Here is a 54466-nt window from a genome sequence, read left to right as displayed (position 1 = left end):
CGGCGGCGGAAATACGGGCGCTTCAGGACCAGTTGCGGGAGTACCCTCAGGTCAAAGAGGCGGCTGAGGAAGCCGAGCATCTTCGTGGGGAGCTAGAGACGGCCAGATCGCAAGTTCGCACCTTGCGTGAGCGTCTTCTGGAATCCTATGATCAGGGGGAACAAGCGACCAAGGACGCTGTTAAGCACGCCTGGGAGAGCCACATGTCAGAGTATGATCTTGGGTGGTTCCAGCGGCGAATGGAGCACAGTGCCGCTGTGTTGGCTGCTGAACGTCTTGGTCAGCCGCCCCCTGAGTTTGTATCATCTGATGACGAGGACGATGCGGCCGCCCCCTGATTTGCTTCCTTTCCTATTTTTTTTTTTAAAAAATTTTATTCAAGCGTTCCAGTGCCTAAGGGCAAGAACAATTATGTTGTAAAGTTTTGGCGCTGATGGCGTCTGTATCATTGTGCCTGCTGAGCACACAACAATTCTCTTTCTTTTTCCTGGTCAGGAATTCTGAGCTACTTTCACACGCCTTTCTACGGGCGTTGTTTTATAAGTAAATAGGTTTTTTGATGTTTCTCCTATCTCGCATTTACTTGCTCTTCATAATTTGATTATTCCTTGATCAATAGGCTTAATAGGCTTAATCAATAGGTATGGTTGCCAAGGTGCATCCGAGAGTACACTAAGCACGTTAATGCCGCAGGCAACTGAGTAGGCGCTAGGCCCTACTTTGGTCGTCACTTTCTTTGGCGAGCGTGTCTATAACGATATTGATTGGCGCAAGTCAATCAATAGGTATGATTGCCGCTAGACATGCTCGTCAAATGGACTGGCCGGCCAAACATTCGTGCCGCCGCGCTTTTTAGCAAGCAACCTTTGTTTCGAAGTTAATCGTGCCGCTGAACTTTTGAGCGGACAACCTTTGTTTCCAAGTGTTTGGTGCCGCTGGCAACTGAGCATGCGCTAGGCCCTACTTTGGTCGTCACTTTCTTTGGCGAGCGTGTCTATGACGATATTGATTGACGCAAGTCAATCAATAGGTATGATTGCCGCTAGACATGCTCGTCAAACGGACTGGCCGGCCAAACATTCGTGCCGCCGCGCTTTTTAGCAAACACCCTATGTTTCAAAGTTTCGAAGTTATACAATTAGGCTTTGTTTCGAAGTTAATCGTGCCGCTGAACTTTTGAGCGGACAACTTTTGTTTCCAAGTGTTTGGTGCCGCTGGCAACTGAGCATGCGCTAGGCCCTACTTTGGTCGTCACTTTCTTTGGCGAGCGTGTCTATAACGATATTGATTGACGCAAGTCAATCAATAGGTATGATTGCCGCTAGACATGCTCGTCAAACGGACTGGCCGGCCAAACATTCGTGCCGCCGCGCTTTTTAGCAAACACCCTATGTTTCAAAGTTTGTTCATGCCGCTGGGCTTTTGAGCGAACAACCTATGTTTCAAAGTTGTTCATGCCGCTGGGCTTTTGAGCGAACAACCTATGTTTCAAAGTTGTTCATGCCGCTGGGCTTTTGAGCGAACAACCTATGTTTCAAAGTTGTTCATGCCGCTGGCACGTATTATGCTGTACTGGTCGGCCAGCGGCTTGCTTATATTAGGAGGGTAGTTGGATAGGTGATCAGCCTACAACTTGGTGCTAATCTGGGCCACTACTTAGGCTTCAAACAATTAGTCTTGCTGAGTTTTTGCTAATCTGGGCCACTTCTCAGGCCGTCATACAATTAGGCTTTGGTTATGCATTGGAGTGTATATGTTTATATTCATTGTGCGAACAATAAATATTACGAAACAAATAGAGTAGTATTATTTATAACTTTGCAAGGCGAATTTAGCCGGTTACAAAAGTAATTACTACCCTACTATGACCATTAGAGGCCGCCCCTTGGGCAATGGATCGTGGTAAGTAAGACAAGGCTTAGCACATATCTTAGAAGAAATATTTCTTGAGGTTGTCGGCATTCCAAGTGCGTGAAATAGGGCGGCCTTGCATGTCTTGAATGCGGTAGGTTCCATCTCTAACTTCATCATAGATCTCGTAAGGTCCCTCCCAAGTGGGCGTCAGCTTACCTTGTTCATTTGCTCGTCCTGTGGACTCCATTTTTCTGAGGACAAAATCTCCCACTTTGAGCACTCTATTAGAGACTCTCTTGTTGTATTCTCTTGCCATCCTTATCTTGTACAGCTGTTGCCTGAGCGCTGCATTTCCTCTAACCTCGGGCAGAAAGTCCAAGGCTGCTTTCATTGTCTCCCAGTTAGCATTTTCGTCATACAGCATGACTCTCAACGTTGGCTCACACATTTCTATGGGTAGGACAGCCTCGGCGCCATAGGCTAGCAGGAAGGGCGTTTCACCGGTTGAATTCTTAGCCGTGGTGCGGATGGACCATAAGACATTTGGCAGCTCATCAGCCCATAGACCTTTGGCTTCGTCAAGCTTCTTTTTAATTCCTTCAGAGATAATTTTGTTGAACGCCTCAACCTGACCATTGGCTTGGGGTCGTCCGACTGATGCAAAACAGGTGTGTATACCGTGATCTGCCAGCCACTCTTTCAGCTTAGGCGTCTCAAACTGGGGCCCATTATCGAAGACTATAGCCTGTGGAATCCCAAAGCGAGTCATGATGTTCTTCCAAATGAATGCTCTCACATCAGCAGTTTTTATGTTTTTGAGCGCCTCTGCCTCCACCCATTTGGTGAAGTAATCTACGGCAACGATGACATAACGCCTTCCTCCTGGTGCGGTCGTGAATGGGCCTAGGAGATCCATCCCCCATTTAGCAAATGGAATTGGGCTTATAATGGGCGTCAGAACTCGTGCCGGTTGATGTATTAGGTGAGAAAAGCGCTGACATTTGTCACACTTCTTGACCAGTGAGATTGCGTCCTCCTTAAGGGTCGGCCAGTAATAGCCGGTTCGAAGTGCCTTTTCAGCCAAAGCCCTTCCACCAATATGCGAGCTGCACAACCCCTGATGAAGGTCTTCTAAAATTTCCTGCCCCTTCTCAGGTGTTACACATCTTAACAAAGGACGGGAGTAGGCCTTTTTGTAGAGGGTGCCGTTCCACATTTCAAACCAAGAACATTTCTTTTGAAGTTTTGCCGCTTCCCTTGAGTCTTCGGGCAAGACTCCATTCATTTTGAAGTTTACTATGTCATCCATCCATGTGGACGTTCTGTCAAGAGTTTCCACTTCCATTTGCTCAACACTTTTGTGCTCTTTTACCTCCCAGAACACGTGCCGAGGGGTATCACAAGACGCGGAACTTGCCAACTTTGACAGGGCATCAGCTTGGTTATTTTCCGAGCGAGGGACTTGCCTTACTTCAAAACTTTTCAGTGGCTCTACTTCCTGATGGACGGCCTGCATGTATTTGACCATAGTCGGATCCCTAGCTTCGTAGGTCCCATTAACTTGGCTCACAATCAGTTGGGAGTCAGATAGTGCTACAATCTCCTCGGCGCCTGCCGCCTTACACATTTTAATGCCACAAAGCAGGGCTTCATATTCGGCTTCATTATTTGACGCCTGGAAGTTAAATCGCATAGCATATTCAAAAGTATCTCCTTCTGGGGAGTGACAGATTATCCCTGCTCCACATCCATTCTGTGTGGATGAGCCGTCTACATACACTGTCCACACTGTGCTTGTATTCTTGGCAAAGTCTGGCCTCGTCATTTCAACAATGAAGTCGGCACATGCCTGCCCCTTGACAGCTTTCCTCGGCTCATAGGTGATATCAAAGGCGTTCAGCTCTATTGCCCAATTGAGCATTCGTCCTGACGCCTCCAGCTTTGTGAAGGGCAGTTTGAGCGGCTGATCGGTGTAGATCACAATTTTGTGAGCTAAGAAATAAGGACGGAGCTTTTTGCTGGCCATGAACAGAGCTAAGCCAAACTTTTCCACTGTAGGATATCTAACTTCAGCATTTTGAAGAACATGACTGACAAAGTATACCGGCATCTGTATTCCCTCCCTCTCTGTCAGTAGAACGGCACTCAACGAGTGCTCGGACACGGCGAGATACATGTACAAAGTCTCTCCTAGCAAGGGACTAACAAGACGAGGCAAGGTGTGTAAGTGCTCCTTTAATCTGACCAATGCCGCCTCGGCCTCGTCCGACCATTCAAACTTGGCCTTCTTTCTGACAGATCTAAAAAAGTAGTGGCACTTGTCTCCAGCCCTGGAAAGGAATCTGCCCAGGGCGGCCAAGCAACCTGTGAGCCGCTGGACCTCCTTCACTGTCTTTGGTGAGCTCATATCAATTACTGCCTGGATTTTGTCTGGGTTAGCTTCAATTCCTCTTTCATCAATCAAGAAACCTAAGAATTTGCCTGCCGTCACCCCGAACACACACTTCTTAGGATTCAACCTCATGTTGTAAGCTCGAATAGTCTCAAATGTCTCTCTGAGATCAGTTATATGCGCCGCCCTCAGCTTACTTTTTACGATCATATCGTCAATGTAAGCTTCAATATTCCTGCCGAGCTGCTTAATGAACACAGTGTTAATAAGACGCTGAAAAGTGGCCGGTGCATTTTTTAACCCAAACGGCATCACCTTGTAGCAGTAAAGGCCTTGTTCAGTAACAAATGACGTTTTCTCCTGGTCGTCAGGCCACAACGGAATCTGGTGAAACCCTGAGTAGGCATCCATAAAGCTCATCATGGCATGCCCCGCTGTAGAGTCGACGAGCCGGTCAATCTTGGGCAATGGGAAACTGTCCTTTGGACATGCCCTATTGAGGTTGGTGTAATCAACACACATTCTCCAGGTACCATTAGGTTTTTTGACGAGGACCACATTAGCAACCCAGTCGGGGTACTGACTAGGCCTGACGAACCCAGCCTCCATCAACTTCTGTATTTCCGCGGCTGCCGCCTGATTTCTATCTTCCCCATGGTTCCTTTTCTTCTGACGAACCGGTTTAACGGTTGGGTCCACATTCAGCTTATGGACGGCCACAGCAGGGTCAATACCCGGCATTTCGTCCACCGTGAAAGCAAAGATATCTTCAAATTCTCTCAAAAGGTGGACCAATTCTGCCGCCAGCGGGTCGTCAGGAGAAATCCCAATGGGCACTACTCTGTCAGGTTTGTCTGTGTTTAAAACCACATTGAAATGGGCCCCAACAGGCTCTGGGCGTCTCTCTTCCATGTGCCCTGCTGAGATAGTTAATGTTTCTTTGACGACCTTGGGTTGCGTGTCGCCACATTTTCGTTTGTTGCTCGACGTCCCTTTCTCTTCACCCGTCCCCCATGCTTCTGGACTCAAGGTGGTTAGGTAGCAATCTCTAGCTTGTTGCTGGTCACCATGTATAGTGCTGACGCTCCCATCGTCACAAATGATCTTAAGAAGCATCAGATGAGTCACAATGACAGCCTTTGCCCTGTTCAACGTGGGACGCCCCAAGATGATGTTATATGCCGTCAGATCTTTCACTATGAGAAAACGGACATCCATTTGCCGAGATTCCTTTTTATTTCCCATCCTCAGAGGAAGGGTAATTATGCCGACTGGGTGGATGACACTACCTCCGAATCCTATAATGGGATAGTGGATTTTCTCAATTTTTGAGGGATCATGTTGCAGCCGATTCAAGCACTCTAGACTAATTATGTCCGACGAACTTCCTGTATCAACCAAAATACGCCTAACCCTTAGGTTAGCTACTTTTAACTCAATTACCAAAGGATCGTCATGCGGGGTGGAGATTTTCCCACGGTCGGCCTCGCCGATTTCAACTTTTGGAAACGGGTCAACTGTGGCCTTGCCGGACAGCATCACTTGTCCCAGTCGCTTGGCATAATCCTTCTGGCCCCTCATGGTCGGCCCGCCGGCGGCCAATCCTCCTGAGATGACTGCCACGCACTCCGGGTCGGTACGATTCCCATCTTCCTCCGAGGGGGGGGATTTGTTTTTCTTGTAGAAGGGTTTGCCAGAACCTCCCGTGTTCCTGCTGATATAACTTTTTAAGAATCCCTTGGTGGCTAGGCCATCCAATGCCCTTTTCAAGCTCTTACATTCATTGGTGTCATGCCCAATGTCACTGTGAAAGTGACAGTACAGTTTGGGGTCCCTACTTTCTGGTGGTGACTTCATGGGAAATGGACGATCAATGTCATATTTGGACCCGACGTCCATCAGGATTGTGTACATGTCTGTGTTATACTCGAAACGCTCCCGATCATAAGTTCTGGGCCGTTTCTGACCTGCCGCTCCGGGGGCCCTGTCTGATTCTTTTGCAATAGCCCACGTCCCGTTAGGCCGGTTCTTCTTTTCAAATTTCTCCTTTTTTGCCGCTAGCTCGGCGTTATCACTTCCTCTGGGGTCTTTCGGGACGCTGCAAATTTCTGTTGCATGAATGAAGGCCTCCGCCTCATCCAGCACTTCTGCCATTGTTCGGACACTTTTCTTTACCAGATCAAACTTGAAAGAGCCCTTTTTAAGCCCTCGAATGAAGTTATCGAATGCAACACCATCTGGCAAATCCGGAATTTGCCCTGCCTCTAGATTGAATCTCTTCACATAACTCCTCAGGGACTCGTCCTTCCCTTGCTGAATCCTACTCAGATGCATGCTCGTCTTCTTCTCTTCCTTGTGAGCCATGAACCGAGTAGAGAACAATAGCTCGAGCTCCGAAAAAGAGCGAATAGTTCCGGCTGGAAGTCTCTCGAACCACTTAGAGGCTACTCCTTTGAGTGTGCCCGGGAAATACTTACACCAAGTTGAGTCAGTTGTTCCTTGGACATACATGTGATGCCGGTAAACCAAGAGGTGCATGTCCGGATCTGTGGTACCATCGTAAGCATCAATGTTGGGCGGCTTGACTTTGGGTTCCCTCGGGGCTCTCATGATAGAGTCTGCAAAAGGGGTGGTGTGCCCTAATGCCATGTTGGACACCCCCTCCTGAATGTGATATACAGGGTCTTGACGCCTGGAGTAAGGTAGCCGCAGGGAGGACTCGCGTCCGCGAGTTTGACGGGTTGGACGGGTGGCCCCTGGACGTGCCTGGCTCAGATGCGTATAAGTTGGATGAGGGAGAGGTCTATCCGGCATGACGGGGGTTGACCCGGTGTCAGAAAGTTCCGACTCAGAGTCGGGCAACTGCTCTGCGCGTGGCTGCTCACGTCCTCGGGACGTTTCTCCGACCAGCCGCCGTGGCATTCGGCGTGGTAGGTAAGACATGGTCTGATTTGGCTGACTTGTTGGCGGCTGTCTCCTTAGGTCCTCGCCTGTCAGCCTGGTCCAGACATTTGGGGGGCGTAAAGAAAGTGTTGGCCTATTGCTTGCCGGCCTCTCATGATTTGCAGCCACAGCAGTGGTGTAAATCAGCATACTCTTCTGTACCTCAGCATTAACTGTCTTCCCTACATCAGCTTGGAACTCGGCCAAAATAGCCCGAAGAGCACCCACAGAGACAGGCATATCAGGGTTCTCCTCTATTACCGTATCCACCCGAGGATCCAGGTGTCCTCCAGGAGGGGTGCGATTGGCCTGGTCGTCCTCCTCGCTGAGCACCTCTACCTCGGCAGTGTGACGAGGGGTGTGCCCGGCCGCAAATGTACGTGCGGCATCTTCAGTGATTCTTGTGGCCGGCGTATGATGTTCAGTCGGCATTTCTCTTTCGAGGGGTGGCCGCTCTACGCGTGTAGGCCGCCCAGCATCGTTGTCCTGTCGTTGATCTTCCATGTTACCGTACCTCCCCACAGACGGCGCCAAATGTTGTGGGGTTTTTCCGGTGAGATACCTGGGAGGTTTCTTGGTAACTTTTACAGATTAAACAAGATTGTATTTTTATAGAGAGAGAAAGTAGAGAGAAGGCAGAGCAGTAATTGCTCTAGAATGTATTGATTGTGTCCCTTTTTTCTAGGGAAGTGGGAATATTTATAGTACTAGGTTTTTGGGGGAATGACCTAATATTCCCCTTACATGATTGGCTGGGGAATGGGAGGAGGACACGTGTCCTTTCTCCTTACAATTCTCTGGCCTCTTTTGGCAATAGTGGGCTGTTTGGGCCTATTGTGCTTAGTCATTCACTTGGGATACATACTAATTAAGCCCCTTTCCAGGTATAGGTTTTATACATACATTTATACACACTTAAATACATACACTGTAGATACCTAGATTAATACCCATGCCTCGGAGTAGACTTCGTATGATTTCTGCTTTAGGGGGCGCAATACGTGCCATGTGTCACGTCCTTATTGGTACACGAAGGCACGGTAATTTTGCCCACAACAACCCTCATGCTGGATTGTGCTCGATCTTCCCACATACATATCTGTGTTATTAGATAACAAAACCATAACATCGGATCTTTAGCAACCCAAAAATCTCCGTAAAAGTGATTTTATTAAAAGATACGGCCCAATTAGCAAGCTTAAATTTTTAGCTCATTTGTAGTGTGGCTTACTAAGCTTATTTTAACTGCATTTTCTTTGTTTGTTAGCAAGGGTATTTTAGTCGTTTAATGTACTAGGTTAGCCACCACAAATCATTGGCAGATTTTGTAATATTTAAGAAAAAGGTTGTAATGACACTATGACAGCAATCAAGTTAGACTAACCAAAACACTTTGGGCTACAAAATTGAATATTTCTCTTCTTCTGTTTTCTCTAAATTGATTTTGCAACTTTCTACATTTGATTGATAAAAGTTTACAAATTTCCCCTTTGATATGACTTATAACCTTTACTATGGTCATTTAAGTATGAAGCACAAATAGTTTACATTAGCTGATTATCAAACCATTTTGACCAAGATACTCGACCACCTTCAAGCACGCATATACAAATTTAACAACTCTTCCAGTACTTATAAAAACAGTCGGTGATCTTTATTATTAGCTAGAAAAGATCACCAGTTTCTTTTACGAAAGATAGAAGATAAAGAGGTATACATGATGGGTGACAAAATACATTTGATTGATATTTGTTTCAAGATTTTAATAAATCAACCCTTTTATCAAAATTGTCATCAGGCAGGCTTCAAAAATGCCACACCCGGGCCGGGTAGCAGGACTCATCTAGACACTCTTCTCACAATGCTTCTTCACCAACCCTAACTGCTTTATGCCTGCTGCGATTCACTGACGGTATCAGCTTTCTCATCCAAAAGTGAACGGAAAGTTTCAGCTTTTTCTGCAAATCCAGCTTCTACAAAAGCATTCGCCAATCTGTCACAGAGGGAATTGTCAAAAACTGAAGTAGTGGAGTTCTTCCATTGATCTATAACTTCTCCAACCTCTTGGATATGTCCCAACGTCAAATATGAAGATAAAACGGGCACATAATTTCGACCAATCATTTTTTGATTAGTCATCCTCAAAGATTTCCATATCTGGTCTATCATATCCTTGTTTCCAAAACCAGCATGCAGTATGATTAGGAAATCATAGGTAATCCATTCTCTCTGAGTAACAGTCTTTTCAGCTTCTACAAGGGAGCTAGCCCCAGAACTGCTAAGTTGGCCCGTTGTAACATAAATGTTAGCAAGGTTTCGGTACCTCACCCAACCATCATCAGAATGAGGATCCTGGCTCATCTCAGAAAGAATGCTTTTGACACCATCAATATTGAGAGTTGCAGCACAAGAACTTATCCAAAGGTTATAAGTAAAGAGATCGGGTGCCACCTTTTGGCGTTTCAGATCTTCAATTACTGAAGAAACTTTCTCCATTTGACCCACAGACATGTACAAAGTCATCATCTCATTGTAGGTAATGGCACTGAAGGATAGACCTGAATCCTTGATTTGCTGAAAAAGCTCCTCAGCGTTATCAGTTAATTTAGCACATGCATAGGAGTGAAGGAGAGCTGTGTAGGTTTCACTTGTTTTAGCATCTTGTGGAAGACCATCAAAATATCTTTCAGCAGCATCAATCCCAAAAACTTTAGTCAACAAATCAAGGTGAGCAGCATAATCAGAATCAGATAACTTGAATTCATTATGAGAAACCATCCACTCTGTTATCTGCAAGGTATCAAACCATTAGCATTTAGGTACTGACCGTTAAACAATATCACAATTGCCATAATCAGTCAAGTAGCCAAGGGGGGAAAAAAACAAAAAAAAACAAAAAAAAACAAAAAAAAGAGAAGAAAAAAGGAGAGAACTTTAAACTGCCACAAGTCATTAGTAAAGTTATCTCAAAATAGCTGACAAAACTAGAGTTATTCGTCAATTCTTTCAACAAAATCAGGACTAACATCCTTGCTATTTCACTTGTACAACGCTAAGCATCAATATCCAAGGGAAGGGCAAACTTTAGGTAGTAGAATTATACTCCATGGTTAACTTGTTAGTAACTTGAAGAACAAGATAGGTAGTTTGTTAAGAGGAAATTACCATGTATAGACAATAGAGCATATGGGAGAGAGAGATAATCATGCTGAGAATTGACCAGAGAGAGTTTTAGTTAGCTTAAGCCTCTCGAAAGCTTGAATATTATTTACATTTGCTGTTTTCCAATTTATTAATCAAATTCATTTTCTTCTTCTGTATTTTCTGCCATTAGTGGTGTTGAAGCTATGTAAATTCACAGCAAAATGGTTCTAGAAAATCGAACATTACTATCCCTTTCTTGAAAATACTTCTTGGGGGTCCATTAAAAAACTGCGAAACAATGACAGAGTTGAACAGACACAAAAAGAGCTACAAGATGTTTTGATACCAAAAATATATGACAGCAGTTGTGAATTCAACACAATCCAAGGCAGCATAAGTGCAAAACTTACATCCTTTAACAGGTTATTAGACGTTTCCTTAGTAAAAAGACACTATCTGATTGAGATTGTGGGATGGGTTTCTGATTTCTTTATCCCTGAGACGGATTTTTGCCTAAACCACATTACCTGGAAGTCCTATATTCTACCCTAATAATCATGTTGGATGACGATGAAGACAAGGCCAAGGAATTTAAAAGTTACATTTAAAATTTCCAAAATTAGTTGAAGTTGTTAACGTTCACAAACGAAAACTAAGTACTCCCTCTGTTCCATATTAGTTTTCCTGTTATCCTAATCGGGTGTTACCCAATACTTTTCATGTTTCTATTTTGAAAATACACTTTCCCGCTTTTCCATAATCATGATTGTTTTTTCTTACACAAATTTTCTTTTTCTTACCCAACCATCTTTACATCCACTTTTATTTGTACTTTATCGATAAACAATCATCTACTTTATCCCTTCCCCATATAAACACTCTCCATCATCGTTTTTCTTACACACTATTCCCATTTCTTAATACCCGTGTTTTCCTCCAAATAGGAAAACTAATGAGGAACGGAGGGAGTACCTAACAACACTGTGATGGGCCACAACACTCACCCACCTACTCTGGTGTGATATTCTTGAGCAGAATGATGATTGATAGATGAACAAACAGTCAAACACCAATCTCCGGATTTAGTGACTTTGAGGTCACCACTCTCCAAACCAAAATTTTCAACATGCCTCTCATAACCTAATGTGCACTTATTTATAACTAGTCTACTACACCTACCTAATTTGTCTTCCAACTAATATTACTAACCACCTATTATGCCCCTCCCTTACACTTGATTCATACAATATCGACCCCTAAACTTTCACCTTGTCCTCAAGGTGGATAGTAATTAGCATCGAATTTCTGGCCATTGTAGGAATGCCTTGTATCAAGTCTAACACCCAGCTTCCCCTGACGCCCAAGGTCCTAAGGTGAATCGATCAAGGACAGCATAAAAAGCAGTCATGAAGTAAGTGTGGTCTGGTTTTGCAAGTGGTTTGAACCGATTATTGGTTGGGAATTTGAGCCTTGAGTAAGTGGAGTCAAGTGTGGGTTTAAAAGAGTGGGCTATATGGTTGGATTAGAGGTTTGGATTGTGGAATAATGAGTGAGTTTATTAGTTGGAAATAAAAATATGGGTATAGAGCTAATTAGGCCAAGTTTCCAGACAAAATGATTATCCTTGTTAAATGAAAAATTGGGCTCATAATGCTCAAGCCCAACTTTTTGGGAGAACTCATTTATTCCCTTGGCTTCACGTGATCTTAACAACATTTCATTCCTCCCAAGCATGTGTTCCCCACCTGACTTTATGAGCTATATCACCCATTTGTGAATTTACCAAGCTGGAAAGCTGCCCTTAGTAATAGTCTTTCTCCAGCTTAAAGAATTCTCCATGAAGCTTACACAAGCCTCCACCGCACCATCAACAACAAATCTGGTAAAACCACCGCCGCCACCATCGTAGTATCTACCTGCAGACCTATCCTTTCCGCCATCACCATTCTCGATGACGGTTCGGGGCGACTCGCCTCCACTAGGGCGTTTCTCGCCTTCGACTATCTCACCAACCCGACCTTCGCCGGAACCACCACCAATATCTTCATGAATATAACGTCCATTGTTTGAAGCATCACCACGTGAGTAGCCACCTCCAAGTTCCTCTATTAACACCAGGATCTACCACCACTCCTACCTTCGGTGAAGCCTGGGCCACCACCAGACCCAACACCTCCCGCACCACCACGTTCAAACCCTTCTCCCGGTGGCTCTTTATCAGCACCCCCACACATGAAGATGTTGAGATTACCCTCAACAAGACTACCACCAAAACCAGATTTTCCGTCAAAAAAATCGAGAACGCCTACATTATTTTCAGATCTTCCACCATTCAAACCCCTACCCCTTTCTATTGATCTGATAGAAAACCTTCACCCCCATTTTTCTCCACTTCCCTTTTCTCTTGTACATCAATCACCTCCGGATCTACATAATGTTCATCCTCTCTCATTTCCTTAATCTCCTTTTTAATTTCAGTAAAATTCTCTTTGATTTCCTTCAATTCTTGTCGAAACGAAGAGAAAATCGGAAATAGGCCTTCCATAATGTTTTTCACGAAATCTTCCTTACATTTTTTGAATATATCATCCCACTTTTCCTGGAACTTCTGATCAGATCTGCTAAACTCCATTTTTTTTATTTTTTTGAAACTCAGAAAATCAGATCAACCCAGAATTGTACCGCTAATATACTAAGTCTAAGAACTGATATTCTTCAGCAGAAAATTAATGGCAAAATATGACTTAATCTGATTGATAGATGAACAAACACAAAATGGGATGCAAAAGTAGTGACTTGAGGCCACCAATCTCCGGATTTAGTGACTTGAGGTCACCACTCTCCAAAGCCTAAGCTTTACCAAAATTCTCAACATGCCTCTCATAACCTAATGTGCACTTATTTATAACTAGTCTACTACACCTATCTAATTTGTCTTCTACCTAATATTACTAACTACCTATTATGCCCTTCCCTTACAATTGATTCATTACAGTGTACACTAGCAGCAGCCAGCAGGAACAATATCAGGCATCAGCACGGTAGCAGAGTAGAGCAGACAAAAGCACAACAACAACAAAGGTGGAGAGCCGTTACCACCACTAGAAGACAAGAGCAGCAATTAATGAAATGTACTACCTAGTACATAAATAGAACAGAAAAGAGAGAGGAAGACATTGTGTAATTTCTAGAGTCTTAAGGGATTTCTAACCTAAAGTTACAGCCTTGGAGATTGGTAGCCTAAAGCTTCTTGGTTGAAATTCCATACCTTGAGTTCAGTTAATCAAATCTTCCACTTTCCTCTACTATTACTGTGCTTGTTATTCTGATTTACAGGTTGAGTTTGCAAGGTTATTGCAAACACATCCACATTTAAGTAGTATAAGCTGCTTTGAGTATTAACATCATAAGAGTGAATGATCTAATTACTGTGCTAATATTGACCAACTCTTACTTCCTCCTCACTTCAAACTATTCCACAAAATAAGTACTACTTTCTCCTCACTTGAAACTTTGAAAATATTCCCTCGAATAAGGAAAGTGCCATTCACAGTAGAATCACCATGAAGATTCAAATGGAAAACTCACAACAAATTCCAACATATCACGGGTTTTAACAAGATAATGGCAGTACAAACCAAATACTCCAAATAATACACATGGGCATCATAGTAGGCCATTTCCCGGTAGAGTTCCAAATCAAGACTAAAACTTTTTTGAGCATTCAAAATGACATGGTAGCCACGTATACACCTTCGCTTGCTTCTTCTTATCTCTAGTTCTTTACTAGAGACATTGAGACTTTCCTCATAGACTACCATTAACAAAATCATGACTCTTTTGAATTCAACTTTTCAACCTTGTGGCCTTGTTATTGTACTCGTATTAAGATTTCAAGAACACTGGAACAAAACAATTCCAATGCACTTAATCTTGAAACAAGAATGCCATAATAGAATAGTTTGGCGAATTTAACACAGTACTCTAATTATTAGAGCTCTAGGTTACACCAGAGTAATCAAGCAAATTGATACTCATTAATCCAAATATAGTTGCTACTCACTACCATCATGAGAAATCTAGTTATCCTAAATTCATTATTAAGATTTGAAAGGTGACAACTTTTTCCAAACATCCACGGGATACCCGAAAACCAGTATCCACGAATATATCATTTAACAATTCACCCTTAAAACACAAATATTCAGTAATAATAAGAAAAGGGAAATTTGATAGAGGAGCTGACCTCAAGAGCATGCTTGTAACGGTTAGATTTACGAAGGTCTCTAGAAATTTGACGGAGTTGAGGGAGAGTAACAAAATTGCCGTCATTGACCCATTTCTGAATAATATTAGTGGCGCTTCGTTTAGGGAGACGAAGGCGGAAGATCTGACTCTTCAAATCGTCAGGAAATTGGGAAGAAACATCTTCCAATTCTAGGGTTTCGGTCCTCAAGGCATCGGAAGTTGAATTGGTACTGAGAAATTTGATATTAATTTCGGTGGTGCTGCTGCTACTATTGGTGGTAGCAGTGATGAGTCTTCTGCAAAATTGAGTTGGATATCAAATAAATTGAACTACATATTGAAAATGGCAGATTAGAGAGAGAGAGAGTTACCGTCTGAGATGGAGGAGGAGAGATCGAGCTGCCAATTTACTCATACTCAAGAAATTAAGCACTCGTGATTCGTGAATGGTGAGGGGCGGACCTTTCAGTTTCTCGTAGTGGGTGCGCGGCGTGGTGCCGGTGGGGCCGTGGGGACCCGTGGGCTGTGGCCTGTGAGCCGGCCGGCCGGGGCTGTCAAGGTGTGGCCTGCCGGTGAGGGCAGAGGGCTGGGCGGCACTGTGGTAAGCTGGAGAGGAGAGAAAGAGCTTTTCGCGAAATAGGCCAGATTGTGTGAATGGCCTTTCACGTCTAAATTTTGGGCGAAAATTTTAACTTTTAATTTTGGAAAAATTGTCAAAAAGTACTTGTTTCCTCACTTTGTGAACTACTCCCTCCGTCCCATAATATAGTGCCTGTTTTCCTAAAATGGTGTCCCTAAATGATGTGCCTATTTCTATTTTAAACCATTAATTTTTACTTTGAAAATTGTACTTTTTGACTTTTATTCAACCCATGTGCTTGATTTTTGTCCTTTTTAGGCCTATTTATTATGTACACACCTTTAATCTATAATTTATCTCTCCATTTTTGCCAACTAACATGTACTTTATCTTGAAAGTACAAATCATTATTGTTTTTATTATCAATGTTATCCTTTACCTTAATAACCGTGATTTTGGTCAAACGGGCACTATATTATGGGACGGAGGGAGCACAACCTTATCTTTTAAGTCTAAAATAATACCTTGAATTAAAAAGTTGTATTAAAAACGGTACCTTATAGCAATATTCCGGCCAAATTATCAATTCTCCGACCATTGATTCAAGTTTCCCTCCAAAAACATGTGAGTGTTAAACAAACCAAGACAAAAATCACGCGTCTATGTTACTCTTCTTAATTTTTTTGGTGCAAATTGTAATCAATTGAAATTCATTGTTGTAATTTACTCCGATTGCAGATATCTTCTCTTCGAAGATTTTGTTCCACATGTAACAGTGGGCTTCCTTTTGCGAATTGAGAAGAGGATGTCGAGGAAGTGAGCCCTTGTTCTCTCACAAGGGTCAAGTGCAAAATCCCAGGAACTGATGAATGAATTGGTATGAATGAAGTTTGGATCAATCCCTTCTTTTAAGGCCCGAAGGACATCAACTTCTGTGTTTAAGGTGATCGAGTGAACTTACATTGATCTGAAATGGGAAAGAATAACCACCATGAATAAGTAATAAGATATCTTGTGGTTCTCGTTATGTGCCATCGATGTAGATAAGGTTTGTGTTGTAGTAAATATGGTGGAATTGATGAAGATTATGCAATGATGTTGTTTATATATCGACTTACTCGAAATTAAGAGAGAGGAAAAGAACGTAGCACGAGATACTTCATATCAAGAACCTACAAATTATCAATTATTTGTAAGCTTAGGAAGATGGCGAATCATTTGTTTTGGTAGTCTGGAATAAATAAAGGCACCATTTGAGGGGGTTAATTTGAGCAGAGAATACAGAGGAGTAAATGAGAAGAAGAAAGGAAGCTGAAAACGTTGAATGTGGTTAGTTGATGAGTGTGTGTTCACACGCGCTGATTTCCCTCTCAAATTGTGCCAACAAATGAAATCAATGGCCGGAAAATTTATAATTTGGACGAATGTTGCTATAAGGTACCATTTTTAATTCAAGGTACTATTTGACAAAACTAAAAACATAAGGTACTAGTTCACAAAGTGAGGCAAAAAGCAGGTACTTTTTGACAATTTTGCCTTTAATTTTTTTTAAAAAAGAAAATTTGCTGGGTCATTTGACCCACCGGAGACCCACTATAGGTTCGCCACTGGCTGCAAAGCATAGGTTGACGCCTCACGGTTAGAGTATGTGACTAGTGATTAACTGACTACTAGAGTACTAGGCTATTAGCCAAAATGTTGATGATTGGGTTACAATTTTCATTGTCTATCTAGACTTCGAGGGTAGGTTTTATGATACTATATCGTGATTCGCACCTATGATCATTCATGATTTTGGGGTATTTTATTTTAAATGAAGATTCGAGTAGTAGTTAATGTCGTATTTAGTTAAAAGTTTAAAGGTTTAAAAGGTCGTTTGGTACGAGGGATAGGGATAAGAGGACATTAAAAAGCGAGTGGAAAAACGTTAAAATAAGTGTTCACATGAGGTCTAAGCACGAGTATGCTTATAATTGTTAGTCGTATTGTATAAGGTTACTTGAGAAACATAAACTCCCATCTAATGCCTTTTCCAAAGTGTCTGAATGAGCTTTTTGATGCCCTATGACCTATGCTATGTGGTAAGAAATGAAGTAAATCTGTACATGAAACTATGAAACAACTCGAACAAGTTAACATCTAGTTTGTACGGAGATTCAAATAGGAAGTAGTAAATTTCTGTGTCTTAAAATCATAGTGTTGTCCTTCCTTCAAAAATAAAAAGACAGCTTTGGCATTCTTCTGAATAAACAACAATAGGAAAACATAACCAAGCTTCAGCAGCAGTAAATCAGTAGTATTTTATATCAAAGATGCAGGTTTACACAGAACTAATACATCTAATAGTTGTTATCAAGATTGTCATCAAACAAGGATTATCAAGCATTCAAGCCACACCTCTATAGCACTAAACATGCAGTGCTCATTTATCTATGCTCTTCTCGAGCTCCCAGATAGCCCTTCAAGCTAAACATCTCAACCAACCATACCTATTCTAACGACTGTCTATGATCACTGCCGGTATCAGAATTCCTGTTTCAAAAGTAAATGGAATGGGAGCTCATATACTTACCCTCAGGGTAGGTCTAGTCACCATACCCTGCAATGGGCAATGGACATGTCAGCAATTGAATTTTCCATTTGGGGGGAAACCAGTAAATGTAGGGGGAAACAATTTAGTGAATACCGCCATTAGCACCCTTTTGAGCGCGATATGTTTTCACCAAAATTCCTCCCAAAACCTGCCGCCCAACAGTTTAATTACTAAAAAAAAAGGAATTCTATTGTTTTCATCCTAACCTCCATTATCATTACAATCGGAAGCTTGACAAGGTAAATTTGTCACCATCTTCTAAATCTTTTTTGCTTGTTAATCTTTCAAAGTGTATTCATAATTTCTTATTTATTTTCTTTTTAAAAACAAAAAATTGCATAGATTTTTAAAACCAGATCCTACAATCAAACTACTGAACTTCAAAATCACCATCGATCGGAATTTTACCATGGAAGTGTATTTGGAAAAAACTCGCGAAATACAGATTGGGAGCATCTGACTCCTGCTACATAGGTATCATCGACATACAATATACATCAAACTTCGATTACATCGAAACACATGTTATCTATATAAGTAATTGGAACGACTTAACTGGATAATGCGTAATACGAACTGAACTACTTGTCGCGCTGTGGCCGGACCACTGATCTAAAAGACAATTCCGCGCTACCTCCGATGGAGTGGAACTTTTGCGGTTGCCCTCTAGGGTTAACACGACACCAAGGATTGTGTGCACTCACAAGCCTCGGTTGGAGACCAGAATATTTGCCCAGAAATACGAGAACATTGTTTAGAATTTGAGAGAGAATAGTAGAGAATGCTTTCTGACTGTGTGTTTAGGGAAAAACCGAAGTGAGGTATTTACAGGAAAGCTGCAACAACCATAAACGGCTAGTAGTGGAGTAGTGGGAGGTTACACGTTTTACTGAGTAATTAATGGGTAGTTAAAACGGTCATTAAGAGGGGTTAGTGGGGCAGTTACGGGATTAGTGGTTTGATTAATTCTCTGCCCGTTGGAATTAATTAAACCCTCCACTGACCAAAAAGAAAGACCCGGACTACCAAGTACCAAGGCTCGGCCCGCGCGCGCGTGTTTTGTGTCCACCCATGCCACTCACATGCTTTCTTAAACAAATGATTCCCTCAAGTCCCCAAATATAAACATTGAATAAGGCTTGTGTTTTTCCCATGTGGGACTTTCCATATTCCCACATTTTCCCATTTTCCACTCATTTTTTTTTTGTATTTCTCACAAGGATTTCCAACAACACAATCATGATGGATTTCAAATATGGTGTTCAACACAAATAATACAACAACGTTTTATACAACCCAGTACAGGGAAACAAGAAACGGAAAACTACATATCACTAAGCTTACGGAATGCGAAACAGAATCATAAAAAAAAAACGGGATCAAATATTTTATGGAACCCTCGGTTTCATCGACATTTCAGAAAATAAAATCTCTTTTTTTTTTGGAAATATTTTGAATTTCAAATTCAAAATGACGTTCAAATTTGTTGAGATGAGGCGGAGGTGACTAGGATCTGACTAAACACATATACCCAATAAGGTGCAGGGGTATGGTGACTCAACCTACCCGGGGTAAGTGTAGGTTTGGCGAAATGGAATATTTTAACACTTGTTTCGGTAAATCCACTTTCTACAAAACATGAGAGTGATGGATAGCTCAATTGGTTAGAGCTTTCATCCCGGTTCCAGGTGATCAATTCTCATCCCCGCCCTTATGGCTCATTCGCACCAAAAAAAAAAACTTTCTGCAAAACATCAGACAATAAATCATAGTAGTTCGTTCACGTATGGAAAAAAAAAACGATAACGATTTTTTTTTTTTTTTTTTTTGATAAGGAAAGAAAACTCAAGCGGACTACCTGACACCATCATTTCGGATGGATGAATTACAATGACTCCGAGCTAATAAGTACTTCTTGTAGGACAAAACGTACAATGAAACTACGTTCTAGCCTCAAACTAGCCCAGCCCCAGTTCCAAGTAAACTTAATAAAATTTAATAAAATTTTGAAAAGAGGAGCTCCTTTGTTTGACAACTAAAAACTTAATAAAATTGGAAAAGACACAAATGCCCTTCTTTTAATTTTAAACCCCTCCCTAGTCCCCTACTCCATACTCCCTACTCCCTCCTCCCTCCTCAAGTCCTTCCCTCTCAGAGAGTCAAATCTCAACTGATGAACTCATCCCTCTTCCTTTCATATCACAAGATCCATTCACTTCCTTCAATTTATCGCAAATTCTAGCACCCGTACTGAAAATTCACCAATTAAAGGGTTAGAATTACACCAATTCCTTCAATTAATCTCATTATAATCAATTTTTTTTTTTTTGGTAGAAATCAATGTTCTTTTTCCAGAAAAACAAACAATTAATTTGTATTTTCCCCCTTTTCAGCGAAGGATGGAGCTGACGTTAACGCGCCCTGATGATTGGCATCTGCATCTCCGTGACGGAAACCTTCTTGCCGCCGTTGCTCCGTTCAGGTAATTCATGTGTCGAAAAATGATCATTTTTGCATTACTGTGTTATTTTCAAGGTTTTATTTTAAAATTTTCTATTGTATTTTATTTTTGTAATTCAGTGCAAGGCATTTTGGGAGGGCAATTGTTATGCCGAATCTAAGGCCTCCTGTTACTACTACAGCTGCTGCTATCGCGTACCGAGAATCGATTTTGAAGGTTATGCCTTCCGGTAGCCAATTTGATCCTCTTATGACACTCTATTTGACTGATACTACTAGTCCTAATGAGATCAAGCTTGCCAGTAAGTTCAAACTTTAGGTTTAGGTCAAAATTAGGTTGTTGCTCATTTTTTATTGTTTCTTAATTTGTAGAATTGATTGTGGTTTGTTTTGTATACTAATGGCCTATTTGGTAGACGACTAGGCGGTAATATATAACTTGTAAATGATATGAATGATTATAAATTTATGTGTAATTTTGAAGGGGAGATCCCATGTCACTGTGCCAATATCCATTTGGAATGAATTCTGTTGTCAACCAACTCTAGAAGCGTTAATGGAATTTATGAAGAAAAAGTGATATTTGGGGGTGGACAAGCATTACCATGGACATTGGCTCGAGTATCTACGAATGAAACTACAACCCAAGAAGTCGTTAGTCATAGAGACGTTTTTCGAGTATGGCATAATGCATTGGTTCCCCCACCTTTATGGTGTTATGATCTATTGATCCCTAGTTTAGCATTTCCGTTGCTTCTTGTTCAGTTTGTGCTCCCTCGGCCCCTCGGGCTATTCCTTTGTATTTTTCAGTTTTCACTATCCTTGTATTGTTGTATGTCCTTATTTGTATGCTTCGAAGTGCGGGCAATTATGCCTTTTAGAAATGTTTGTTTGATTTGTGATGAGAATGTTAGACATCTATTTGGTTCTAGGTATTCATTCATGGGCAGTTTTGTTTGGCAGTAATTATTTGTTGCAAAATTAAAAAATGTTTTTCAACTCGTGTTTCAGTAGGGATAATGTTCTGGTAATTAGTCTACTAGCCTACCCCAGAGTCATAGGTTGTGTAATAGGATGTCTAATTGTCAAATTTATCCCGTTTTTTATCGTTAGAGTCTGACTATTTTGGCAGGAGAAAGTGGGGTGGTTTATGCTGTCAAATTATACCCTGCCGGTGCAACAACTAATTCACAGGATGGTGTCACTGATCTTTTTGGAAAGTGTTTGCCTGTGCTCCAAGAGATGGCTGAGCAGAATATGCCTCTCTTGGTAAGTTGTTTATTATGAATAAATGCAGGGTTGATTCATTACTTTTTGACATCAAACTTTAAGCAATTGAATCATCAGTCTTTCCTTTTTTTTTCATTATTGTAAGCTTTGATTTATCTCCTGCCTTCTAGAAGGCTAGAATGGACCATGATTCAGTGACAATAGGCAAGGCAGTACCCTACAAGGGAAAGAGATATTCTTTCGTAAGTTGAGACTTGAGAAACTAAGTTAGTAAAGCAAAGCGACCCCGTAAATCAGCCATTCTCTCTCTCAGAGGCAGAATCATGCTGGTGACTCAGCTTCATGTTGTGTAGGTAGCAATTTATATCACCTCCCGAAGCTTAGTTTTGGTGGGAGTCCTGTTCAGATCTCCGCAATATATGTTTTATGACCATTTTTAGCTCCTAAATTGGCGGCTAAAAACATTTTCTCTGAAAGATTATGAGCACTAGCTGTCGATTATTTATTATTAGGTGAAATTTAGAGAAAATCATAAAGCTACTGAACCAAAAAATTGTTGAACAAAAGGTTCCGCACAGTGAGTAGGAGAGAATTGATTGGACACAGGTAGCAATGAAATAGCAATTTAGATGTGTGATAGGAGGGAGGAGAGCACATAAAAGCGTCCATTTCGTCCACCATCATTGATTTATTGAAACAATACAAATATTTGCTTCATTCCTGTACAAGTAGTTGAAAGGAAAATGTTTTATTGACAACTATGTCATACATCAGCTGGCATGCCGTGGAAGAACATTATGACTAGAAAAATCACGACCCAGATGTTGATTGTTATTTCTTGCAAGAGAAGTTTGAGTTTCTTTCTTCTGTTGATTTTCTGGCGTGTTTGGTGAGTGATTGAAAGTGGAAAAAAATCTGCGAAACTTTATTCTTGGTGGTGTTGAACTTTCTGGAGCTAATTGTATATCTATGAGAAATAATGCTTTTAATTGAATGTAGTGCGTGACTGTTAGTTTCTCTTTGACCCCCTCTCTGAGTAACTGGAAAATGCGAAGACCATATTTCTTTAATGCTGATAATTTGTGTGTGATAACAGGTCCACGGGGAGGTCACAGATCCTGCTGTAGACATATTTGATCGTGAAAAAGTATTTATCGAGACAGTTCTAGGACCTTTAGTACAAAAACTACCACAGCTAAAAGTTGTGATGGAGCATATCACTACAGCGGATGCTGTCAAGTTTATTGACTCATGCAGTGAAGGTGGGTTATTTTTGTGTTTCATTACTATGCCTGTAGTTAGTCGTTCAACTTATTTTCCAATTTTCTTTTAGTTCCCAGTTTGTCTTGTTTATTCACCTTGCTCCTTTACATTTGTCAGGAACTGTTGCAGCTACAGTGACGCCACAGCACCTTATTCTGAATAGGAACTCTCTGTTCCAAGGAGGCTTGCAGCCGCATAACTACTGCCTTCCGGTGCTAAAAAGAGAAATTCATAGTATGTGTTGCTTCAATCAGTAATAAACATCTTCAAGGTTTTCTGTTTATGTGAGATTTTAGGTTGATTTTGTAACTGTAAAATTTGATATGTTGTGTCTTGACAAGAGTTTCTGTCATTTCTTTTTTAATCTCTTCATGTTTTGATCGTACCTTTTGGTCGCACATGCAGGGCAGGCAATTGTTTCAGCAGTAACCAGCGGGAGCAACAAATATTTTCTTGGGACTGATAGTGCTCCTCATGAGAAGTGGAAGAAAGAATGTTCTTGCGGATGTGCTGGAATCTTTAATGCCCCTGTTGCTATTTCACTATATGCCAAAATATTTGAAGAGGTATACCCTATGGGCCCATGGGATGGTGTTGCTATATTCTAATAACTAACATTTGGGTCTGGCTAGCTAATATAGTTTTTACTTAAGTTCTTATGTTTGATGCTTCTGTTCAAACATTTTGGCTCACTTGTGCATGTGGAGTTGTGGACATAGTAAAGTGCATCCAATTTGAGCGTATCCTATTCTTGTTCAACCTTCATCAAGTATACTTGGACCCTCAATATGAATTCATCTCATCTTTGCTATCGATGAATGAGATGATGCTATGTGTGTGCCTTTAGTAAGTAAATCACCTAGTGAGGTAGGAGTGGTGTTTCTTTCCATTTTTTGCGAGTTTATAAATGCTGCTACTAAACTATTAAGTAGAAGTGGCTCCTTCTGTGGGAGTTTGGATAGATGAGTGACATGAGTCTTCTCATGAGATTGAATTCGTTGTACAAAATAACCATGCTTTTTTGATGAATGTTTAATGTCTTTATTCCTTTTTGTCGTCAAAACTAATTAGGTGGAAGCGGCTTGCTCTAGCTGCTTGCACGTTGTTCGATTATGTTGTGTTTCCTGGCAGGCTTCTCTGGCAGTTAATTTTCTGCTTTATTCGCTTGTTCAGGCTAATGCACTTGACAAGTTAGAGGCATTTACAAGCTTCAATGGACCTGATTTTTATGGTCTTCCAAGGAATACATCGAAGATCAAGTTGATAAAAGAACCATGGAAGGTTCCAGAGTGTATATCTTTTCCATTTGGAGAAATTGTTCCTATGTTTGCTGGGCAAATGCTTGACTGGCAGACATCTTCTTGATACTGTATGAATTCCCATCTATTTCTACTGTCTCTGCCTTCCATTTTACTTTTTCCTTCATAATTTTTGCTGATCATTTAAAACACTGGGCCTTTGAATATATGATTCACATGGATGCGAACATGATTTTTCTGGGGAATCTTGTACGACACCTCGCCCCTTTAAGCAGGAAATAATAAATGGCACTAATTTATTGGCTTTGTTTTAGTTGGGAAAACTTGGGCAGGCGTTATGAAAAACTTTAGCTTACGGTCTTTATTCTGATACCAGTGTAATATGACAAGTGGTTTGAGTACTTATTTCTTGAAATTTCTGCCAATTTTGGCGAGTTCAGCTCATTTTTACGTCATTCACCATGCCTTTCGACTTATTGTGTGTTGGATACATGTTGAACATTGAGACCCTTAGTGGTAGGTCTGAATCCATCCTACATTGCAATGATTCTACTCCTATTGGTCCTATATATGTTTATCCCAAATTATTGATTGGGCTCCGTGTATCCATGAATCATTATAACATGATCAATTAAAATTACTTTTTCTTAAAAGAACATGTGATTAAGACAATGTGGTATGAGATCAATAACATGTTGAGTGCAAATAATACTGTGCTCCGGGAGCACAATGAGAGTAGTGCTTCCATCAGAATGTATGCTATTTTTGTACCTATTGCTGTTTGAGGCTGTTGCGTAAACTTTACACATGCCCCTGCTGAATTGCTGATGCACCTTAATCTCAGCCTGCAGGATATATGCATTACATATTGAAAGTTGAAACTATGTTGTGGGATTGACAGAGTTCTAATCAGATACTGTAAAAATACTCTCATACATTGCTCAAGTGCTACACATTTAGAAGGCAACAGCCGACAGCTAAACTAGTGATAGTAGTGATGTAGAGTCACATTCTCGTGTTTATACTCGTTGGTGTAGAAACATTACTTTAGAGCACAGTTCAAACATCATACTCAAATGATGGAACTATTCTACCTGATATTCTAGCTTATTCTCCCAACTTGCAAAGCTGCAAGTAACAAAAATGATTTTGTATTGTTTTACACACCTACCAGAACGTTAACATCGAAGTCCTTCCTTTTCCTGTGCTGTTTTCCTACCTTTCGTATCTTATCCCGCATCCCATCTCAGGAAATAACCAAAATTCCTAACTAAATGGGATTTTTTGTCGAGAATGAAAGGGATACCAGTCGCTTTTGAAACAAGCATATATACTTATGGTTAAGGCTTTTTCTAATGTTTGTAGCAATTACAGAGTATATGAGTATTTTTGGACTAAATAGGGAGGTTTTTTGGAGGGAAAAATCTATGCATAGACCGGAAATTTCATGTATTGATCTGAAACTATGAATTCGGACTTGGTCTAGTATTAGAACTAGACGAAAAAATCTTTCCACTGCAAGAAAGTGACCTACTCAACAAATTTGCTGCCCCTCTTTCTAAAGACCATCTTTGAGAACAACTCCCTTTACTAATTTCCCTCAAATTTTCTTCATCTTTATTTGGAGTATTATTTTCCATGGATTCGTCCAAATTATTCTCATCAACTCTCTCTGCCCCACTTGCAATATTAATCCTCAAAGCCTCAACAGGGGAATTATCCTCTGTAGCTTCGTCCAGAGATGGCAATGAGGACGATGTGTTCTCCATCTTTTGATCATGATCATGATTATGGTGATCAGGTGTAACAATGGGGGCTCGGCAAAGTGGGCAAGTAGTGTGTGAAGAAAGCCAAGTATCAATGCAAGGCACATGAAAGGCATGACTACACTTAGGCAAAACTCTGAGCTCATCACCTTGTTCAAACTCTGCCAAACACACGGCGCAGTCCGTCTCCTCCATCTCCTTGCCATACTTGTGGACGGCGATTGAATGGATCACTGCGGAAGGGAGACCAACGGTGGGGATGTACCAGAATGGGTTGAAGACGACCATTCTACCCCTGCCGTGTTCTTCATCCAAAGAATCACTCACCACCCTTGTACGCCTGGACCTTGATTGGAGGAAAGAATTACTGTTGGGTGCATAGAAGTTGAAGTAAATTCTGGTGTAGAGGATATAGAAGGTAATCAACAGGAAAGTTATGGCTAAAAGTATAAGCATGGATATGAGGAGAGGTGAGAGATCATGGTGCTTGTTTAGTTTGGGACCGCGAAAGTCTGGAGGAAACTCAGGTAAGATTGGATTAGTGAGAGGGTAATGGCAAAGGGAAGGGCATATGGCCAAACAGGCCACAGGGCAGAAACCAGAGTATGGTGATGATGTGGTGTTTTTTCCGGCGTCGCAAAAGTCAAGGCATGTTTGGACAGTTGTACTACTTATTGTGGTGTTTGCAAGTAAGAGTTTTCGGTGAGTTTTGTGTAGAGAAGCCATGGGAGTTTCAGGGTAGAATTTGTTTGATGAAAGGAGTTGTAAAAAGGGAGAAATTGGGGTAGGAAAAGGAGAAAGAGAAAGAGGGTTGCAGGTTGACTGTCGACTTTGAATGAGTGAGAGAGATTAAGTCAATTTGGCGCCTTACTTACGGCAACCATAGTCCATATATATATATATATATATATATATATATATATATATAGTGGACATTATTATTATTGCTGACTTCATAATCATAATACTATTCTCTTTTTTCAACTATAGTAAGATACGGAGTACCGGATTAGTGGCTCGTGTCGTGCACATTTTTTATCATTGATATTTTTCATTTCGTATTAGTAATAAACATGGTCGTATCTCGTATGGATAAAAATAAATCTATACATTCGGGGTTTTTTTTTTTCCTTTTTTAACGATAAGTGGTCGGTCATGTAGTCAAATTGTTATTTATATTTTACCAGGTCATATATATGCACCGATTTTTTTTAAAGTGGTGATTGTTATTCATTTTGTTGATATTATTATACTACGTATTGCTTTTGGCATGCAAATGCCTGATAGTTTAACTTCACCTAATCCAATATTGTTGTAACGTCATAAGAAAAGAAGACAAAGACAATTAACAAAGCAATAAGAAGAAAACAAATAAATAATTAAAAAAATAAAACATTTTGCCATCCTCTGAAATAAGATAAGCAATTTGCTGTTGAAATTACGTCGCCAAAAAATATTTAGAGTAGTTAATTAGGGTTAGTTTCTATCTATGTCTTATTTTTGTTTGTCACTGTCACGCTTGCGTTTGATTTTCGATATTCTTGGATTTATAATACCAGCTAGTTCTCGTTGGATTTTTCTCTGTATGACATTGTAAAATGACGTTTTGATAACATCTTTATAAATATCTTAGCATAAGATAATAGGAGTATAGTAGACTTAGTAAATCAGACACTGTCATACTAAGATTTTGATCTGCTTAAGGATTTATTTAACAAAGGAACCTTTTTCTTACATTATGTGCTGATTCTGATTCAAAATAACGTAGCTCTGTTTCGAAATAATTAAGCTCGAGGTCATGTATTGATTGGATTGAGCTTATCGAACTCATATGTCTCGAGCATTAAGAGTTGATGAGGAACTAAGGGCATTACTAAGATCCAAGGTTAGCACTAATGATTTATCAACAAGCTTCTCATACTACAAAATTGCACAAAATTACAAAGTACACTGTCAAGTATGATTACTGAATCATTTATCCACCATAAACACCCTCTACCTGTCCTGCTACAAAAGTATCATTACCGCCTGAATTAAGAAGACTCATCAAGCTGCCATTTTTAGCTTTTACCTGTTCCTCGTGTTTTTCTGCAACAAAGGTGAGTTGTAAGGGTAAAACATTCAGCATGACACATTCGTATTAAGTATTCTAGCCGAAGGGGGAGTCTGAAACTTTAAGATTGTCTGTGTGTGTGTATCTGTGTAGACCGTGGAGGGTGCAAAATTACACTCGGGTATAGAATGCATGAAAATCATACATGACACCCTATTCTTCTTATACTTTGTACATTTTTTCTACTTTATCAATGATGAATACTAACCTGAAGCTTCTGGTGTTCCATTTTTCATGTGATATACAAGGCTCTGTGCATGGAGAACGAACTCTGATCGTCGCTTGCGCTTTTCCCGGAGGCATTCAAAGTAGGTGCTATTCTTAACTTTCACATTGTGTCTAAAATTAATAGCTATTTTTATGTTTTCTGCAGTTGTTAATACTTCCACACAATTATAACCTGCTGTGAATATATCCTTCTCTCCATCATCAAGGTATCTGTTGAAATAAAAACATTTACATCAACAACATCAAGTATGAGAAATATTGGTGATAAAATAAAACACACTTACTTTTCAATTTCTTGTTTCAAGATTTTGATTTTTCGCTCACCCAAAGACGCTACATCAAGCTCTACATAATCATTCCAATCAAAATCAGTCTTGTAGTTGATTATGTTTTTGCTGGATAGCTCTGAATTTGGATACATCACTTCCTCTTGCAGACCAACTTTTAAGAAAGTTGTTTTCCAAACTCCAATTGTTTTAACCTCTATCTATGGAAACAAGTAGCAGATTCGTAACTCAATTATATCATAAAGAAAGATTTGCTGCTAATTAAAACCAAATTATGTACCAAGATTTGTTCACTAACCATGTTTCCGTCAATGACACATAAATCACCAACATCAAAAGGATGTACCACGTAAGCAAACATGATCCCTTGAAATAGGGTCTTGCAAGCATCTCCAAATATGAAAGTTGCAGCTAGCAACGGTGATGCTATGAGCACTAGTACTTTTGTGCTAGCTAACCCAGTCAAAAGTAACCACATTATGAAAGTTGCAACAATTAGAAGCCAGCTAATTATTTTGTTTAAACAGTCCACAACCTCCTTGGCACTGCTTAATGTATTTGCAAGCAGCAAACAATTCTTGCGCGCCCTCTCCTGATCAACCCAACCCAAGTTGTCAATCATAGGATTCTATTACTTTCAAAAATTAAATGTCATATACTCATATGAAAAAAGCTAAAACCAGAGAGAAAACTGCTGGAGTAATGTACATACCATCCATATTCGAACTTTTTCAAGTGATATTTCTTGAGAGGAACCCACATATTCTTGCAGTTGATCTTCAAAATAGCTCCAATCATTCTTTCCTTCAGGAGTTTCCTCGGATGAATTTACGGTTTCATCATCCGTATAGTTTTCACCTAGAATAAGCCTCTTCAAATTTTCTTTTATACTCCTGCTTATAAGTCATTAATTATAAACTGTAAGTTGGACGAATTCCAAAATTCTTATGTAAAATGCTATACGAAGTATTCAAAAGATCAGCCAAAGAACATTGTGGAAGAAAAGGTTCAGATAATTTTGTATCCTTATTTACGAGGATTCGATAATATAATAAGTATTTCTGGAGGGAGCAAATAGATTAGAGAAAGAAATGACATGTACCTGTTATCATCATCTTGACTATGGCTCTTCAAAATTTCGAGGATGTCACACGTATACTTCTCCTCTAACAACGTCTGTTTAGCTGTCAAAATATAACTAGCAACTTGCTGTATGCAATATAGAGTAGGAATTCTCCCCTCCTGCATTAACAAGTCATGCTCGACTCTTTTCCGCTGCTTTCTCAACAATTTCTTCACATTGACTGGTTTATCTCCCCACTCATCCACGGCCCCCAATTTACTTAGGTAACGAGCAAATGGAGTCATTACCCCAGTAAGAAACAAGGTTTTAAATAGATGTGAGATAAACTTGGTTGATGTCTGGTCATCCGTGTCATAGGTCCTTGAAGCTTCATCTTCTTTGCACTCATACAGAAGGTTTAAGATGTCGTAGTTGTGGCGACCTATGATGCCAAGGAAGTACAACTGCTTACCTCCTTCTAAGATTTTAGAACTCAATCTGTTATACACTGAACAAGCCTCCCATGATAGCAAGACACAAGTTTTGATCAGCCAAAGAAAGGAGCAAATTAAAACACCTAGACAAGTCCAGGTTCCGAAATCCAAAATGTTTTTGGCCTGGGGTGTTTTGTTTAGATGGGACCCAAAATAAAACACCCAAGTGAGTAATACCAGCAACGATCTCAGTATGAAGTTGATGCTGCGTTTCATTCCATTGGCCCAATACATTAGATATCTACCGCGCAGGAACTTTTCAATTATTATATACTGCGGCGATTTAGTATTAATCCCTGGTTTAAGCAGTTTATGACAAACTAACTTCCTAAGCAACCACACTACCATATAAGTAGACAAGGTAATGACATTGTAGGCAATGAGGACGAAAATGGATACCTCAATCCATTTCTGAGTGTACAGTCCGAGTATCTTGTGGTGCCTAAAGGCAGCAACGCGCTTCATAACCTCAGATTCAGCCCACCAGAAAATAAGGGAATCAAATATCTCAAGCACTGTTTCTGGTAATTTAAGGCCACTTTCAGTATGACCCAAGAGGACTAGTGGTAATAAATTAATGGTGATTACTGTAACAAAACAGCTCAAAAAATAGATCCCAAAGATGACAAAATAGAGTCTTACCCAATCTGCTAATGTCAATCCCAACAACATAACATGCTTTAATCCTGAAACATATTTAGGAGCTGAGAAGAAGATCCATAGTACAACGAGAAATACCGCCATGTCTAAGAGTATCCAACTGCGTATGAAAAGCTTAAGTTGAATGGCTTTATCATAGGCATCACCATGCCTAAAGAATTGAATTAACCGTATAACTAAAAAAGACACCAGTAACAGTGGTAACGCGGCAGTGGCTGCAATAACTGAGCAAGAAATGAGAAGACCTAAAATAACCGCTAAAATCACACCAACAAGGCCAGCAACACAAAGATAACAAGCACCAACAATCGGTAGAAAAAGTAAATATTCCACATAATATACTACGTTACAGACTACCTGAAAGCATGAACACCCTTTCTTTTGTGCAGATGCCGAAGATGAAGCTGAAACATCATCTGAAATTTTGACTGTTGTATGAGAAGTTTGGCGGCGTGTGGCGGTTGGTCCTTGACCTTCAGGTTGAATCTCATGGGAAGAAGTATTAGTACCAGACTTAGCAGATGAAACTGAATCATGTTGTTCAGACTCTTTTTTTGGAAGCTGTTGGTTGTCCATGTTTTTGAGACTACTAAGTATAGATTTCTGCTCCAAAAGGTGCAACAAGTCTCAATGTAGCAAGATTTTGGGAGGACAGGATTAAGAAGTATCATATGACTGGGTTGGTGCTTGAATTGCTGAATTAACTACTGTATAGTTTTTGTACTATGCTTTGGCTCTTTGTATTTGTAAATTGTAATGGCACAGCCACAGAGGCACTGGGGGGCCTCGGCCTTGGGGCACACTAGTAAAAATGTTAAAAATAGTCTTTTCTCAATGTCCTATCATGTCCTTATGAGCTAGTGGCGAAAGCTGGTGTCTCCGTCCCTTAATAATTGCGAACGATTTACGAAAATACATCTCTTTTAAAACTTATTTTTCATCTCGCATCGGAATGAAACTTATTTCAAAAGGTCTTGCATGCATAAGATGTACAATACATTTTGTACACCAAAATAACATTTTTATAACTTCTACTTAGTTTTTTGTAACTTTTAATATATTTTTCTTAACTTTTGTATTATATAGAAAAAAATGTGGAGAGCTTAAAATCGTCCAACTAATTTACATTAATACTCTTACTTAAGCCAACTTTTCGTTTCTCTCCCCCAACTTTCACCTCATCCATTTTGAAGAGAGAAAGGCGTCTTTTCATCCAACCACCACCACACACCCACCTTCACTCCAACGGCATCTCTTCATCCAACCACCACCACACAACCACCTTAACTCCAACAGTCGACCAACCTCCACCGGCTGACCACCCTTCACCCGCCGACCACCACCACAACCCATCTAATAACGGAACCTACCCATTAAAAAATTAAATTATTAAAACCAAGTACTCCCTCTGTTCTTGATTGTTATTCTCTTATGAAATATTGTACAATCTTCAAAAGGACACCTTGTATGTGAATCTCTAAAGAATCTCACCCATGTGTGTAGGAGAGAGAAAAACATTAAGAAAATATGGGTAAGTGGAGTGTTTAAGTGTTGTTAAATTAGAAAATAAAGGGACCACTTGCATATTAATTTGGGACGAAAAAGAAATTACAATTGTAATATAAGGGTAAAAGAGGAATAATTGATGAACAAATAAGGAAGGATTCTAAAAGGGACTAATAAAAAAAACATCTTAATACGAAAAGGGGACTAATAAACAAGAACGGATGGAGTAATTTTAATTATCAATAATTACATTAATCAATTTTAAAAAAAAAACTAATTTAGTTTTTATGCCACAAACTTATGATGTTTAAGCTCACACCATGATAGAGATTTATGGAGTTTAAGCTCACACCATGGTGTAGACTTATGTATTATAAGCTCCTGTTATGGTACGAGCTTAAAATTCATAAGTCTATACCATGGTGTGAGCTAAAAATTCATAATTCTCTTTTTTTTTCCTGGTAAATTAATTCAAATTTAACAACAAATCAAACCCTTAAATAACATAGACTTATGCATATTAAGCTCACACCATGGCGTAAACTTTATGAATTTTAAGCTCCTTCCATGGTACGAGCTTAAACTGCATAAGTCTATACCATGGTCGAAGCTAACTCATAAGTCTGTACCATGGTACAAGCTTAAAATTCACAAGTGTGTACCATGGTACAAGCTAAAAACCTCTTGTAAATTCACAGACTTATGCATATTAAGCTCACATCATGGGGTACACTTATGCATTTTAAGTTCATGTCATGGTACGAGCTTAAAATTCATAAGTTTATACCATGGTCGATGCTCAAAATTCATAAGTCCTCTAATTTTTTTTCCCGAGTAAATTAATTCAAATTCAAAAACAAATTAAACCCTTAAATAACATAGACTTATGCATATTAGCTCACAACATGGTGTAGACTCATTCCAATCTATTTATGCACATTTAAGGCTCATTGGGTCGTTATAGGTCATATTTAGGCTAAAATGACTTTTCGCTCTCAACTTTGAACTAAAGAACCTAAGACTCATTTTAAACTTATTACATGATTAGTGTGCTTAGTTTTAAGTTTCCAATACTTATTCCAATCTACTTATGCACATTTAAGGCTTGTTTGGTCGTTATACGGAGTAGGTCATATTCAGGATAAAATGAGACTTTTTCGCTCCCAAATTTGAACTAAAGAACCTAAGAACTCATTTTATACTTATTACACATTTAATATGCATAGTTTTAACTTTCTAAGACTCATTTCAAACTTAAAATAGATTGTTTCTTGTTTTTTAATATGTTTAGTTTTGACTTTCTAAGACATTGTCATTAGTTCCTTGAATGTTAGAATGTGATATTTAATTTGCATTAAATCTAATGCTTAATTGAAATTTTTGTTTTTGTGAAGGTCTATACTCCGAGGAATGTGCCTTATGCTAGTGAGGAAATTGATGTGGTTCGTGAGCAATGGGTTAAGTTTTTTACAAGCGAGTATTTATTATTAATGGCCTGAGCGCTTAATCGAGTTGGTTTAGATGTTACTCCCTTCGTATTTATTTAAGAGATACACTTGGTCGGGCACGGGTATCAAGAAAAAGAATTGATTGAACTAAAGTAATAAAACAAGTGGGGCTGGGTAGATATTTTAATAAGTAAAATAAGTGGGGACCATGTCATTTTAGGAGGTAGGGGGTGGAGTGTAGTTATAAAATTATTTGTTTAATAGGGTGGTGGGACATAGGATATATTAGGTAGATTATTTAATTAGATGGTGGGGTTGATAAGTTACTAAAAATGGCAAGTGTATCTCTTAAATAAATACAGCCAGAAAAGGCAAGTGTATCCCTTAAATAAATACGGAGGGAGTATAGAACAATAATTTATAGGAAAATTTGGTAATATTAATCCAACCTTTGGCCGATTTTCTTTTATTAAGTTCACCTACGACATATTTTTTAATAATCCCACCTTTACTACCCAACGACTTTTATTGGGCCTAACATGTAATAAACTTGTTGTAGACGGTAATATGTCTCTACGTGGAAGTACCCTCTCTCGATATATTCAGTCACTATCATCAATTCATCACCATCTCGTTGACTTTTTCACCGATTTTCGATCACTTAAGCCCAATAAAAGTTGTTGGGTAGTAAAGGTGGGATTATTATAAAATATGTCGTAGGTGGGATTAATAAAAGAAAATCGGCCAAAGGTTGGATTAATATTACCAAATTTTCCTAATTTATACTCCGTATTAAAATGTATGCGTACATTGAAATTGGAACATATATTTAAATGTAGTACATGCACTTTGGTTTTGGGATATATATATATATATATATATATATATATATATATATATATATATAGGACCAGGTTCTGGTGAGAACCTCTCTTAAAATGAGAACCTCCTTATAATGAGAACCTTTAATAGTCGTTGGATTAAAACAAAACGGACGATTGAGATCAAATCTCAAAATAATCCTAATCCCTGTGAAACAAAACACGTGTGTTTCTCTCTCCTCTTTCCGAAATTCATCTCACACTCTCTCTCTGCGAAATGCAATCTCCGTCTTCCCAACTTTCTACCCAATTTTAGCATAAATGGGAGATTATTGGTTTAGATTTATCAATTTCCACAACTCTAGTGTATATAATTGTATTAATTTCAGGCTGGATTTGGGAATTCTTCAAGGTTTTGGTACGAATTCAACTGCAATTGTAACTTATGATGAAATCGAAGTAAAATCTGCATATTAAGGTAATTTTTTCGAAATTGACTTTGTTTTTATTGCGATTTAGTTACAAATTCATTGCGGTTTCAATTAGAGTATTATTCTGTGTTTATTTATTTATTTCATTGTGATTTTTTGTTCAAATTCTTAGCACAACGTCGCTCTTCAAATTTCTGGAGAATTCCCCCCAAATTAGTTGTGATTTATGTTCTAGGCGTTTTAGGTTAAAAATTATACTAGCAATTCATTCATGAATAATGTTCTTGTTTCACCTGTCTGCTGTGATTTTGGGACCAACATCAGAAAGTGTTGCTAATTTAGTTCAATTCTCATTGTTAATTTTATTTGAGCTTAATTAGATGAGATAAATGTTGCTTAAACTGTCCAAAAGTAAACTAGATCTCTATAAATGTAAATTAAACCTCTCTAAAAGTTGATAAATGGAAGAAGGTGGATGTAATCTGGTTTTCGGGTCTGAAAATCAATGTGTAGTGTTTGTAGGCTGGGAGTTGTGTTTTTTTTTTCTTTTCTGGTTTGAGTTTGGAGTACAGATTTTGTCAGCTTGGTGTGTAGGTGCTTAGAAGCTGGCCAACAACAGTTATGACTGTAGTTTTATAAGTGTCAGTGGCTTAGAACAAAAACATTAGAATTGGGTTCAGAGTTGTTGGCAGGCTCAGCTAAGTGATGGTATGTGTCATCCATGTTACTGTCATAAATCTTTTCCAATCGTCTTTTAGGGGAAAAAATTGATCTAGTTCAAGGATAGTGTGTAAAAAACCAATGACTTAGATATGTAACAACTATATGAGACTAATGTAACCTGTTGGTGCCCTTTAATTAAGAGTCGATCATAACTCATACTTATTTCCTCTCATGATGTAAGATCGAGGCTGTACAGGGCCATAAATTTGGTGTTGATTTGGTGTTCGTACAGTTTTTTTCTCTCCAATTTTAAAAAGTAGATAAATATTTGGTAAAAGTAAATAAGTTAGACGTAGAAGTAAATTACAAATGATAAGGTTCTGCGGGAATTGTTAAGTTCTTTGCAGTGTTTTTCTACTAAAGTTTGGGGAATCTTGTCTGCGGGTTTGAGTCTGGCAGTGGTTGTAAACACCTAATCCTCACATTTCTCTTGTGTTTTACATGGAATTTACTATTCGATCAAGTGGATAGTTGTCTTCCTGGTTATTACTGTTGCCTTCGACACATGCACTAGGAATGGTTGCTCCAAAATTTGTTGTTGCAGGGAATATATTTATTGGCAGGGCGTGTTCTACAATTACTTAGGTCCGATTGGTCATACTGTGATAGGGTGGGGTGGGTGGGAAAACTGCCTTGCCTAGAGCCTGAGATAATTTTGTTATGGCCTCTTGCAAACCAGTTGTTGGCCTTAATCTGCTTTTGCAGTTCTTCTGTTTAAAATATTGGAGGAATTAGAAATTTTAGTTTTTCCTAATTTTCTATTAAGGCTAGGCCATTATACTTTGAGTTGGAAAAATAATTCTGAAAGTAAACTAAATCTCACTTAAAGTAAACGAAATCTCTCTAAAAGTAGACTAAATAATTGAGAAACAAATTAATGACAAGTAGAAGGATGATAAGTACAACTGGTTTTATGAAGTGTGGATGCGTGTTTGATATCTGAATGTAGTTTAGGTGCCTGCTTTGATACTTGCTGCTAGTCAATCATGTCTTTGCGGTTTTGTTGCTGCTTCTGTAGATTGTAACTTTATAGAGGCTTGCTCGAGATCCTGCTTCGCAGTTAGTTGAGAGTGATGCAGGCTCAAATGATGTTATTGTATGCATTGTTGCTGCATTTCAGTTGTTGTATTGTTAGGCCTGACTGCAGGGTTCAGGTGTTAAAAGTAGATAACGAATTCATAAAAGTAAATAGAATTGATTAAAAAGTAAATGAGAAAAATGACAGATTCTGAGTAGGATCTTACTCTCCTTGGGAGTTGGTGCTGCTTAGAAATGATCATGAGATGTAAGGGAAATAAAGTGACTTTGATGTTTTAGCTAAAAGTTTCTTCACACTATGCTTATCGTGTTGGTTTATTCATGGAAATATGGAGTAGCAGAAGGTGCTAACGAATGCAAATGCAAGGAAGACCTATCATTTATCTCAATTATATTCTCCTTAAACCTATTAGCTCAAATGGTAGAGCACTATGCATATGCATAGAGGATGTAGGTTCGATTCCTACATAGGTTGTCTCTAAAAGGCGAAATGAAAGAAGATTTTCTTCACCCTATTTGTATTTAATCCTTCAATTTAATCTTCAAGTACAAAAATGCCTTGCAACAACATAGTGTAACCAAGAAAAGTAAATCAAACCATAGACTTTGCACAGACTCTAGAGCTTACTCAGTTTTCTTACTGCTAGTTACTCTCCTATTGTCTTCATGAGGCTAATAATAATTCAAAATATTTCTAAAGTACATGCAAAGAAGTAAATAGTGTAAACTCAAAAGTAAATCATAATAATACAAAAGTAAATAAACTAAACTTAAAAGTAAATTTGAAAAAACTCAAAAGTAAAATATTACCAACTCTATAAACATGATATCTTATCTATATTATCATAAAATAACATCATTGGGGACATGACATGACCGCTTAGTTTGAAGTTTGGTTTCAAGGATAGTATATAAGGTCAAAGTAAAGATTTTTCGATTAAAAGTAAATAAAATAATACAAAAAGTAAAGACGAACCTACGTGGGATTCGAACCCACATATTTTGTGCATTTGCACAATGCTCTACCAATTGAGCTAGTAGGCTAGTTAAATAAACGGATTTTTCATGAAATACCCCTCAATTTTCACGAAATTCACCAAATGCCCCTCAACTTTCAGAAATTCACCAAATGCCCCTCACCTTTACTATAATACCCAAACTACCCTTACACTTAACGGACGTTAAGTCGCCGTTAGCTGCTTTTTACTCTTTTGCCCTTATTTTTCTTTTGCGCCTCACCCAACCACTTCCTTCTTTACGGTTAAAAAAAAACGCGACTATCAAAATTCTTCTCTCTCTCTCCCCTGTTCTTCAACATTCAACCGCAATTACTGCTTCATCAATCACTCAAAAACCTTCAAAATTTTGGTGCACCCTGATTCTCTGAGTGCAAAAGCGACGTGGCTACGAAACTTTGCCAAATTTCTCATTCTCATCCCCAAATTCACCGCCAACCTTCGAATCTCGGAACCCTAATTTTATTTGTTCACTTCTGTAATTGTTCTTCTAGAACTCGAAACATTTCAGTGTTCAATTTATTCGGGAAAATTGAGGTAAATTTCATTTATAAATGCTCAATCATTTTCGTTCAGTTTTTGCATCATAGTTATTTCACTTTTGTTGTAAATTTTCTGGAATTTAAATAATTATCTAAGTTCATGGAGTTTGATGGTGTGGTATCTAGTTAGTCCGCTAATTTGACTTGATTTTTAGGCACTTTTTATGTTTTGCGCGTTGAATTTTAGGTGTTGTTGAATTGAATTGGTTTATGCAATTTGAGGGGTAAATTTTGGTTCCGAAGCTCTAATTTTGCAATTTCAGGAGTAATTAAGGCTTTTAGAAATCAAATTGGTGCATGAATTTGATTCATTTATGATCAATTAAAACGATAACTCGATTCACTTAATGTATGAGCTGATTAATTTTTTTGAGCTAAATTTGATCTATCAAGAAGAGCATTGCTTTTTAGTTCAATATTCCTTCTTGTGATGTGGATAGCAAGTTGACTTGGTTAACAAATTTTGGGTTTGAAACTGGATCAAAACCTTAATAATAATATTTTAAAATGTTGACTTTATTGATTGTTATGACATCCATTACTCAAGTTCAGGAGGAAAGCTTATCAACTTGTTCTTGATTCTTACCAGGGTTGGAGATCGAAAATTTAGGTTCAGTACGTGTCAATGGAAAGTCTGACTTAAATGTTCCGTTATTGGAAGCTCCTATAGTGTGACAGTGTTAACAAAATGACAGAATTATTGTGCTAAATGATAGTTTGTATTTTTAATTTGAGCATGGCTTTATTTGGAAGACTTCGAACTAAATTAATGAAGACCTTTGTTGCTGTGCATACTTGGTTTTGTTCATTATTTTCGTAATTATTTGTTGAGAGTAAGCCCGGTTACTTTGTTTTATAATCATAATATTTGTTGGTGATTTATTTGTTGGTGCTGCTTCTGCTTGCTCCTATAGTTCTCTGGCTTCTGTTGTGGTGTATGATGGCTGCAGGTTCTGTTGTTGCAGTCTGATTTGCAGACTTCTGTTGTGTGTAGTCTGGTTGCTTTGTGCAATTTTTGTGTTTTTCTGCTTCTGTGGTGCTCTTGCAGGATGCAAGCTTGCTCATTTGTTGTGTTTTTCTACTTATGTGATGCTCTTGTAGGATGCAAGCTTGCTGGTTAAGTTTGCTTCTTTCATGCTTGCTGTTGTAGTGATGGTTGCAGATTTGCAGGATGTTAATTGTAGTTTCTGCTTCTTGTTGAGTCCTTGTGTTGTAGTTGTAATAAGCACATACACCGTACCAGGTCGATCCCAAAATCCAGCCGTTGGGCTTTAAGAAGGTAATTTTTACATTGGGGCATTTGGTGAATTATATTTTAATATAGGAGTATTTGGTGAAATAAGTTACATTATAGGGGTATTTGGTGAATTAGAAAGTAAGGCTAACGGCAAACTAACAGCGCGTCATTAGTAAGGGTAGTTTGAGTATTATAGTAAAGGTGAGGGGCATTTGGTGAATTTCTGAAAGTTGAGGGGCATTTGGTGAATTTCGTGAAAATTGAGGGGTATTTCATGAAAAATCCGTTAAATAAAAGTAAAGTAAAAACCAAATAAAGTAAATTAAAATAAGTCAAAAGTAAAGGCTTCGATTTTTTGATACGGAGAGAAGCATAGAGCCATAGTGGCGATTCGCGAGCAACAAGAAGTTGCCTCAAATTAGTACAAGGCGAATTCAGCACTTGTAGCACTTACCCAAGTAACCGGACCTTCACAAAATCCAACTCTACTGCCACTTACGTATTCGAGACCACATAATTGAATCACAAGCTAAGATTCAAAAGTCCAATTGAATTCCTTTCAGAATGCCGAATCCCATCACTGCTCTTGGATTAAAAAGCTTATGTTCAAACATTTTCAACCATTCTGCAACATAAAGAGAACAAAGCCTAGATAAGCTAGACTTCAGCATTACTATTCACTATAATGATAGTAAAACTCACATCTTACAACCTGGGTTTAATGTAAAACTATTTCCATGTGCCAAAGCCTGCAAGACATTTTTTCAGAAGAAATCATTTTGCACTAACCAATAACACAAGTAGAGGAACTTAAAACAATAAACAACCCCACAGGATAACACAATCCGTTGGATCAACAATTAAGTGATGTATCAACACTATTGAGTTTTAAATGAGGCTGGAAGATAAAGAGAAAATCATCTCCATTCACAATCTCCTTTCCTCTAAAAATGATATTTTGTTAGTACTAAAACAGTCAAGCCTTATCCCAAATTTCAAACAGACATTGTTAGTACTCAAAATACAAACTGCATAGAATCAAACCAGGAAAATAAAGAACCAGGAGCAAAACTACTTGAGTTTATATTATTTTGAGAATTTAAATCTAGAAATAGCAACTAGCAAGAGTCACCAATGTAACCAAACTCAGCACCTGTATACCGATTCATGAAAGAAAAAGAAAAAAAACAAAAATTCAATGAAATCAACTCAGCTCGAGTAAATTTGTCCAATTCGAGAAAATCTAATGCAGAACCCTCATTCAAGAAAATAAGAATGAAATCCAAGTAAAACGCACATAAAACCCAATTAAAGTAAATCAACAATTAGAATCAGAATCTAATCACCTACGAGAACACAATTACGAGAACCACGAAGATTGAATCTCCAAAATTGCAAATCAAGGAAATCAAAAGCAAATCCCTAATTCTAGTAAAATCAGAACGAAAATTCAAATGGAAAAAAGTTCAATTTAAAAACTAATTAAAGCAAATGAACAAAAACGTAGAATCAAATTCACTTACACGAACCAAATTTGCGAGAACGAGAACCGAATATCAACGAGCAAGAGCAGATGAACTCCAGGAAGGAAAGCGCAAGAGATGAGAAAAGAGGAGAGAGAAAGTCCAGAAAGAGAAACGCGGGAGGAGAGAGAAACTCTCAGGAAATTCTCATCTTAAGGGGTGGTTCTCACCGAATCCCGATTATATATATATATATATATATATATATACATATATATATATATATATATATATATATATACTAGTTATTGTTTTTATATTTATTCTACAGGTTGCAATATTCTATTATTGTTGTTGACAGGTTCCTATATTTGGTGCAAGACACTCTAAGCAGGGGCGGTGCTAGTAAGGGTTCAGTGGGTTCAACTGAACCCTTACTAGCTAAACAAAAAATCTGGCAGATTTTACAAAAAAAAAGACCAAGTAATAGTAAACGCAGTTAATGACATAAACAAAAGAGGTGTTGTAGTGGTTTTTAATTTTACTAACCAAACCAAAGGTCAGGGGATCGAATCCCTTTCCTCTTTTTTTCGGCTTTCCCTCCTCTCTTTTTTATTTGGTTTTCTAAAACAGTATATATTTTTTATAAAGTTGCTTTTAAAATAAGAAAATTTGCTAAATGCAACTATAGCATCTTTTCTTCCCATTTTTTTGCGTTCTAATTGTATTTTAGACTATAAATTGTGTTGTTAAAATTTAAATGTATTTTATGTACGGTATCAAAAATATTGTTCAATATTTTATATAAAAAGATGGCTTGAGTTTGAATTTCGAACCCATAATACGAATTTTCTGGCACCGCCACTGACTCTAAGTATAGATAAATAAAACTAAAATTTTCCCACAAAAGGACGGCTCTGTGCAGGGGACATATATTTGTTTGCTGCAACAAGTATGGGAAAATAGGCAAAAATGAAGACTTGTTGCATGGGACATATTGTTGTACGCTACAACAGGGTAGGTCTCTTCCAGCGTACAAATTGTTGTTCGCTGCAACAAACCTACCATGTTGCAGCAAACAACAATATGTCCCCTGTAACAAGTTTTCATTTTAGCCTATTTTCACATACTTGTTACAACGTAAATGTATATGTTCCCTGTAGCAAAGCACTTTTTGCAGCGAACATTATACGCTGTAACAAGTGCAGACTTGTTACAACCCCCATTTGCAGCATACGATGTACGCTGTAACAAGGGTCTAAAAGCCCCCTATAATAAGGGTTTTTTCTACTAGTGTTAAAAGAATACTCACAAAGCTAAGATTATTTTAGATTAATTCGTTGTTAGGATTTAAATTAGAATACTCTCAATAGTTAGAATTATTAATGTTAATTTTTCTTAAAATAAATATAGGTAACCAACACCATTACCACGTCTCACTCTCCTCTCAAAAAGTTCGTGCATACACACAATGTGTAGTTTAAACAAACGGTTTTCTCGTTCCCACTGTCCACATGGGCACATACTCCGTATAACATACCTCGCCCTACAATGCAGGTATAATTGGTAAAAATAGGTAAACTAATGGAGAGCTGGAAAATGTGTTGTGTCTTGTTCGTATTTGATAAGTGTCGATTTCGTATTGTGCTAAAACTTATAAAATTGTGTACTCTGTAAAATGTAAGACAATTGCATACTTTTTCTTCTTTTGTTTTCAAATTTAAAGATGGGTGATGATAAAGGTCGTAACTTGCGACAAGTTTTAATTGTCGCAATCCTACGTGTCGTATTGTTAGTGGTGCCACATGGGAGCCACATAGGTCATGAGTCAGCAAAATATTTTTACTATCAATGCTAAATTTTTACTATGAAAATATGTAATTAAGGTAGTCGATACAAAGAAGGAAATAAATATTTAATATATGTATAGTAAATATATATTTCCAATTTTTTTTGTAAATTTAAATTAAAACACAAAATTATAATCTTATTATATATTTTGCGTAATTAAAAAAATACACAATTTATTATCTAATAATATAATTTAATTTAAGAAATTAGTAATCTAATATACATATATAAAGGAGGCATATTTGCTGAAATATTAGAGCGCCACGTAGGATTAATAATGCTTTTGGCCAATGAAAAATAAGAATTCTAATTTATTTTTGAATTAAAAATATTCAAGTGCCACGTAGATAATTAAATGACACGTGGATATATTTAATTAGATGACACGTTGATAATTAGATAATTAGATGACACATAGATAATTAAATAATTAGATGACATGTGGATATATTTAAATGCAAACAAAAAAAAACTTAGATCTAACCTAAAGTTTATCATTGATACATGCACATGATATAATGAATTTTATCAAATAATTGAAAACTACGTGAAAACTACTCCTATTAGATAAATTAATGTAGAATGCAAATTGAGGTACTCCTACGGAGTATTAGATAAATTAATGTACGTAGAATGCAAATTGCAAACATGAATTGGAATTAAGGTAAAATCGAGCTACGTGTAAGCTTTTTTGATTGAGTTAGATAAAGCCAATCCTAATATGTAGAATGCAAATTGCAAACATGAATTGGAATTAAGGTAAAATTAATTTTACCAACCGTAGTTCGGACCGCAAATCCTATTATGAATTAAGGTAAAATTAATTTTACCAACCGTAGTTCCGACCGCCAATCGGTTTTGTTTAGGATTGCTCGAATCATAACTCTATTTATAATGTAACAAGCAGTATTGACTGCTTCAGCCCAGAAGTTCCTAGGCAAGGAACTGGCTATTAGCATGGTTCTTGCCATGTCCTCTAGGGTTCTATTTTTCCTCTCAACAACTCCATTTTGTTGTGGAGTTCTGGGAGCTGAGAAATTGTGGTCCATACCTTGTTCCTTGCAGTATTCATCGAATTTGTAGTTTTCAAATTCTGTTCCATGATCTGATCTTATATGGATCAGTTGGTGACCTGTGGTTTTCTGGATTTTCTTTGAAAATGTAACAAACTCATCAAACGTTTCATCCTTGCTTGTTAGAAATATGACCCAAGTAAAGCGAGAGTAATCATCAACAATAACTAATACATATTTTTTCCCACTTCTGCTTTGAATTCTCATTGGTCCACATAAGTCCATATGGATGAGTTCCAATGGTTTTGTGGTGCTTACCAATTTCTTAGATTTAAAGGAACTTCGGACATGCTTGCCTTTTGCACATGCATCACACACTTTATCAGTTAGGAACTTGATTGAGGGGAGTCCTCGAACCAGTTCCTTTGATCTTAGTTTGTCAAGCAGCGAGAAACTAGCATGTCCAAACCTCCTGTGCCATAGTAGGGAATTTTCTTCAAGGGCACTGAGGCAGGTTAGATTGTTCCTGGGAACTGTATTGAGATCCAAAGAATATGTGTTCCCTTTACGAGTTCCTTCCAAAATAACCTTCCCAGTGTTATTGTTTATGATTTGACAGTTTTCAGAAGTAAAACTTACAGAGTTTCCTTTGTCACAGAATTGAGAGATGCTTAGTAGACTGTGCATCAAACCCTCGACTAAAAATACATTTTCAATGGCGTAGGAACTTGACCTTCCAACTTTTCCAATTCCAATAATTTCTCCTTTCATGTTGTCTCCAAAGGTCACAGTTCCTCCATTGTAGGCTTCTAGTGAGAGGAATTTAGATTTGTCTCCTGTCATGTGTTTGGAACACCCGCTGTCGAGATACCACGAGCTGTTCCCCTTCACTAGAATCTGTAAAGAGATCAAAGGTTAGTTACAGGAACTCGGGTTTCCTCGAGTTCCTTTTCAACTATAACTTCAGACTTCTTAACCCATTTTTGTTTTACATAATTTATGTTTCTTTGATCCTGTTCCTTCATCTTGGAACACTCAGTACTTATGTGACTTCCACTTCCACATGAGAAGCAGACTTTTACACTAGGAAGATCCACATACTTCTTCTTATGACTATTTTTATGGTTAAAGCCCAATCCTTCTGTTCTCTTAGATTGAGCATTCTCAATCCATTTGGGAGGAACTTTAGGTGGTTGTCTCTGTGCCCTGGCCATGGATAGTTCCCTTTCCAGTTTCTCTTTTTGTTCCTTTGTGGTGATCAGATCTTTGTTTAAATTTTCTAAGTCGATGTTAAAAATTCCCATGTTGATTTCCAAGGATTTTGTAGGATCTAAACTTAAATTAAACATCTTATATTGACTGAGTTGAACTTGTAGAAGGATGTTTTCATTTCTAATTTTTTCGAATGACTCATTAATAGAGGTATTTCTATCTAGTAATTCAAAGAACCTGCCTTGGACATCAGATCTAATATTGTTCAGATAATTTATGTGGTCTTTACTGAGTTCCAAGGCTCTATCACTTTGTGCTTTTAATATACTTAGCTTTTTGTAATCATCTAGAGTTTCTAGCAACAGTTCAATTAGTTTTGACTTTGAGAGACACTGAAGAGTGGAGGAACTTACTTCTTCTGATGGAACTTGATCAGTTCCTTCTGTTCTAGCCATAAGGCAGAGATTTGCAGTTTCTTCATTTGGTTGTTCCTCATCGTCTTCTGAGTCTGTTGCTTCGCCCCATGCAGCTATCATGGCCTTCTTGAAGTTTGGTCTGTTGAAGGTAGACTTGTTAAAGCGATCTTTGACCTGTTCCTTCCCTTTTCCTCTAGTCTTGTCGTTCTCCCACAGAGGGCATTCACGAATTTGATGATCAGTTTCTCCACATTTGAAGCAACCTTGCTCAGTTTTGGAACTAGTGATTTTCTTGGCAAAGTTCCTTCCTTTCTGGTTTCCTGGTTTGAAGTTCCTATAGAGCTTTCTCATTCTTCTGACCAGCATGGCAGCCTCTTCTTCATCTGGTTCAGATTCATCGAGTTCCTCAGCCTTTAGAGCAAGTCCTCGACTTCTTGAGCTCTCGGGAACAGCAGCTCCAAGATGCAGTTCGTGTGTCATCAAGGAACCAGCAAGTTGTTCAATGTTGAACTTGGTGAAGTCCTTGGTCTCAAACAGTGCAGTGACCTTTGTTCTCCAGCGATCATCTTGTGGCATGCTTCTTAGTATTTTTCTTACCTGTTCATCTGTGGGAATGATTCTACCAAGAGAAACTAATTCATTGGTTATGTTAGTAAATCTAGTGAACATTTCTTGAATAGTTTCTTTTGGAAGCATCTCAAATCTTTCATATTTAGACATCAAAAGGTCAATTTTGGAACGCTTAACTTCATTAGTTCCTTCGTGGGTTACTTGAAGTAGTTCCCAAATCTGTTTTGCGTTCTTGCACCCCATGACTCTGTTGTGTTCATGAGGTCCAAGCCCGCAATGCAAGATTTTGACAGCCATGGCATTCATCTCATATTTATCAAAGTCTTCTTTAGAAAATTCAGACATTGGTTTAGGAACTACCTCGTTTTCAGCATTGGTCTTTGTTACCTCGAAGTCTCCAACTTCAATTACACGCCAAACTTGGTAATTTTCAGCTTTGATGAATATCTCCATTCTATTCTTCCAGTATGAGTAGAACTTGCCATTGAACATAGGTGGCCTTTGTGTCGAGTAACCTTCTTCCAGTTTCTCTTGTGAGTTCATACTTTCAGGAACTTGACTCAAACAGGGTTTCCTGTGTTTTAGTGAGTACTGGCTCTGATACCAACTGTTATTCCAGTAGGAACACGCACAAGAGGGGGGGGTGAATTGTAATTAGAACTTTGATAAAGTTTCTTGCGGAACTTAAGAAACAATCAAGAAACTGAGAATAGAGAAGACAATAACAACAATTGTGAAAACTTCTTGATACTAATCAAGAAGAGAATTCTTTTATTATGGTAATGCCTCGATTACAATAATCTCTCCAACACAAGTTCCTCTCAAACTCGTGTTCCTCACAGTAATCTACTTCGATTACAACTCCTTAACTTCTCTCTCTCAGACTTAAACTCTAAGTCTAAACAGGATAACTCTATCCTTACTAATACAAAATATAATTCGTGTTTGGATAACTCTAGATATTAATAATGCTTTTGTGTGGATATAAGGAACTTAGGAACTTTGAATTAACTAGGACACAAACTGTTTTAGAAAATCTTAGACAAAACGTTTTTAGGAAAGCAAGAACTCTCAGAATGTTTGTGTACTTTAAACCAAAAACGATTTCCCTTTTATAGTGTTTATCCTTAGGGTTAGTTCCCTTCAAAACCTCAACTGCTAACTGCCAACACTTTGGTCTCCACGTCCCTTGACTTGAGGAACAAGGGGAAGACCACTTCCCACGTTCAGCCATAAAGCAGTTAGTGATTTGACTCAATCAAACCCTAAAATATTTCTCTAAAACAGATTTTATTTATCTACAAAAACTTAGGAGAATTTTTAGGAAAATAAGTTTTGTTTAAATAAAATAAAACGTAAATCTATTTTATATTAAATATGCAAAACTTGTTTTTATTTATGAAAATGTTTTCCATAAAAATCGCTTCCAATAAAATAAATGACCTAATTAAATCATAAGTTCCTTGGGTACTCTATATACCATTAGCATAATTAATATTTACATAAAATTCTAAGTACAGTGGACTACCTAGACTTTATGTCTTCCCTTTGTCTGGAACTTGCAACTCAGAAGCTTCAGACGTTCCAGTCAAGGAACATTGATGAGTTCCTCTCTAGCTAACACAGGAACTCTTGGCTATGAGTCTGTAATAGTTCTTGTGGATATTCGGAACTCTTGATATGTAACTGTGTTGCTCCTCTTGTGACTTCAAACTGGAACAGATACAACTTCCAGCTCTGAAACTCCATTGACTGTTCCAAGTGTACCTCAGGAACTTCACCAGTTTATTCAAGTTCCTATCCTAATAGAAACTTGGGCATATGCCTGTTCAAAGTCATTTAGCAACCATAATCAGGAAGTTTGCAATATGTGTGTGTCATCAACCAAAACTTAGGAACAACAGTAACTATATAAATAATATAGTAACTATTGAAGAAAATAAACATATGGTAACAAATCATGATAAAATAAACATAGTACCTATTTCAAACATATAATAACTAATATAGTAACTATTGTACACATATAGTAACCATTATAATCACACAACAACTAGCTTAACATATAGTGACTATTATTATAATATAGTAACTATTGTACAAATATAGTAACCATTATAATCATATAGTCACTATCTAAGAAGCAGACAAAAATACACTCGAAATAACATAGTACATAATGTAATCGTATAGTAACTATTATTTATCAAAAAGTCACTATAAACTGTTCTTAACATAGTAACTATCTTAAACACATAATTATTGTTTTAAATTTATGATAACTTTCTAAAAAATATAGTAACTATTTTAAACACATAGTTACTATTTTAAAGTTATAGTAAATTTTTAAAAAATATAGTTACTCTAAAAACTACTACTAACATAAACACAACGAATATTCCAATGACTATTAAAAACATTATTTCGCAACATAAATTAAGGGTAACTATATCATTTTATATACTAACTATATGAAACACTAACCCTAATTTCACCCAAACAACAAACACTATTTCTACCTCTTGTGCTTTGCTGCATCAATTCTTAAAGTTCACAGCCTTTGTCTCTTTTTTCTAAATTTAAGGCATTATTTCTTCTTATACAAATGATATTGTAAAGTATTTTTGGAGATTCGTCACTAGATAGTGCAACTTTAGGACCTGGAATAACATGTGATTGATACTTTGTATTCTTTTCTTATACAAATATCAAATATATAGTAACTATATAAACCATATAGTAACTATTATTAAAATATAGTAACTATTGAACACATATAGTAACCATTATAATCATATAGTAACTATCTAAGAATCGGACAAATACATACTCTAAATAACATAGTACATAATGTAATCGTATAGTAACTATTATTTATCAAAAAGTCACTATAAACTGTTCATAACATAATAACTATCTTAAACACATAGTTACTGTTTTAAACTTATAATAACTTTCTAAAAAATATAGTGACTATTTTAAACACATAGTTACTGTTTTAAAGTTATAATAACTTTTTTAAAAAATATAGTTACTCTGAAAACTACTACTAACATAAACAAAACGAACATTCTAGTGACTATTAAAAACACTATTTCGCAACATAAATTAAAGGTGACTATATCATTTATATACTAACTATGTGAAACACTAACCCTAATTTCAACAAAACAACAAACATTTCGAATCACTCAACAAAATAATAACTATTGTAGACATATAATAACTGTTGTGCGCATATAGTAACCATTAAAATAATATAGTAACTATTGTACACATATAGTAACCATTAAAATTACATAGTACCTCTTTAAACCATATAGTTACTGTATTACTCATATAATTACTATTTAAAATCGTGAAGCCACTGATCGAATTCGCGAAGTGAAAACGATACTTCGGTAAAACACAAACATTAATTTCTTCAAAACAACAAATATTTTCAATTTTAAGTAAAAATAGACTTAAAATTCTATAAAAAACAACAAACCGAGATGTGATCTCTAAAAATTCTTGCGAAGATTTGTAGGCGAGCGCAAATTCTTCGATTCGATTTCGGCAACGACGAACCTCCTTCTTGATCTACTACTTCCTCCAATTTTTCCTCATCTAATAGATCCAATCATAAGAACTATAAGATAATTACGAAGAAAATCGAACAAAACCTAGAAATTCGGGCTAAATTTTGAAAAGCATAGAGAGAAAATGAAGAGAGAGAAAATGAAAGAGAATGAACAGATTGTAGATCTGAAATTTTGAAAAATAAAAAAGTTTAAAATGTATATAAAGTGGGCTAGACACAAATCGCATTAAAACTCTTCAAAACACATAGTTACTCTTTAAAACACATAGTTACTGTAATACGCATATAGTTACTATTTAAAATTACAAAATAACTGTCACGTGACAGTTACATAGGTTACCCATACAAATTACTCCGTTGCCCTGGTCCACGCTAAGTTAGCATGGACCAGGTTTATATTAGTGTAAATATAAGAAAATATATGTGTCACATATACGCAAGATCGAATACTAGATCTCTTTGTTAAAAGCTAAACTTTCTACCATTTTAAATTTTTCATCAACTACAAATTATGTTATTGTAGACACCTAATTTGTGTCTCCCTAATGGGATGATGACGATACTATTATCATTGCTAGGTGGTTGGTGCAACTCCGTGCGGAAGTCCCAATTGCTAAAATGTATTCCAAAATCCAAAGTCCAATCCCCGATCCCGTTCTCATCACGGAACTCGGTATAAAATTCAATTTTCAAAAATCAATTTCAAAATCCAAACACAATCTCACCCAATGGACCTATCCATTGGTTTACAAGGCCTTTCCAGTCAAAATGACACTAAGCAATCCAAATTCGGGCACCGACCCACAAAACCGAGCATGCAGGGCCCCGTCCCGTAAAACCGAGTTCAAACACAAAATCTGAGATTCAAAAACGACTTGTTTTTAGACCCAAATCAAGCCTTAACTTCCAAACAAACACTACGTGCCAAATTCGTACAAATAGTGCGAAGGTACAACAATACAAAACAAGCCAAGGACGGTGTCATCGTCCTTGTTTTGGCGGATTCTGGGCCGCGTCACTGGCGCTAGGCGTTGGGTCTGCGCCAGGCGCAGCTGGCTTTTGGATTTTAGCCGCTTAATCTCCTATAAAAACCCTCATTTCCTAAGCATTTGGGGAGGTAGATTCTTAATACAACGTCGTAATCCAAAATTCTGCTCTCAAAATCAAATACAAAATTCAAGTTCTAATCTACAATTTCCATTTCAATCTCCAAACACTTAAGCAATTGGGAGCACTAATCGGAAAACCAACCTAACCCTAACTAGGTAATTCCGAATCCCTAATACAAATTACCATGATTTAATCAAAGTTTCCACCTTTCTAATTTCAAGTTTACTAATCCTATGTTCTTGTGTTGATTTATACGCACTTGAACTAGGATATGTCAAAAATGAGTAATCTTTGAGGGGATTTCATACTTGAATCCCCCCTCAAATGACCATCCAAACTCCTTCTACAAATTTCAAGCTTCAATCTTTATGCTTTGTTTTCAAAAAAGATGATTAGTAAGTTGAAGCTTTCACTCTTGAAAGTATTCCTTACAACAATCATCTTCAAATCTTCAAAAACCCCAACTTTATACAAGTTTAAGGATGTTTGGAAAAGTGCAAACCCATTTCCAAACTAGAACACATGGATATTCATCTCTTATGTTCAAATACAAGTCCCATTTTCAAGATTCTATGATGTTTAAGGTTGTTTGTAATCACTCCTTAAACTAGAATCAATTTCAAGTAATGGAGCATATTAAAGGTGAGGCCTTTTTCACATTAAAAGGTCTAATATTTAAGAATCAAGTCTCCTAATTTCAATATTCAAGTTCAATATTCAAGTTCTATATTCAAGTTCAATATTCAAGTTCTATATTCAAGTTCTATTTCAATAATCATAATCGAGGATGCTTTATGATGAGAAACTCATCTAAAGTGGAGATTTTTAGAGAATTGAATCCGTGTCGGGCACACTTATTATTAAGTAGTTGTTTGGCGTTCGGATCTCAAGTACAATAATACAATTTCAATATCGCATTTCAATATCGCACTTTCAATACCGCAATTTCAATATCGCATTTCAATAACGCACTTTCAATATCGCACATTTACTTTTGCAATTTCAATTCCGCACTCTTTACTCACCTTTTTTCAAGGTGATGTGGTTTTGTACGCAGTTCAATAATTCATTTATTTCTTGTGATGATGCTTTACATATTTATTGCTTTCATCACCTCACATGCTAAATTCAACAACATACAAAAGGTTACATCACGCTTAACAAAGATAATTCTTGGACAAACCAGCCTTAGATTCCTTTAATTAACTTTAAAGAAAAGTGACCACATACAAGTAGCAATTTCTATGTTCTAAAATGCATGCTCAAACCCACTTAGTGTCATGATTAGGATTATTCGAAAATGATCCTTGTCTTGTACTCGAATATACTTGCAAAAGTTCGCAAAATAAGCATCTCGTTCCCTTGCCCGAATCTCACCAATTCGGTTACTAAGATTCAATGCCTTATCCACACAAGAGTCAACTTTGGTCCTTCCAAACCGGACCCTTAAATATTGTTTGGTGGCGACTCCTTCGAAATTCAAAATCTACAAAACCCGTAGGGGAAAGAAAATCCAACAAATACGGGAAAAATAAACCCCCTACAATCTGGCGACTCCACTGGGGAGTTCTAAATTTCAATTCGATTATGCAAGCAGTCCATGAGCAACCTGCCACTACCACGCTCAAGTTCTGGATGCCAGCTGTAGGGCTGGGCACAGGCCCTGCGCCAGGCGCTGCTGCCTGCATTCAGCATAGTGGCTTCCAGTGGTTGGCTGCCCATTCTTCCCAAGTTTTCGAGTGGGAGTTCAGTTTAGATTTTGAATTTCGAAGAACGCTCCCAAACCTCGAGAACGAATGCCTAAAAAGGGCTTTCCAAGTACAATATTCGAGTACAATTTTCAATTTCTAAGCATGAAATGCATATTTTCGAAAACCATATTTGTGCAAAACGAATTTCTACCTTTCCCAACATGAAATGTGCTCTACATTCGGGTTAGCCCCGGGGGCAACGAAATGGTGATTCTCCATACGGTTCCTGACCAAAGTTTATGACCATTTCCGCGCCTACCAAACTTGACATTTGCTTGACATTCCTGATGTCAAGTATGGAGGTCATCCGCCAACAAACACCTCCCCCTTGAGGAGGTGAAACAGTTGCTTCCAGATCCGCCTCTTAGTCAAGCACCCTTTCGACACCCAAAGTCGACCACTTGCATCATACAAAACTTAGACCGACCTTAGGTTGAGAACTTTGCATGTCGCATTCATATTCATGCTAGTGTGACAACGTGCTATTTGTGCATTATGTGGGCGTCTTTGCACGCGTGAATGGCTAACCTCAAGTTCTAGCTTTGCCAAAACCATTACCCTCCAACTAGGAAACCTAACCCTAGGAGCATCATTCAAACCTCATGCATCTAAAATCGCCGATTTAGGGTCTTTTAGGAGTGCCACTCCATTTGATTCAAAACCCCTAAACACACCTCACGCACAAATGTCAAATTCAAATCCAACGGCGTCATAATGCCGGATTTTCAAGTCCAATTTACAAATTCTAAATTCAAATTCCAATCCAACGGCGTCATAATGCCGGATTTTCAAGTCCATTTTCCAAATTATAAATTCAAATTCCAATCCAACGGCGTCATAATGCCGGATTTTCAAGTCCAATTTCCAAATTCTAAATTCAAATTCCATTCAAACGACGTCATAATGCCGGATTTTCAAGTCCAATTTCCAAATTCTAAATTCAAATTCCAATCCAATGGCGTCATAATGCCGGATATTCAAGTCCAATTTCCAAATACTAAATTCAAATTCAAATCCAACGGCTTCATAATGCCGGATTTTCAAGTCCAATTTCCAAATTCTAAATTCAAACCCAATCCAACGGCGTCATAATGTCGGATTTTCAATACAAACTTTCAAATACAAGTCCTATGTTCAAAACCTCAAGTTCAAATTTCCAAATCCATGATGGCGTAATGCCGGATTTTAAATTCAAGCTTTCAAGTCCAAGTCTTATGATCAAAACCTCAAGTTCAAATTTCCAAATCCAACGATGTAATGCCGGATTTTCAATTAAAGCTTTTAAAATCCAAGTCCTATGATCAAAACCTCAAGTCCAAATTTCAAATCCATGATGGCGTAATGCCGGTTTTTCAATTCAAACTTCAAGTCATATGTCCAAAACCTCAAGTTCAAATTCTCAAGCCCATGGCAGCGTAATGCCGGATTCTCAATTCAATCTTTCAAATCTCAAAATTCTACGTTCCAAACCTCAAATTTCCAAGCCTGTGGCGGTCTAATGCCGGGTTTTCAAGTTCCAAAAATTCCAACACCTTCAAAATTCCAAATTCAAAGCCTCATCTTCTATACAAAACTCCTCTTTTCAAATTCTAAGTTCAAACTCCAAATCAAACTCAAGTTTCAAATTCGCTTTCAAAAGATTTGTGTCTATCCTTGCTCCCAAATACAAAATTCAAAAATATTTCTCATGGGTTGAAAAAGCCCTAGAAATAATACAACATCCAATGGGTTAAAAATCCCTATAAATAATACAACATCCAATGGGTTGAAAATCCCTATAAATAATACAAAATCCAACGGGTTGAAAATCCCTAAAAATAATACAAATTCGATCTCCCAAAACATTTCCAATGGGTTGAAAATCCCTAGAAATAATACAAAATCCAATGGGTTGAAATCCCCCTAAAATACTTCCAGATTCCATTACGGGTTGAAACTCCCTTGAAATAATACAAGATCCAACTTCATTCCCCATGGGTTGAAATCCCTTTGAAATAGCCCAAATTCCAACGGGTCGAAATTCCCCTCAAATATTCCAAATTCGACATCGGGTTGAAATTCCCCTAAAATATTCCAAATTTGATCTTGGGTTGAAATTCCCCTAAAATATTCAAAATTCAATTTTGGGTTGAAATTCCTTTGAAATAGTTCCAACGGG

At 37.9% G+C, this 54466-nt stretch overlaps 4 protein-coding genes and 1 long non-coding RNA gene across 7 annotated transcripts; 1 reads left to right on the top strand and 4 right to left on the bottom strand.

Annotated features, from left to right (window-relative positions):
- Window positions 1-8795: 8795 nt before the first annotated feature.
- Window positions 8796-15262, bottom strand: LOC110791095 (pentatricopeptide repeat-containing protein At5g09450, mitochondrial). Its single transcript, XM_056843080.1, has 3 exons — window positions 14953-15262; window positions 14580-14877; window positions 8796-9979 (listed from the first exon to the last, which is right to left on the bottom strand). Exons 1-3 carry the CDS (start codon window positions 14994-14996, stop codon window positions 9077-9079), a joined length of 1245 nt encoding a protein of 414 aa, XP_056699058.1. The 5' UTR covers window positions 14997-15262; the 3' UTR covers window positions 8796-9076.
- A 4607-nt stretch (window positions 15263-19869) lies between these two features.
- LOC110779913 (dihydroorotase, mitochondrial) lies at window positions 19870-31412 on the top strand. 3 transcript variants are annotated; one of them, XR_008932484.1, is made up of 10 exons: window positions 19870-20026; window positions 20148-20236; window positions 20335-20516; window positions 21347-21483; window positions 22541-22706; window positions 22825-22941; window positions 23113-23273; window positions 23881-24076; window positions 28094-28153; window positions 30967-31412. XR_008932484.1 is itself a non-coding variant. In XM_021984360.2 (8 exons), the coding sequence occupies exons 2-8, from the start codon at window positions 20154-20156 to the stop codon at window positions 24070-24072; spliced, it is 1038 nt and encodes a 345-aa protein (XP_021840052.1). In that variant the 5' UTR covers window positions 19870-20026; window positions 20148-20153; the 3' UTR covers window positions 24073-24410. The 3 variants fall into 3 exon arrangements, 1 of the variants encoding a protein (XP_021840052.1); XR_008932485.1 differs by having other exon boundaries at window positions 28094-28157; XM_021984360.2 differs by lacking the exons at window positions 28094-28153; window positions 30967-31412 and having other exon boundaries at window positions 23881-24410.
- On the bottom strand, window positions 24853-26599 carry LOC110779914 (putative RING-H2 finger protein ATL53). Its single transcript, XM_021984362.2, has one exon. It carries the CDS (start codon window positions 26456-26458, stop codon window positions 25430-25432), a length of 1029 nt encoding a protein of 342 aa, XP_021840054.1. The 5' UTR covers window positions 26459-26599; the 3' UTR covers window positions 24853-25429.
- On the bottom strand, window positions 27603-31153 carry LOC110779911 (mechanosensitive ion channel protein 10). The gene is made up of 6 exons (XM_021984359.2): window positions 29463-31153; window positions 29073-29253; window positions 28659-28952; window positions 28358-28560; window positions 28054-28283; window positions 27603-27820 (listed from the first exon to the last, which is right to left on the bottom strand). Exons 1-6 carry the CDS (start codon window positions 31151-31153, stop codon window positions 27708-27710), a joined length of 2712 nt encoding a protein of 903 aa, XP_021840051.2. The 3' UTR covers window positions 27603-27707.
- An 8229-nt stretch (window positions 31413-39641) lies between the features above and the next one.
- Window positions 39642-41016, bottom strand: LOC130459635 (uncharacterized). Its single transcript, XR_008919164.1, has 2 exons — window positions 40863-41016; window positions 39642-39964 (listed from the first exon to the last, which is right to left on the bottom strand). It is a non-coding gene; the product is annotated as an uncharacterized lncRNA (long non-coding RNA).
- Between the last annotated feature and the right edge of the window lie 13450 nt (window positions 41017-54466).

The sequence above is a fragment of the Spinacia oleracea genome, chromosome 4, assembly GCF_020520425.1.
Source record: "Spinacia oleracea cultivar Varoflay chromosome 4, BTI_SOV_V1, whole genome shotgun sequence".
In the NCBI taxonomy this organism is placed as follows: Eukaryota; Viridiplantae; Streptophyta; class Magnoliopsida; order Caryophyllales; family Amaranthaceae; genus Spinacia; species Spinacia oleracea.
This window is presented reverse-complemented; position numbering and strand designations above follow the sequence as displayed.

Excerpts from the sequence above, each read along its gene's own strand:
- LOC110779913 (XM_021984360.2), top strand. The coding sequence starts at position 20,154 with ATGGAGCTGACGTTAACGCGCCCTGATGATTGGCATCTGCATCTCCGT. Across the intron at positions 22,942-23,112 it reads GCTAAAAAGAGAAATTCATA|GGCAGGCAATTGTTTCAGCA; the intron begins GTATGTGTTGCT and ends TCGCACATGCAG. Across the intron at positions 23,274-23,880 it reads ATGCCAAAATATTTGAAGAG|GCTAATGCACTTGACAAGTT; the intron begins GTATACCCTATG and ends TCGCTTGTTCAG.
- LOC110779914 (XM_021984362.2), bottom strand. The coding sequence starts at position 26,458 with ATGGCTTCTCTACACAAAACTCACCGAAAACTCTTACTTGCAAACACC.
- LOC110779911 (XM_021984359.2), bottom strand. The coding sequence starts at position 31,153 with ATGGACAACCAACAGCTTCCAAAAAAAGAGTCTGAACAACATGATTCA. Across the intron at positions 29,254-29,462 it reads AGTCAAGATGATGATAACAG|GAGTATAAAAGAAAATTTGA; the intron begins GTACATGTCATT and ends ACTTATAAGCAG. Across the intron at positions 28,284-28,357 it reads TTGAAACAAGAAATTGAAAA|ATACCTTGATGATGGAGAGA; the intron begins GTAAGTGTGTTT and ends TTATTTCAACAG.
- LOC110791095 (XM_056843080.1), bottom strand. The coding sequence starts at position 14,996 with ATGAGTAAATTGGCAGCTCGATCTCTCCTCCTCCATCTCAGACG. Across the intron at positions 14,878-14,952 it reads CTCCTCCTCCATCTCAGACG|AAGACTCATCACTGCTACCA; the intron begins GTAACTCTCTCT and ends TCAATTTTGCAG. Across the intron at positions 9,980-14,579 it reads GTTACAAGCATGCTCTTGAG|ATAACAGAGTGGATGGTTTC; the intron begins GTCAGCTCCTCT and ends GATACCTTGCAG.